We start from the raw sequence: 72,089 nt of genomic DNA on the forward strand, positions 1-72,089 counted from the left end.
TCTTAAGCACTAAGCCATCTTTCCAGCCTCAATGAAAATAAATCTTTAACTTAAAAGGCAGAAGCTGGTCTCTAAATTCAAGGCTAACATGTTAACATAGTGAGTCCAGGCTAGCCAGAACTAGTGAGACCCTGTTTCAAAAAAAAAAAAAGATTTTGTTTTTTGTTTTAGGACCAATAAACAACGCAAGAAGCAAGAACCTGCATTCAATCTCATATATATATATATATATATATATATATATATATATATATATATAATCGAGACAGGGTTTCTTTGTATAGCCCTGGCTGTCCTGGAACTCACTTTGTAGACCAGGCTGGCCTTGAACTCAGAAATCTGCCTGCCTCTGCCTCCCAAATGCAATTACTGGAGCCTTTTCCACTACACTGTGCAACATTACATAGCAACTCTTCATTTCTACTTCTCAGCTCAACTCTGCGATTCTGTGTGTGTGAGAGTATGTGTGCGTGTGTGTATGCATGTGTGTGTGTGTGTGTTTCCACATCTGAAATGCAGTATTTGTAAGTACACGGCTTGTGTCAGATTTCTACAGTACAGGATGACTTTTCATTACTTCAGAAGCTGCATTAAAGCGGTAGTTAGTTCTTCTCAATATCTCTATTTACAAGGGGCATGTTGTACATGCTGTCTTTCACAGTGGATACATTCCATTCAAATGGAAACTTTTATTTTTTAAACTGATATTGGACTGATACTACAGCAGTTTTCTATCTTCTTGCTCATTGTGTACTCCCCTCCTCCTTGCTCTTATCTCAACTAAGTTCTGTGTCTCCTTGATGTTCCCTGTCTTCTCTAGAGGACTCTCCAAGGGTCCATTGTGTCCCATTTGTACGTAGCCCTCTGTTAATCTCCTAAACACCTCTGGAATTTGGAGGCCTCCGAAGCACATTGTAATTCTCATTGATTCATAAAGAAACACACACAAAAATAAGAATTTATTTTAGAAGTTCATTCCTTTTGATTTGACTTTAAAATTTTTTATTTTTATTTTATTTATTCTGTGTGTGTGTGTGTGTGTGTGTGTGTGTACAACTTGCTGGAGTTTCTTTCTACCAAGTGGGCCCCAGGGAATGAATTCCGGTCATCAGGCTTAGTGGTAAGCACTTTTATCTGCTGAGCCATCTCTGTCGGAGATTTGGTGTTTGAGACTGGGTCACATGTAGCTCAGGCTACCTTGAACTGGCTGTTTAGCTGAGGGTGACCTTGAATTCCGGATCCTTTTGCTTCTAACTCCCTAGGGCTCATAACTTCTAAATATTTCCATTAGTAGAAGGTATTGTCTATGTTAATGTTTCAAAGTAAGAATATTTAGTTAACATAGCAATAGTCATTGCATTTTGTTTGTTTGTTTGTTTGTTTCTTCTAAGCAGAGTTTCTCTGTGTAGCCTTGGCTGTCCCAGAACTCTTGGCTGGCCTCAAACTCATAGAGATCCAAGTGCCTCTGCTTCCGGAATGCTGGGATTAAAGGCGTGCACCGCCGACACCACCACCACCTGGCACATCTTTTGATGGTTGATGTTAAAAGATACTTATACTGTCTTTTTCAAAAGTTTGTCTTTTATGATCTTATTAGCATGTATATGTTTTGATGACTGTAAGCTTCTTGTGTGTATGCCTGTGGAGCTCAGAAGAGGTCATCAGATACCCTGGAGCTGGAGTTACCAGCAGTTCTCAGTCATGTGAGCGCTGGGAATTGAACTAGTCCACGAGAAGATCAGTAAATGCTCTTAATCAATGAGCCATCTCTCAGCCCTAGTATCCCTGCCTCGCCCCTTTGAGACTAGATTTCCTGTAGTACAGACAAGCATTAAACTAACACTATCTACATGATGTGGTCTTTCTGCTTTCATCTCCCAAGTGCTGGCATTACAAGTGTGACTCCACCCTACGCTGTGCTCACCCTACCCAACCCCCCCCCCCCATGTTCTAATACTGCATCCCAGTCTGGTCTTGAACTCAAGATGATCCTCCTGCCTCAGCATCCACTCAGGCTCTGAACTAACACACTTTTTTCCCCTTTTTTACCCAGCTTGTAGCACACCGTGCTGTCTCATCTTTTCCATTTTATTTATTTATTATTGTGTGTTTATAATATGTGTGCTTGTGTATGTGCACATGTGGAAGTCAGAGGGTAAGTTTATGGAGTTCCCTTCTACCTTTATATGGGTTCTGGAGATTGAATTCAAGTTGTCAGCTTTGCCTGGCAAGCACCTTTACTTGTTGAGCCACCTCCTTGGCCCCAGCCTCATGTTTTAGACCCGTTCTTTGCATCTTCTTGGGCAGCTCTGTACCCTTGGCAGGTACTTTGGCCCAGGCCTTGAATTTAGTCTTCACTCCCATCTAACCTGTTCCTCCAGAACTCTTGCAGATCTTGGAAAACACATTCTTTCATTTGCATGGGCCCTCCTCAGGGTCATCCTTGGCTTTTCTTTCCTGTATCCTCCCTTCCTGGAAATGCCCTTGGTTCTCCTAATCACTCCTCCCATTTCTATGATTGTCCATTTATTCTGTTCTGTACGCGGCGGCCTGAGTGCCACATCATTCCACCCCTCTTCTCAAAATCTTCCAATGGTTTTCAGATCTTACAATGGCTTGCAGAGTTTTTAATATAATATGATCTCTCATCTCCACCATGTCAAGGCTATCTTCCTATCTTGGATCATCCCAGTTAAAATTGCAGTACTCTGATCCCTCCCCTAAGTCTTAGCATATTGTAACTGGCCACAGAAGATACATGCTAATAGCATGTGTCATGTAAACTTTTTTTTTTGTTTTAGAGCTTTATTATAAAGGCAGGGAGAATGAGAAAAGGTGGAAAGAGAGAGAGACTGGCCATGGCCAAAAGGAGAGAAGGGGAAAAAGAAGAGAGAGAAGAAAGTCTAGAGTAAGAGGGAGTGAGTAAGGTTAGACAGAGAGAGAGAGAGGAGAGGAGAGGAGAGGAGAGGAGAGGAGAGGAGAGGAGAGGAGAGGAGAGGAGAGGAGAGAACAAGCAGAGAGAGAGGAGAGGAGGCGTGTCATGTAAACTTTAAGAAAAGTGCTTTATATACTGAAAGGTCCGCAGTGTATAGGAGCAGTAGGCTTGTAGTAGGCCATCATAATTACTTATGGAATAAGTAAATCACTGTAAATTACGAGTTAAAGTTTGATGGCTCAGTAGGTGAAGATGCCTGCCATCTGGCCTTGATAATTTGTGTTTCATTTTTCAGATCTGCATGGTAAAAGGGTAAAATCAATTCTTGCAAATTGTCTTTTATTTACTTATTTATTATTTATTTATTTATGTTGTTCTTATTTTTTAAGACAGGGTCTCACTCTGTAGCTCTGGCTGTCCTGGGACTCACTATGTAGACCAAAGTGGCCTTGACCTCACAGAGATCCACCTGTCTCTGCCTCCTGAGTACTGAGATTAAAGGCACAAATTCTCTTCTAATCCCCATGCAGTCACCCTAGCTCATGCACCTCCCACCCACCACATAAGGAAGTTAAAATGTAATCTAAAAAATCTCCCAGCCATAATCAGAGAAGCCTCCCTTTCCAGTTGTGCCAGCTATGCCTCCATAAAATGGGGCTGTGGGCAAGCCTGGAGACCATTTTCTTAATTAGTGATTGATGTAGCAAGGCCCAGCCCATTTCTAATGGTGCCACCCTTGAGCTGCTGGTCCTGGATGTTATAAGAAAGCAGACTGAGCCGGGCGTGGTGGCGCACGCCTTTAATCCCAGCACTTGGGAGGCAGAGGCAGGCAGATTTCTCAGATCAAGGTCAGCCTGGTCTACAAAGTGAGTTCCAGGACAGCCAGGGCTACACAGAGAAACCCTGTCTCGAAAAAACCAAAAACAAAAAAACAAAAAAAAAAACAAAAAAACCCAAAAAACCCTGTCTCGAAAAACCAAAAACCAAAAACCAAAAAAAAAAAAAAAAAAAAAAAGAAAAGAAAAGAAAGCAGACTGAGTAAGCAATAAGGAACAAGCCAGTAAGAAGCTTTCCTCTGTAGCTTCTGCTTCAGCTCCTGCATCCAGGTACCTGCCCTGTTTGAGTTCCTTCCCTGGCTTCTTTCGATGATGAACTGTGATGTGGAAGTGTCAGCAAAAACCTCTTTCTTCCCATGGTGTTTTAGCAATAGAACCCTTAACTAAGACAACAATGAATGGTGGTTGGTGAATGCAGAGATACGTGCATTTGCTCGAGGTGCTGAGAATAAGTGATAGCTGAGTGTGTGGCTCTCATCTAGACATTTAGATTAAGGCTCAGGGGCTAGGGAGAATGTAATACTAGGAAGCTAAGGGAAGGGCCATGTAAGTAATACGGTCTTTTAGGTTCGACACAACCAGGGCAGTCTGGACCTCACTGCAGCTGTGCACAATGGGCCTAGATAAGATTAGACCAACCAACAGTCAATTATGGATTGGGTAGGGGCTCACAGATCCTTACCTCTTCCTGTTAAACTATTGGCCGTGGATGAACTCTGGGAGAGGGGCAGTCATTGTCTTCAGTTGTGTACCCATAGATAAGCCTATCAGGCTCCAGTGAAGAGTTTCAAGCCCACAGAACTATCCATAGCTGGTCCTGACAAAAATATTCCTCATAAAAAAACCCGACAAAACAAAACATTAACAACAAAACAATGAATTAACATGAAGACTTGTGGGGAGAGGGATGATAGAGGTTGGGGACATCGCCTATTCTCTCCAACTTGGGTCAGTTTTTCTTTACTGAGCACTGAGAGTCCCCCATGTAGGCCCTACCCCTGGAGACCTCCAGCTGCCAGGATTTCCGCCCAGACTACTCTGGTGGCCAGGCCTGACCCCCACAGGGAGCACGAGTGGCCGAGTGGCCGGCCCCTGAGGAGCTTCAATGCCCAGGCCCTGCCCCCTAGACTTTGCTAAGGGTTGTAACCTTCCCAAAATTCCCAGACCCTCTAGGCAGGAGAGTGGCCAGGCCCTGCCCTACAGGAGAAAAAAAGCCCAATAGCAGAGACCCTATAATGACTGTCTTCTGCTCAGATCTCTGCTGCTTCCCTGAGCAGAGCCAAGCACCCTTCCTTCTGTGTTTTTTTGGTGTGAGCTTTGCTCTGTAGTATATAGTTCTTTCTGCCTTACAGCTGTAACACAGGGGAGATTAAAATAATTGGAATGTCTCTTATACATATATTAAATTGTCAAAAAATCAAGCTGAATAAATGGAGAGAGAGAGAGAGAGCGCGCACGAGAGAGCGCACAGGTTATGTTTATGGCCTTCTGTTCATTTCCCCTCTCCCATTCTTTTGGCCTACATTTCACTCTATTCAGTTATTAGCAGTTGCTGAAGAGCTCCTGCTTCTCCTGCTCTGGATGAAGCCTTGTGGGTGCCTTATTTACTCTCTCTCTCTCTCTCTCTCTCTCTCCTTTTGGACTGGTCTTACAGATCACCTGCTTTGAGAAGCCTTGCTCAATCCTGCGAATCCTGGGTTCCATGAGGACACTCCAATGTCACTTAAAACTGTTCTTCTGAGGCAACTCTGAATGTTTTTGAATCCTGATGGCTGTCTACAGGGGCTGTGTAGTTATTCTGAAACGTGCTAGATTATTAGCTTCCTAGAGTTTAAAGGATGGAAACGAGAGGGGTGGTTTATGTGACTCAGTGTTAGAGCCTTTACCTAGCAAGGGCCTGGGTTCATTCTCCAGCCACTTCTCATGCCCACTCCCTACATCCCCTAAGCTAGGTTGTATTTTTTTAAGATTTATTTATTATTATATCTAAGTACACTGTAGCTGTCTTAGATGCACCAGAAGAGGGTGTCAGATCTTATTACGGATGGTTTTGAGCCACCATGTGGTTGCTGAGATTTGAACTTAGGACCTTTGGAAGAGCAGTCCGTGCTCTTAACCACTGAGCCATCTCTCCAGGCCCGCTAGGTTGTATTTTAAGAGTAGAATTTAAAAGTGAATCATTTGTTTGATTTTAGAATATGTCATGCTGAATTCTCTTTGTGATGTAAATTTATTAATTCATTTTCCTTGGATAGCTCCTTATACTTTTGAAATAATGTAATGTACATAGTTTAGGCACCCTGTTTCTTGGGGTGCACAGAAATCCTGCTAAGTCATTCTGGCCATGTAAAGTTAAGTCAAGTTACTGATTTATTTTCCTTGAGTAGCTCCTAGTGTTTTTGAACTAATACAATATACACACTCTTTGAGGGGTGGATTACATTGATCATGATGAGTCATTCTGGCTTTGCAACTATGAGTTACTAATCTATCTTGTTGGTGGAAAATCTATATTCCTGAAAAACAGCAAGGTTCATACTCTAAGTGATAGGTTTCTCCAATTACAAAATGAACCAACTGAAGCTGAACCAGAAGTCTTAAAGTCAGTTTATTGAGAGGCATCTCTCCAGATGAGTTCACTGATCTCACAAGTGGAGGTCAGGGATGTCACCAGCCCAGGCTAAAGCAAGGGGACTTTATAGGTTTTAGAGGTGAATACTTTGAGCTAGGGGCTGGGATTATGCCTATATAAAGTAAAGAAGCTGAGCCCCTGGGTGGGCACTCGTGGGCAGGTAGCTGGAAATGCAGAGAATGGAGAGAAAATGTGTTAGTGAGTTTTCCTGCATGCTGGGTTGGAGAGTGGGGAAGAAGAGCAAATGAAGGTTTTTAGTTTGTGCAGGAATGAGCAGGGGTTTCAAGCAAACACTAGGTATGACTTTTATCTTTGTACTCGGGGTTCTTTCTTGTGTTTAAGGACTTGGTATAACCCCATCTAGATCCTGGGGAGGGATTTGGGCTTCATGACAGGGAAACAACGTAAAGATCCTCACAAAGACTATAGATTTGACATAAGGGATGAGCAGTGAGGGAAATCCTTGTGTAGACATCTCCAGAAGCTTTGGGCTATTTAAAGAGATGGAGGTTTCAATGTGATGATTCCCTTACAATTTTTACTTTTCCTAGAAAAGTGGGTCAGGTTCATGAATTAAGAAGTGGGCAGGAGGAAATTAGGAGAAGTGATGACAGACTAGAAGGCCAGAGGAAATAGAAAACAGTCAAGAGGCCACAGTCAAGATACTTAAACACTAATCAGGAATCCTCCAGTGTTTATATGCATACCAATTTCCTATGAGTCAGGCATCATAAGTGCTCAAGGTATTCTTTTGATTTCACTGGCTCAAATTCTGCATCCTCTTGCCCCAGCCTTGTTATTTCTTATAATGCAAGTACACACTACCACCATGGGCTTTCAACTTCTTAAAACATAAAACAAAACAAAACAAAGGACGAAGGTAGAGACTGCCTTCTAATTCCAGACCAAGTTTCTAGCATGGCTTAGTACTGTCAGACAGCCAGACATCAACAGACTGATGAATGTGTATTGTATTCTTAAACACTTGGCTAGAGAGCTAAGGAAAGACAAAACAGGCTGGGCACTCACACCTGTGATCCTAGTACTTGGGAAGCCGAAACAGCTTTGAATTGCTTTTTGGGCTCTCTTCCAGGATGAAGGAACTCCAATTACTTTCCAGTATGATGAGAAAAGTGCAGTCATGGGTTGTCTAAGGGTGCTGCTTCAGGGCTAAAGATGTAACTCAGTTGGTCGAACACTTGTCTTATGTGCATGAGGTTCTGGGTCCAATCCCTGACATCTGAGGAATGCTAGGCAAGCACTACACCAGTGGTTCTCAACCTGAGGGTCGTGAGGGTAGCAAATCAGATATTTACATTATGAGTCATTACAGTAGCAAAATTACAGTTAAGAAGTAGCAAAGAAAATAATTGTATGGTTTGGAGCCACCACAACATGAGGAACTGCACTAAAGGGCTGCAGCATTAGGAAGGGTGAGAAGCACTGCACTACACACCACTGTAATTCCAGTACTGAGGAGGTGGGCGAAAGAGGATCAAAGACATTCTTGGCTGAATAATGTGTTCAAGACCATCCTGGGATAATTGAAAGGCTGTCTAAAAAAAAAAAGTTAGATTCAGTGACAAGTCTCAGCATTAAAGGCATTTACTACCAAGTGTGACAACCTGAATTTGACAACCTAAGTTCAATTCCCTGCACTCACATAGTGGAAAGAAGAACCTAACTGTTGCAAGTTGTCTGGTCTCTATGCCTCCCTCCCCAACTAAAGAAATGTAAAATAGATTGATCAATCGATTGATAGATAGGATGTAGTTTCAATCAACTACAGACTGTACTCAAAAGATTATAATGGAGCTGAAAAATCCCCACTACCTACTGATGTTACAGCTATCTTTACACTGGAGTGCAACACATTACACCTTTTGTGGTTGATTCTGGTATAAAGAAACCTACTGCACTGCCAGTCATAGCAAACCATGGTACTGAGAAAAACTATATAGTTTTTTTCTCTTTAGATGAGGTCTCACTAGGTAGCCCCTCAATGGCCTGGAACTCACTATGTAGATGAAGCTGTCCTTATACTCATATAGACCTACCTGTCTCTGCTTCTGCCTCACTGGGATTAAACATGTGCGCCATATTAGGTGTCTGTCTAGGTTTGCCTAACAGTAAAATCACTTGCTTATTCATTTCTCAGAATATATCACTGTTGTTAAGCGATGCCTGCTGCAAGTGAAAACAGGAATTACTGCAGCAGGTGTCAGTTTATTTAGATAAAGGGGTTTTATTTTCCTGGGTATTAAAATGTTAGACCATCCTATATATAATACAGTACTTGAAAAAACAGCGAGGGCTTAGCTTTCATCCCTAGGGAGAGAAGTGAAAGTGGCATCATCTACATTTATTTTTAGAATTAAATCAGTGTGTATGTATATGATGTGTATGTATATGATGTGTATGTATATGATGTGTATGTATATGATGGGTATGCCTCAGCATACACGTAGAAGTCGGAGGACAACCTTGTAGAGTCGATTCTCATCTTCCACTTTTATGTGGGTTCTGGGGGATTGTGTGGCAAGCACCTATCCTGGCTCAGCATCATTTGTTAAGGATAGCTTTGGGGGGGTTCTATATAGTAAACATATATAGATGGGTGGAAAGACACAGTATAGGAAGGTGGAGCGATGCTCAGTGGTTAAGAGTATATGCTGTTCATGCAGAGGCTTAGTCTTAGTGTCCACATGGTGGCTCCATGTAACTTCAGTTCCAGGGGATATGATACCTTCTAACTTCGATGGACACCAGGCACACAGCAGGTGCACATACACACAAGCAGCCAAACACTCATACATATTGGCAAAAAAAAAAAAACCCCAAAAAACAAAAAACAACAACAACAAAAAACCAAACCAAAAAACCCACAAACAAACAAACAAACAAACAAACCCTTCACTTTCAGAAACAGGAAAGTCGTTTTGAAAAGATTTTGGGCAGAGCAACAGAAGAAAATGCCAGATGAGATCACATGACGCCAGAGAATGTGTATACTGATCAGAATACGTTGTGACACCACTCACTGTTATACATACCTATTACACCAGACAAACACGTCTGTTTTCCAAGTCAGAAACAGAAAGAAACCTCTAGACAGATCACTCACTTATGGTAATGTATAGCTTAAAATGCATGTCTGTTAGTTAATGTAAAAAAATTCAACTCTTTTAGCTATTTATGACATATAAAACATAAAATTCAGACATTGAATGTGTGCAATTGAAAGTTAATTTTATAGTTTAAGTTTTAAATGTGTTGTTTTAAGGTAATACATTCTGGGGTAATCAAGCAGTAATATACAAAGATAGCAAACTAGAATTTAAGATCTTGTTACTATCTTTTGTTTACTATCTTTTGTTTAAGTGTGTATGTGTGCAGGCATGACACATGTCAAGGTCAGAGAACAACTTGTGAGTGAAGAGAGTTCTCTCTTCCACTCTGTGGATCCTGAGGCTAGAACTCTTGTGGCAAGCACCCTTACCTGCTGAGCCAGCTCACCCACCCAACCAGCTAGGATTTAAAAATAACCAACACAAATAAAGGCATTAAAGGGGCTACTGGAAAAAACAGAATAGGTGAGACAAGTTTTGAACTTTCAGTGTTTAAGTCAGAAAAGAGATTATTTCCTATTTTCAAAATAATAATTATTTTTACAATGAAGTAGTGTACTTCAGCAAAACAGTACACGATGTGCTACTTTGGCCTCTTGGGAAATGTGGCATGTTAATCAAGTTTGTTAGAAAGAGATACTGATCACTTTTAGTCACAGTCTCTTGAAAAGTTCATCAGGATATTCATTTAGAGAGAAGTGGCGATGTGGGGGTGGGGGATGGGCTTCGGTGGTGGAGCTAGAGACAGGGGAAGCAAAGAGATCTGTTAAGATCAGAAATGGTTAACGGTTGTCTTAATTTTTAACTGGTCGTAGAACCAGTGGCTTCAACTGTGTATTTGTCATCTACAGCTCTCTTACAGAGATATATAATAAATTTACAAAAGTCTTACAGTGTATTTCCATTTTCTTAAATCAAGTAAGGGTAGTATTTAAAAGCCATGACCTAGAATTCTAGAGCAGATTTGTAAAACAAACAGACCCCTCCTCAAGGAACAACTGAAATTGGTGCCTTCTGTATATTCCTTCTTGCCTATTTTGATGCAAAACAAACCCGCTTTTTTAGCTCGTACTTTTCTACCTTTGGTGAAGATAATGCCATTTTCGATGACTCTTTCCATCTCTGGGAAATTTGCATGTGAAACATGTAATTTGCATGCGATAAGCTAAGTGGAACCGTGACGCAATGATTCATTGCAAATTGCCTTATAAAAAATGATTGCCATTTGGCGTCCACCTAGTCACTTTTATAACAGGTACCATTGGCAAAACTCCCCTCATCCGACGGTGTGCAAGATGCAAAAATGGAATTTTCCAGGTTTCCTAGCCCTCAACTTGCGCACTGTGTGTTCGCTGCAGCGCCACGGGGCCCACCTCCGGGCCAGGCGGAGTGACCCTGCTGCAGGGGTGGAAGTGCACGGCCGAGTCTCTCCAGCCTCGACGGCAGGGCTCTGAGGGTCAACCTCAGCGGATCCCTCCTGCAGAGCCCCTCTACCTCCTTTCTCTCTGGCCCCGGCCCCGCCGCGTCACCCCCCAACCCCACTACAGTAGCAGGCCCGCCTCTGGGGCAAGGCGCGCAGCTGGCGTGGGACAACCCTCCCTCTACCCGGTTCCCACACCGGCTCCCGTTCCGTGGCGCCGGAAGTGACGCGCCTGGGCTGAAAGATGGCGGCATTGGCGTTCAACCAGGGGGAAGGTAAACACCCGCCAGGCGGCGCGCCGGCCCCCACGGGGCGCCTTCAGGGGCTAAGGGGGCCTCCCAGGCCTGCTCCCTAACCCACGGCTTCCAGTCCCCGCCCTCTCTCGGGGACAGGCTCGGCTCTGCGTCCTCGAGACCCTGGCCCGGGCCCCTAGCCCGTGGGCCCCGCCCCCCTGGGCGGGCCCCGGGCGGCTCCCTCGGCCCGCAGGGGGCGCGAGGCCCGGAGCGGCCCCTGGCTCGTGGCCCTCTCACGCCCCGCCCCTTTCCCGCCCCTTTCCCGCTTTCCTCCACCCCCGGCGTGGGTGATCCCGAGGCTCCGCGCGCTTTGGGGGCAGAAACCCGGAGACGCCGTCGTGTATGTGGTTCCCGCTGGCGTTTCTGTTGCCCTCGGCCCCCTCAGCTGTCCCCCAGTTGGTGGTCCTGAGTCGCCTCTCCAGCCGAGCCCCGTGCAGTGCCGCGACATCCCCCGGTATTGGCGAGGCTGGGCCCCGGCCCCGACGCCGCGCGCGTCACGCCTAGCCCAACTGTTTGGACTCGCCACTCAACCGCTGTCTTCTTTCCCAGGACTGTTTCTCGGGGGGCCTCGGGCTTGCGAGCTCGCCCGGCGCCGGAGCGCTCCGGCCCGGCCAGGGAGCGGCCCCTTGTAGAGGTTCGAGGAGCTATCGCGGTCCATCCCGGCGCCCGACCCTCCCACCGTTCGGCCACTGGCCCACTTCTTCCTGATGCAGACTGCCGTCCACTAGAGGCTGGACAGGACCCCCGAGGTGCGTAGCCGCCCCTGGCCGCCGGCCTGCGGAGCCCAGGCTTTGCTCGCGGCCCCGAGGAAGGCACGGGTTCCGTGGCCCTCACCGCACTGGCCGCACTCAAACATTTTGTAGATGCTGGGAGCTAATTTGTCTTTTGAGTTTACTTAAATTGTTTGAAATGTAAATTTTTTTCTGGTGGGAGGGGGGAGAGAGAGAGAGAGAGAGAGAGAGAGAGAGAGAGAGAGGAGAAAAAAAGGAAGAAGCATAATTCAGCCATTTTTTGCAGCATAGAGCTGCAGGTACCATGATTATTTCCCCCTTAACCGGTTCCTTCCCTTTAAAAATCCTGTTTGTGCCTTAAATAGAACTATGCGAAATGTGCGGCATAATGCGTGCGGCATAATCAGAATGTCTGGGTCCGACTGGGCGACTGAGAAAATCTCGCACTGAGGAGATCTCGGACGGAGCCTCAGTTTCTTATCTATGCGGTGTAGTCGATAATAGCCACATCAGAGAGGTAGTGAGGACTATATGAGGTCATATATGTGAAAATAATCTATAGCTGTATAGTGGTGTAGGAAAATGTAAGGTCATTTTCTTTAGGTAACCTTTGCTTGAGTGGTTAATGTGGCTAACTGTTGCTGCCTCTTCATTTCTATATTATAAGTAAATAAGGACTAGCAGAACAGCGCAGTGATGGATAGCTGTTTAATAGTCAGTGTTCGTTGGCCTTCCCTCTACAAAATGCCAACTGCTTATTTAAATAACGGTATCCTTTAATTCAAATTTAATGTTACTGTAGGGCTTTTCATCTTTCTAGGCCTCTCAGCCCCCTTTCTTATTCAGAATATTTAACACCTTATATTTATTTAGTCTTTTTTATTTTTAAGAGGTTCACTTCCTTTGTCAATCTGATTTACTGTTGTCATTTTAAAAGCGTGTGTGTTTTTTAATTTCAGTGTTTGCTTTTCGTATCTACAGAACAGGATGACTGAATACTTCTAATCATTTGAAAATGGTTTTTCAAGAGCTTACACATGCATCCATGTTTCTCTAATGCTCAGTAGATCCAGCAATGTACAGGGAATTTCAACTTGTTAGCACTTCATGCAATATTTGAGGAATTCAGTTCTTGTTTTTAATCACAGCACTTAGTAGGTGCTTTGAGTCCCATTTCATCAGTGGTAAAGGATGTTAATACTCTTTACTACCTGTTAATTGGCAAGAAATAAGATAGTAAATATTTGTGGCTCGAAAATAGAATTTACTTTCTAGAGTTTCAAAACTGTAGAATGTTTTGGCTTATAATAGTCAATTAAAAGCGAAAGGAGCATTTTGGAGTATATTATTTTTAGTCTTCTTTTTTTTTCTGAGTAGATGTTAAAATTTTAATTCCCTGGTCTGATGCCAGTGGTCTTTCACAGTATGCTTGTGTATTTTTTAAAAAGACAGATTAGGTTGGAAAAGGAACAGCCAGCTTTAAAGTGACTGCTTTTATATTTTGGCTTTATCCCTTGTTCTGAAGATAATTTTCACAGATCACTACTTTACTGAGCATTTCTGAGTTTGACCTCTCTGCCTTGCTGTGGGTTATCATGGAGCCAAGGCTGACTTGACTGGCTTCATGGATGTTCAGAAGCCAGGCTTTAGACTTGGTTTAATGATGTGTGTAAACCAGCATCGCACAATATAAATAATGGTAGAATTTGTGCTAAGAATTGAAAATTTTTATTTTTCTTTATTTAGGACAACATATACCAACAAGTAGAAACATATCATGACAAGTCAAGAGAGATGGGAGAAAGGAAAAGATGTTATATTTTAGTTCCTTTAACAGTTTCCCCCTGATTTTAGCTCTGTCCCTGTGATGTTGGTGGCCTATGGTCAGGTTTGGGGACTGAATGTTACATGAGGACAATGACTCTTGACCTGGGTGGGGGATGTGCTGTAGATTAATTCGCTGTCAGACATTTCCTCAGAAGTAGAGTGCTATAGGCCATTTGGGCTTTTTTAAAATTAAAGAACAAAAGCTGGCCATTAGTGAGGGCTTGTTGAAATAGTGGTTTATTAGGAAGGGGTAGATCTCAGAAGACCCTAGCTCCATAATTTGATATCATAACCTTAGGCCAGTAACTTAATCTCATAGTTTGGATTTTTTCATCTTTAAATTGAAGTGGTTATAGAACATGGAAGTTTGTGAAGTAAATTTGTCTGTACATGAGGCATTTACTAAGCATTTCCTATGTGCCACATACTGTTCTAGGTGCTGGAGATTCAGGTTAGTGTTAGTAGTTTTAACAAGGTTTTGTTTTCTCCCCCAGTCGTTCGCTATAACCCAGGTTTGCCTTAAACTTGGGGTTATCCTTGTGCCTCAGCCTCCCATAGGCACATGTAACTATACCTGGTACAGAAAGTTAGTTTGGTGGCCCATTTCTATGGTTCTAGCACTAGGTGGTGGAGACAGTAGGGTCAGTTCAGAATCTTCCTCAGCCTGGAATATGAGACCCTGTCTCAAAACAAATTACTTCAGCATAAAATATAGGGAAAAAATAAGGCCGAGAGTGGAGATAAAGATTCTTTTTAGATTCTTTAGAGGGTTTTGTAACTTCTATTTAAGCTTTGTTTGTTTGCTTTTTTTTGAGACAGGGTTTCTCTGTGTAGTGTTGGCTGTCTTGGAACTCCTGTGTGTAGACCAGGCTAGCCTTGAACTCACAGAAATCGACCTGCTCCTACCTCCTGAGTGCTGAGAATAAAGGTGTGTGCCACCAAGTCCATTGGGTTCTGTTATTTTAAGACGGGTTTGGGACAAGGGCTCACTTCCTAGTGATCTAAAGAGAGTCATAGATATCTGGATAGAGTGATTCTAGCCAGAGAGGAACAACAAGTGGAGAGAGTCTGGTTTTCTAGGAACAGCAGCAACAAAAGGGGGGAATGAAGGGAAGGAGGGAAGGAGGGAGGGAGAGAGAGAAAAGAAAGAAAGAAAGAAAGAAAGAAAGAAAGAAAGAAAGTGTGTGTTAGTTGCAGGAGCATATCACTGCCATTTTAGGAACCATTGGCAAGGCTTTTAAGTCAGTTCTGTCCTAGGTATACCTTGTATTACTGTTGGCATAAAAATAAATGATCATGGGGCTGGAGAGATGGCTCAGTGGTTAAAAACACTGGTTGCTCTTCTAGAGGACCTGGGTTCAATTCCCAGAATCCATGTGGCACCTTTAGACCCTAAACTATATTGGCTCTCATGGCCACTAGGCACTTAACAGTACACAGACATCCGCAGCTAAAATCCATACACATAATAAAATATTAAGAAAATTTAAAGCATAGGTGATGTTTTAAATCTGAAGGTCTCCTAGATCTTTAATTCAAAGGTGTGAGAGGCAAAAGACAGGTTCTCTGAGTTAAGGCTGTCCAGTGCTACAAAGTGAGAAACCCTGTCTCAAAATAAACAACGTGCTGCCCCACCCCTCCAATAGAATGTAAGTAGATGTCCTTTGGTTTTTTGATTTCCTTTGTATTTTTGAGACAAGGTTTCTGCAGAGCTCTGGTTGTCGTTGAACTCACCTTGTAGACCAGGCTAGCCCCATACTTAGAGAGATCTGCTTGCCTCTGCCTCTCAAGTACTGGCATTAAACCAAGGAGCAAGAGGCTCCTTTACGCATTGAGCCATCTCACTGGCTGTAGGATCCTTTAAAAAATACAATTATCTGTCTGTCTGTCTGCTGTGTTTGCATACATGTGTACAGGCCATACAACATGAGTGTGGAGGTCAAAGAAGTACTTGTAGGAGTAGGTTCTCTACTGCCATGTGGGTCCCAGGGATGGCACTCAAGTCATCCTGCTTGGCTGCAACCACCTTTACCCACTGAGTAAGCTTAGTCTTCTCTCTTTAATGTGAGATCCTTAAAGCTTATTGGGCTGGGGTATATTTCATTGATAGAGCACTTGCATCTCATGTGTAAAGCCCTGGGCTCTGTCTGCAAGCATTGAGGGAAAAATCTAGCTGAATAATTGAAACAAATAAGAACAGATAGAAAAAGTCTTTTTTGTCCTTGATAATATTTTTGAATTTAGTTAATACTGCATCGTGAACTTGCAGGAAATCTGTATCATAACAGCAGGAGCTTCCAAAAGATTCATGTTAGTTATATAATTCTTGGGGGAGAATAGAATGCTAACAGTACATGATTTGTGATTTCGTGTTAAAATGCAGCTTAGAAGATTTGGGATTTTATTTCCCAAATGAGACTGTTCCTAGAATTCTCACTGGATGCAATCTCTAAAGGCCAGGGAAGCTGTTTTCCATGACATCACTCTTGGGCTCCTTCTTCTTGTAGTAAAGGAGTATTCAAGATGAAAAATAGCATTGAAATAGGTGGGTTTTCCTTAGTTTTCTTATATTACAGGATGACTAAATACTAAACGTGCCTGTGAAGTAAACTAATTGGATAATAGGTGCAGTCTTAAGGCTGGAGGACTAGGTCTTTCTTAGTTGTTTAAGTCATCATTTGCAGTTTAGTACTTGAGCTATAAAAATATTTTGATGACAAGAGTTTCACTATCAAACGAATACACAGTCCTTTCTCCCAAATTCAGCTGTGTTCTTTACGATTTAGGTAGTAGTATATATTTGAGGGTAAAAGGAGTGCTTCTTAGAGCTTAAAAAAAAACCTCAAAACATATTTTGAGAAGTTGGCTGCTTTGAGATTGTTGAGTTTAAAATTAACGGATAGGTTATAGAAATTGTGTGAGATTTTATGATTTGGAAATTATTTTTTTAAATAGTAAGTGTCACACTTTGATTTCAATATGCAAGTATGGCGTTTACTTCATAGGTGTCATTTTTGGTAGAACAGTTACAGTGTCCATTAAGGATAAACAGTAACTGTTCGAGAGGCTAGCTTTTATACTGAACAGCTTACAGTTTTGTATGAGTTTTCAGGCAGCTTTGGGAGGAATATGAAAGCAGTTACCCCCACCAGGCTTCTTCCTTTACTGGTCACTAGAGAGTTTGAACTGTTAGAAATTTCAGTGATATAAATAGCTGTAATAGTCTTTCAAAGCAGAATGTGTGTGTGTGTATGCGTGTGCGTGCACACGTGTGCATGTGAGCTCTCTCTCTCTCTGTCTGTCTGTATGTTTGCATGTGTTCATGATTTGTGTAGTCAATTATCTTCCCTTCACTGATACTTTTTATATCTCATAGAATTTATCTGGATTCTAAAGAACTTTGGTTTATGTGGGTTGTATTGATTTATGCAGAAACCAATACTAGGGAATTTTTAAATGCTTGTAATTCTTTGGAAAAGTAGCCCCCTTAAAGTTACATAAATAATGGTTTTTAATGAAAAATTTCTATCTTCCATCCTCCAAAAAATTACAAAACTGTAATTAAACACTTGAAGTTAGGTATAGTGGCTCATCCAAGCACTTGGGAGTTTGAAAAAGAATTTGTGAGTTCAAAGTCAGCCTGAGCTATAGAGTGAGACCCTGTCTCAAAAAACACAAAACAAAAATCCTTGATAATTATTTTACTGACCATATTTTTACAAATCTTTCTGTAACATTTGGGCTTATAAAAATATGACAGGTATTCACATTCTGGATACTCATTAAATCAAAAAGTAAAGATGAGAGGTAAGTTGGGGGGGGCTGTTCTAGGTATAGAATTTAGGAAACTCATGCCTGCTAGGTAAGTGTGTTATCTCTGAGCGACAGTCCTAGTCCGTATAACTACTTTTTGTTAGCCCTGAAGCTTTCTAATATTTTGAGAATAAGTTTGACCTTGACAAGTCCTTTCAGGTGACTAGGACTCTAGTTCTAGTTCTCTTTAGACTATATCATATGCTCGAAGACATGAATCAGTGTTTCTCCTACCCTGTGTGTGTGTGTGTGTGTGTGTATGTATGCATGCATTACATATGCATATATGCACGTACTGGGAATTGAGCTCTGAATCCAGGGCCCTCTACCACTGAGGTATGGACTAACTCTCTAGCCAGCTCCCCTCCCCCCATGCTTTGTCAGTGCCAAGTTGATAAAACAAGACACATTGTTCAGCATTTCTTGTTCAGCATGCCTTGTAATTTAGGTTCATTCCTCTTTTGGAAAAAAATATTTTAAATTCTGAAGGCCAAGTATAGAATATGTACACATTAGGTTTATAAGCCATAATTTGCCCTGATCTGAAGATACATTATGAGAAATGAGGATATAGAATTTCTGAACATTTACCATTTTGTGAGTTAGTAATAATTTTCTCAAAAGCCCCTTATTAATTGGATTTTTTCCCAATCCTCATTGATCATAGAGTTAACTATTTGAGTTTTGTGTTATACTTCTTATAATTATTATTTTCTTTCTAAAATTGGTATAGTTCTGTAGAGAATTTTATATAAGATTTTATATCTTTTTTACAGTCTTAAATTTGCTTTTCCTAATTATTTTTTAAATTTATGTAAATATGTGTTTTTGTAGTATAATTTTCTTTTTTCTGTTTGAGTTTCAACCTTGCCATTCTAAGTCTTTTTTTTTTTCCTTTGTAGTGTCCAGGTTATGGATTGAGAACAAGTTGCTTTTGTTTCACGTGTTCATTTGTAAGTTGGTTATTTGATGCCTTAAATGTTGATATTATAAATCTATGCTGTTTAGTAGAATATGTCAGATACAAAATGCATTTTTAAAATTTTGTAAGCTGTAGGGTTTTTGTTTTTGTTTTTGTTTTTACAATGAGAGAAACAGGTAAAATTATTTTTAGATTCTTTTAAATTCTTTATTTTAAAAGATCATAATTTCATCTTTTTAAAAGTTTTTATTATTATTTAATGTATATGAGTACACTGTAGCTGTCTTCAGACACACCATAAGAGGACATTGAATCCCATTATAGATAGTTGTGAGCCACAATGTGGTTGCTGGGAATTGAACTCAGAATCTTTAGAAGAGCAGTCACTGCTCTTAACTGCTGAGCTATCACTCCAGCTCCCTTAAAAGTTCCTTTTTTATGCCCCTTTTCCTTGTATTATTAAGGTATGTATCCTCTCTTTTTAACACTTAATTATATGTGTGATCTTGAATAATGTCTGTTCATCTATATCTATAAAACTTAGTGTCTTCATCTATCAAGTAAGTTACAGTTGCTCTGGGTTCTGAGAAGGTGGGCCATGATTCAAAGTGTTGTTGCTATGAGGTTAGCAGGATTAGATTTATTATTCAACTTCTTCTTTTTTTTTTTTTTCATTTTTCGAGACAGGGTTTCTCTGTGTAGCCCTTGCTGTCCTGGAACTCACTCTGTAGACCAGGCTGGCCTAGCCTCGAACTCAGAAATCTGCCTGCCTCTGCCTACGTCTCCGCCTCCCAAGTGCTGGGATTAAAGGCGTGGGCCACCACGCCCAGCATTATTCAACTTCTAAGTAAAAGTGTCATGTTTACTATTGGGCTTGAGTGGCACCAAGAGAAAGGATGCAGTACCAATAGTGTACTTCACAGCTATGTATCATGCTAAGTGCTTGATATGCATTAAGTCATTTAATTCTCAGAGCATCAGATAATGTAGATTCTATTACTATTAGTACCCTCATTTTACAGATGAAGACATTAGGCCACAGAGAAGCTAAATAGCTTGCTCTAAGGTCACAGAGCTAGTTGAGGTAGAATTACAATTTGATCTCTTGAGCACGACTCTAGATTTGACTGACTCATGCTTTCATTGAGAGACTGGATGGTGGTGTCAGTTCATCATGGAGTATTTCATAGCTTTCTGCTTCTATACATGCTTTCCATACAAGTTACAGATCCTGGTCTAAAGCTGTTGATCTTACTGTTAAGTGCATTGAGTGGAAAATACTGCATATGCCCTAGCTATCAAACATTACTTTGAAGTTGATTTAGATCTTGTATTTAGATTATATATCTTGGTGTAACTTTAAAGTATCTACACTCTGCTTGCTTGTTTGTTTGGTTTTTTGAGATTGGGTTTCTCTGGGTAGCCCTGGCTATCTAGGAACTAGCTCTGTAGAACAGATTGTCATTGAATTTAGAGATTACCTGCCTCTGCTTCTCAAGTGCTGGTATTAAAGGTGTGAGGAACCGCTCCCCAACTTTAGTTTTAATATGCATGTAAGAACATTGAATAGCTACACAATCATAAAAAGTAGATTATCAAATGAGAATATTATGCCTCTAAAGTTCAGAGATTATATTTAATTCTCTCTCTCTCTCTCTCTCTCTCTCTCCCTCCCTCCCTCCCTCCCTCCCTCCCTCTCACTTTTACAGAGACAGAAGGCTAAGAAATCTTAAGTAACTAACAGATATTTCCGTTCTAAGACTGTTATTTAGGACCCTTTGCTATAAGTAGAAGTCAGCTCAGGTAGTAACAAGGGAGACTATTCCAAGAACATAAAGATTTCTTTCAGATCTGGATCTGGGGACTGGAAAATGAAGGTGTTAAGAAGCACCCTCTGTATTCTTCCTTCTCAGTTGACTGCATTTTTGTGATAATTAGGCCACAAGTGGATGTCTATAGTTGCTCTTTGAAATGCTCAATTCTAGTACTACATAGTCAGTATACATCCCTTCTTCCTTTTCTCCTCTTTCCTGTCTTTCTAGATTTGTTGACAGAATGTTATTCATCTTGATTAATATTTCCCAGGTCGATCTGACCATATGTAATTAGAGCTAAACCCAAAGAGGAGCCTACCTGCTAGGAATTCTAGACAGGCTGGGCAAACAGAGGATGGCACCTGGTACTCAAAACAGGTGTGCTGATGTCTTTAGATTTTTTTTGACAGGGAGTTTACTATTGCTTGATTGCCATATGATATTTCTAACATAGTTAGGTATTTTGATCACTTTTTTTTGGAGACAAAATATTACACTGTAGGCCAGGGTGGTTTGCAACTTGTAGAAATCTTCCTGCCTCAACTTTCCAAGTAGCTGGGATTATAGGAATGAGCCACCAGACTTGGGTTTGGATTACTTTTTGATATATTCTGCAAGAGCATCATAAGCTAAGGCAGGCCTCAAGTGCATAGCCTGTCCCCCAAACAAAAATACTCCTTCCACAAAGAAGTATACCTCTTTATTTTTGCTTCATAGGGGTTGAACCAGGAAAGGAATTGAACCTGGAGACTTGCACATGCTTAGTTGTATTGCAGGTCATGTATCTCCTCTAAATGTTGTCATTTAGGGGCTGGAGAGGTGGCTCAGTGCTTAAGAGAACTTGTTGCTCTTACAGAAAGGGAGTTTGGTTCATAAACCCACATGGTGGCACCCTAGCATCTGTAACTCCAGTTCCACTGATCGAATGCCATCTTCTGAACCAGGCATACATGTGGTGCACATGCATACATACATGCAGGCAAAATATCCATACACACAAAATAAACGTAAAAAAGAGCTTTATTGAGATACAGTTTTTCATAAATGTTCATGAACATAGCTGTTTGAAAGCTTTTTAGGTAGTAGTAACTATTGGATCGTGTTTCTTACAGTGTTGGAGATTGCTATCAGGGTTTTGTGTATGGTAGGCAAGCACTACTAAACTCCAGGCCTTAGAGAAGATCTCTGTGATGTGAGTTGTGTGTGTGTGTGCATATATATATAGGCAATGTCAAGATAGCAGGTTAACAAAATAGGAACACTCTATTCATAGTCTATGAATGGTAATGCCTAGGTTTCTGTTGTTAAATTATCATTGAATATGACTAGTATATCTGAATTATCAGTGATAATTAGTAACCATGACTCATAGAAATTAATGAAATACCAGAATTTTTATCCAGTTTAATTTGTTATGATGTTTTACTTGATAATTATTTTGAAAATTGGTAATTAGCATTATGGTAGCCTTACACTAATCAGAAGGTTTGATTAATCAGATACCATGCTGTTTGAGGTCACTTTTGTTCCTAGTATTTTATTTTTGTACATATGCCTTATATCACTTGGAAACTTATGAGCTAATTAACTTTACTTTAAAAAATGTTTTAGACAAGCTGTGGACATTGTGGTTCAACATCTTTTAATCACATTACTTGGGAGGCAGAGACAGGCAGATTTCTGTGAGTTTGAGGATAACCTGGTCTACAAAGAGAGTTCCAGGACAGCCAGGGCTTTTGAACCCTGTCTTAAAAAACAAAAAGCAAGCAGACAAAAAATTAAGACAAGAAAAAAAATGGATGAGTAGTAAGTAGTCTAGCTTGGCTTTCAACCCTCTATGCAACCAGGCTGGCCTCAAATTCAATCTTTTTGCCTCAGCCTCCTGAATGTTAGGACTTAAATGTACACTTTGCCTGCTGACTTTAATATTGAATTTGTGAGTTAAAATAATTCTGATAAATATGATTATGTTATTTAGAACAACCCCTCCATATCCCTGCCTCTGTGTTCTATGTTTCTCAAATTTTCATATTAAAAAACATTTTTAGTGGTCTTGCAAACCTTTTTTTTTTTTTAAAGATTTATTTATTTATTACATGTAAGTACACTGTAGCTGTCTTCAGACACACCAGAAGAGGGCGTCAGATCTCGTTATGGGTGGTTGTGAGCCACCATGTGGTTGCTGGGATTTGAACTCTGGACCTTCGGAAGAGCAGTCGGGTGCTCTTACCCACTGAGCCATCTCACCAGCCCAAACTTTTTTTTTTTTTTTTTTTTTTTTGGTTTTTCAAGACAGGGTTTCTCTATAGCCTTGGCTGTCCTGGAACTCACTTTGTAGACCAGGCTGGCCTTGAACTCAGAAATCGGCCTGCCTCTGCCTCCCAAGTGCTGGGATTAAAGGCGTGCGCCACCATGCCCGGCTTCTTGCAAACCTTTAATCCCAGCACTTGGAAGGCAGAGGCAGGCAGATCTCTGAGTCTGAGGGCTAGCCTGTTCTACAGAGCAAGTTCCAGAACAGCTGAGGCTACATAGAGACCCTGTCTCAAAAAATTTCTTTTAAAAATATTTTTAAAAATTATGTTTGCCTTTTAAAAAGCAAGGTCTTGGGGCTGGTGAGATGGCTCAGTGGGTAAGAGCACCCGACTGCTCTTCCGAAAGTCCGGAGTTCAAATCCCACCAACCACATGGTGGCTCACAACCATCCGTAATGAGATCTGGCGCCCTCTTCTGGAGTGTCTGAAGACAGCTACAGTGTACTTACATATAATAAATAAATAAATCTTTAAAACAAAACAAAACAAAAAACAAGGTCTTACTGTGTAGCCATGTTCAGCCAGGAGGCAGAGGAGTTAGAGTTCAAGACCAGCCTAATTTACATAGAGAGTTCCAGGCCAACCAGGGCTGTATAGTAAGCCCCTGCCCCTAAACAAAAACCTGGTTAAATTGTATAATTTTAAATTAATGACATACTAAATAAATATTTCAATCTGAATTTCATTTAGTGCATAACTGTGCTATCTTTGATTAGTGAACATTTAATGTAGTAGAATCAATAGGCCTGAAAGATGGGTTAAGAGATTAATGGCATTGGGTATAGTAGTCCATGTCTATAGCCATAGCTCTTTGGAGACTGAAGCAAGAGAATTGCTGTGAGTGTGAGGCCATCTTGTACTACATACACAATGAGTTACAGGAGTTACAGGCCAGTATGGCTATAGAGTATGACCTTGGCAAAAAAAAAAAAAAAAAAAAGACATGGGAAGAAGCGGGCACTTAGAATATCTCTCTTGATAAAATGGAAAATATAAAAGAAAAAACTGAGTAGGGACAGATAGGATTAGGATTCTGTTTAGATATATTGATTTTGAAGTACCAAATGCAGTGTACAAAAGTGTTTGTTGCACAATTGATTTACTATATGGCAGAATGGAGGAAGGATTAAAATATGGAAAGGCTGTCAAGATAGTTGTGAAAGTAGATCTTAGAAATCATGGATTTAGACACAATTGTTAAGAGGGACACAGTGTTTCGATGAGAGAAAGGGGCAAGAACTGATTTACAGGTGACACCAATGCTCAAGGGAGTAGTTTGAGAAAAGTGAACCCATGACTGAGAATGAAGAATGAGTAGCATAGGAAGAAATTCAGAATAGTGTGTGCTGTTGACAGCCATGAGCTACATCATGCTGCAGAAGGGGCCAAGAAGAAGAGAGACCAGGAAATCAGGCTTTTAAAGATTTTTCTTAATAGGTTTTTGTAAAAACAGTGATATCTTTTGATTGTAGATATATTACAAAACAAATAAGCAGTCAGTGAAACTGCCTGACATGCCTCCATACCAGGAAAACCATTTTTAATATTTTTGGTATATTACCCTTTCAGGCTATTTTTTTAAGATCTATTTTTATTTTTATTTTTTCTACTTTTTTCTTTTTATTGGATATTTTCTTTATTTATATTTCAAATGTTATCCTGTTTCCTGGTTTCCCCTCTGAAAATCCCCTCCCTCCTCCTGCTCACCAACCTACCCACTCCTGCTTCCCTGTCCTGGTATTCCCCTACACTGGGACATTGAGCCTTCATAGGACCAAGGGCCTCTCCTCCCATTGATGACTGATTAGGGCATCCTCTGCTACATATGTAGCTGGAGCCATGAGTCCCACCATGTGTACTCTTTGGTTGGTCGTTAAGTTCCTGGGAGCTCCGGGGGGTACTGGTTGGTTCATATTGTTGTTCCTCCTATGGGGCTGCAAACCCCTTCAGCTCCTTGGGTACATTCTTTAGCTCCTCCACTGGGGACCCTATGCTAAAAAAAAAAAAAAAAAAAAAAAGCAAACTGTGAAAGCCAGGGGGAAGCACCCCTTCATACTTCTGCATCAGCTCTTGCCTCCAGGTCCCTGTCCTGTTTCAGTCCCTGTCCTGACTTCTTTTAATGATGAACAATGCTGTGGAAGTGTAAGCTGAATAAACCTTTTCACCCACCACCCACAAAAAAGATGTATTTTTATGGGAGCTGGAGAGATGGCTCAGCCAGAGTTCCTGAATTCAATTCCCAGCAACTACATGGTGGCTCACAACCATCTTTAATGGGATCCGATGCCCTCTACTGGTGTGTCTTAGGAGAGCAAAAGTGTACTCATAAATAAATAAAAATTAAAAATGATAAAAGATGTATTTTTATGTGCAAAGATGTTTTGCCTGCGTGTATGTCTGTGCTAGGGTGTCAGATTCCCTGGAACTAGAGTTATGTGGGTGCTGGGAATTAAACTGGGGTCCTCTGGAAGAGCAACCAGTGCCCTTAACCTTTGAGCCATCTCTCCAGCTCTCAGACTATTTTTAAGAGTCAGGTGTAGCCCAGGCTAGTTTTGACCTAAGCTTTGTAGCCAAGGATGACTTTGAACTCCTATACCCCTCCTTCTACACTGAGATTTCAGGTATATGCCACTCCACCTAGTTCAGATTTTTTCCTTACTAACATTCTTTTGTTATGTGAGCTCAAGCCAGATTGAACACTAACTAAATAGGTTAGAAAGTCAAGAAGTTAAAAGATAGAGTCATAGATAACATATTGAAGCAGTAGGAAATCTAGTGATCACCTCCCATGAGAGTGGAGGAGTGGTGGCTTGGTGTCTTGAATGCTGCCTTTTCTTCCTTAACCACATCTATTCTACAGAGAAGATTCCTGACTGGCACATATATCCATATGTAATGTAGTACCTGGCACACAGGTGCTTTTCCTTCAGGAAATATCAGGGGAGCTATGGTAATAGAATAGTGAGATTGGCAGGTGTTGCCTCTAGGAGGAGATAGAGTAGTGACAGGAGTCAGATGTGTTGCCCGTTGCTTAGTTGGAAAGGCTCTTGGTTCAAACACCCAAGCAGAGGGAAAAGGAATTGAGATTAGGTCCCAGCATTGTTACTTGGTAGGATTTCAGAGCCACAGATGTTGACTTCTACATCTTTTGATTGTGTTCTTCAAAGCCTGGCGTGACCTGTAGGTAATGTTTCAGCAGAGTGCTCAAGCATACAATTCCAAAAACATGAGGAATTTTAGACTGTTTTCAAAGTGGCTGCATTGTGGGGCATGTGGTGTACTTCTGTATTTCTAGGATTTGGGAGTCTGAAACAGGAAGATGCTGTGAGTTCAGGGCCTGGACTGTAGCACAGTGAGACTCTGAAACCTTTTCTGAAAACCACCTCTCCTTCAGTAGCTTGGCTATAACATTCCAGAGATTTGTCCATATCAGTTAAGCTTAGTTTGGTGACATCTTTTTGATTGTGTATTACTACTCACCAGTAGGGAATGGCCTTACAGTTGTTTAAAATACCTCTCCACTGACACTGAAAGTCTGCCTTAAGAGTGAAAGACAGATCAGCCTGGTTTTTGTTTAGTTAGAAGGTATGTAGGACAGGCAAAGAGGCAAGGAAAATGGAGGCCCTGGCAGGAGTTGTTATGTGATAGGAGAAAAGTGTTAAGATGTAAAAAGTGATAAAGTTAAGATATGATAAGGCAAGTGAAAGAAGAGGAAGGGTCACTAGCTGTGGTGGTTTAGGCTTATCATCCTAGCACTTGGGAGGCAGGAGGCCTAAAGAGTCTTCCACCAGCTTGCACTATATTGTGCCTTTCTTTCTTTAAAAGAAGCAGTGTTTATTAGGAAGTTGATAGTTTAGATTTCAGATGTAGAGTTAGTTCTGGATGAAGGCAGGTCTTAAAAATTTGCAGTGGAATAAAGACAGTATATAGGAGTTGAGAGATAGTGGGGGCTGTGTCTCAGTTTTTGTGTGCATTGCCTTTTGTGAATGCTGAATAAGTACATATAATTCAGCCAGGTGCCAGGCACATGGGAGAGCCATTGATCAAGCAATGTGTAACAAGAGACAACAGAAGATGGATTATATACATATTTTTAAACAATTTTTTATTAGATATTTTCTTCATTTACATTTCAAATGCTATCCTGAATGTCCCCTATACCCTCCCCCCCCCCCCCGCCCTGCTCCCCTACCTACCCACTCCCACTTCCTGGCCTCGGTGTTCCCCTGTACTGGGGCATATAAGAAGATGGATTTTTTTTTTTATCTTATTAAAAGGCTTAGGTTTTATGTATGAAAGGAATGGTCAGAAGTTAAGGAAAGGATAAGAAATATCTGTTTGTCTTGAAAGAGGTTTTTTTCTAAGAATACTGAAGGTAGGGATAGAAACAGCATGTCTGGAAGGTGGGAATTTAAGGAAAAATGTTTAAATGAGGATGGAGAAGGGACTTTGGACCAACATATACGTGTAATGAAATTTGTATATGATAAAGGAAGATTCTACAGAACACATTGGAAGGAGTTGTGAGGGCATTCAAGAGTGGAGAAACCATTAGAGAGGAAGCTAGAAGCAAAGAAAGAGCAAGATAGAAGATGGCTTGAGGTGGGTGTTAGTGGGAAAAATTACTTCAATTCATAAATAGACTAGACTAAGTTAGTTTATTTTTGCCTTATTTGGCCCTAATTTATTTTTCTTATTTATATTTTTTGTGATGCTTGGAATTGAACCCAGGGCTTAATACTAAATCCACACTCTACTTCTGAGCCATAGATCTGTCTTGTATCACTGTGGAGCTCTGGCTAGGCTAGAACTTGCTATGTAGGTAAGGCTGGCCTTGAACTCAGAGAGATACACTTGCCTCTGCCTCACTTAGTGTTGGAATTAAAGATATGCCTCCATGCTCAAACTCCTAGATCTCATTTTAATTGTACTTAGTTTCATTTCTTAACTATGTAGATTTTTTCTACTTTTCTTTAAAATTACATACTGTAAAAATAAGAAAGTATTCATCTGTTTCTTAAAAAATGAGGTTAATCAGATAAGTATAAAAGAAAAGAAGTCGGGCTGGCAAGATGGCTCAGCATGTAAGGGCACTGACTGTTCTTCCAAAGGTCCTGAGTTCAAATCCCAGCAACCACATGGTGGCTCACAACCACCCATAATGAGATCTGACACCCTCTTCTGGTGTGTCTGAAGTCAGCTACAGTGAATTTATGTATAATAATAAATAAATCTTTTAAAAAAAGAAAAGAAGTGTTCATCATTTTGGTATCTGTTCTTCCAGACTTTTTCTCATCTGAACAAATACATATGTATTTTATTTTTGGAGGTATACTCAGTAGATTGTGGTAACATCTAATAAACAACCTTTGTTAGACTAGGCAGATTGCTATCACCACTCTTATCTGTTATACCATATTTATTTAATAATCCGTTGTCAAATTTGTTTTTTAGAGTGTCTTGTTATGTAGCCCTGGCTTGCACGGAACATACTGCAATCCTCCTGCCTCTGCTTCTTGAGTGCTTGGATTATAGGTATGTTCCACATGCCCCATAAGTGTTAAGCTTTTGAATATTTTTTTGTGGACAGGGAAGATATGTCTATGTAGCCCAAGACAGGAGCTTGTCTGGAACTTGCTCTGTAACTCAGACTGACTTTGAATTCTCAGCAAGTTTTGTTTATTACCTTCTCTCCATTCCTCCAACCATCTCCATTCTTCCTTTTCTCTCACCTTCATCATTCCTAGGCTAGCCTAGAACTCTGGATTCAAGTGATTTTTCCTCTTTCAGCCTCCCTACAGTTGGAACTGCAGATGCATGCTGCTGTGTCAGATACTTTATAATGGTTTATTATATATAATGCTAGGAAGAAGAATTTTATCTGTACAACTTAGCATATTTATTCAATTATTTTCTTTGGGATGAATTTCTAGGCATTTTTGAAACTTTTGTTTTTCTTTTTTTTTCTATTTATTGGCTTTTCCTTAACTGTTTGCTTATGAAATCTTTTGTATTCCTAATTTTGAAACATGAATATATTTGATGAATTTAATATAAAGTCAGATAGGTTGGTATTATTTATAAGTTAACAGTTTACCACCACTGTTTAATAGATCTGTCTTTAGTAGAGTCTCTATCCTAGGTAGGAAGCCAAAAACATTAGCTTGGAAACTTTCATAGAAGGTTGCCTTCTCTTTAAGGGTTTATATACTTAGGACTTTGCACTAGTAGACCTAACATTATAAAAACTGTTACAGTTCTTAATAATACCTTCTCAATGTATGGTCATGATTAATACCATTTTCTTTAATTACTTTTTTCCAGGTGATTCATGGCAGGGGACGTGGAAGGATTCTGTTCCTCCATCCATGACACCAGTGTCTCTGCTGGGTTCAGAGCACTGTATGAGGAGGGATTGCTTCTCGATGTCACTCTGGTTATTGAAGACCATCAGTTCCAGGCCCATAAAGCTCTCTTGGCCACCCAGAGTGATTACTTCAGAATTATGTTCACAGCAGACATGAGGGAACGAGATCAGGACAAAATTCATTTGAAAGGTCTAACAGCTACTGGTTTCAGCCACGTTCTTCAGTTTATGTATTATGGAACTATAGAACTAAGTATGAACACTGTACATGAAATCCTTCAGGCAGCAATGTATGTTCAGCTTATAGAAGTGGTGAAATTCTGCTGCTCCTTTCTCTTAGCCAAAATCTGCTTAGAAAATTGTGCGGAAATTATGAGACTGTTAGATGATTTCGGTGTTAACATCGAGGGAGTCAGGGAGAAGCTGGATGCCTTCCTGCTAGACAACTTCGTGCCACTAATGTCCAGGCCTGACTTTTTGTCTTATCTGAGCTTCGAGAAGCTCATGTCTTATTTGGATAATGACCATCTGAGCAGGTTTCCAGAAATTGAGCTGTACGAGGCTGTGCAGTCTTGGCTGCGACATGATAGACGACGGTGGAGACACACAGATACCATCATTCAGAACATCAGGTTTTGTCTGATGACTCCATCCAGCGTCTTTGAGAAGGTTGGTACATTTGAAAGCGATAGACAGGACTCCTCAATTTAAAGTAGATGTCTATAGCTAAGATTCCCAGAGTTGGTCAGGAGTCAAGAAAGGAGTAGTTTATGAGAATATTTTCTGTATAAGATGCCGATTTTGTTATATCTTATGCATTTAGGGATTTTAAAAATACATTTTGTGGGTGAAGAATAAACCAGGTAGGTAGTAGAATAGTTCAACTTTTCAAGTACCCTTAAGGTTGGATTATGATGTGATACAACTATTACAGATTGCCTTTAGCTTTTCTTAATGTGAAATGGGCTAGATTATTTTTAAAAGTTAATTTAAGTAATCCATGCTAGAATTGGCATTGAGGATTTTTATAGTTCTGCATGGTGCATATACATTAAATGCATTTTCTTACTTAATTAAAATGCAGTAAGGTCACATACAATAGCTCTTGATGATAGTCTTCCATACTCTTGCCTATATCTGTCCCTCATTTAATGTGAATACTAAGGTTAACCATGAAAACAAGTTATATATCTAAAAACATTTTGACATTTCCAAACTAGTAGACCATAAATCTTCTATGTACACTCATAAAGCATTTCTGTGTACATTCTACCATATAAATCTTTTTAAAAAGATTCTTTAAAACAACCTTGGCCTTTTTGCATACAAGCATCTTCATTTCTATATCAGAGTCTCACTTGTGATCCATTCTTGCCCAAAGGAGAGAGCGCAGCTTCAGTAATTGCTTAACTTAATTGGTTTCTAATCACATTGGTTACCTCTGGGACTCTGTTTACCTCTTGCATTTTTCTTTCTTTCTAGACATCGTAAAAACTTGGTTGATGGATATCCTCCATGCTAAAGCACTCAGCTTTAGTTACCAGATCTTATGGGAAAAAAGTTTCATTATACCATTTTAAAAATAAACAAATTTGTGCCTTTAAATAATACTCAGCAGCCTGGCATGTTTTTTTTTCCTTCTGAAATACTATGAAGTGTCATTATCTTTAATAGAAAGCTCAATTTTATGTAATTTTATCTTTATTCTCAGAATTTATTAATATGACAAATAATTTAAAAATTTACTTATTTTTATTCAGTAGGACCCATCTCCACATCATCTATGTAAACCGTGTTTGCTGCTTAGGTTTTGATTTTTTTCTACCTTTACTATTTATTGTTTTGATTGCTCTCTTTCTCTGGGGATTCATGGTTTGTCTTTATACATTAAATCCAGATGCTTCCTCGCCACTAAAACATAGCACCTTGTCCCCCAGTTTCAATTTAGATAGAAGTAGAAAGTATTTGTAAAGTAGAAAATAAAACTTCTTTTCTTGTGGTACAATAAAATGGTTAGCGGATAGCAGTTAGTTTGTAATTTTGGAGCTGCTAATCTACATTTCAATTATCAGTTTTCAAGATAGGCAGTGGTATAGTGGCTAAAAGTCTGTTGGGTAGTTGTTTAACATTTGCACTTGCTGATTTCCTTTTGCACCCACAACATAGCGGTGGTTATCCCCACTCACTAGGCATTTGGTTTTATCATTATGAAAATGTTATTAAGGCTTTGTTCTGGAATTACTTTCTTAGGAAAAGTTAAGACCCCATTGAGGAGAAAATTTTTCATTTTTTGTAATTATAAAATCTTTTCCTTCTACTTGAATAAGCCTGCCTTAATAATGTGTGAGATTTAAATTTAACAAACCAATTTGTGGCTTTTTAAATGTTGAGACGCACTTCAGTTATGCAGATCAGAGGTCTTATTTTTAGAAATACAACTTTAGAAACTAAATTCATATGGAGAATTTGGTTGGCAAATAAATACTTCAGATAAAATGGTATATGCCTTTGATCCCAGCACTTAGGCAGAGGCCAGCCTGATCTACACAGCAAGTTCCTGAAACTGTGTATCTAAGGCTATGCAGAGAGACTCTGTCTCAAAAATTTTAGACATCATATATTTTATATTTCAAGCTTCTTAAATAGTGTGCATATATTTTTCTTGTATTCAAAATATTGCAGGTCTCAAACAAGGCCATTTTCTTTTCTTCAAATAAGGCTTTTGCTCTATCCCAGGCTTGGCTCTAACATGTTCTAGAGCCCAGTCTGGCCTCATACTCAGGGCATCTTCCTGCCTCAGTCTTATCAAGTATATATATATATATGCATGCCACATCTGGCAGGGAATGTTAAAATGGTCTTATTTTAGCTTTTACGTGTTTTTAAACTTTCTATTACAGACTTAGGTAAACACACAGAAAAGCTGAAAGAATAGAATGATGATTCCAAAACAAACACACCATGTAAGTTAATAGTTGTTAACATGTTTTCTAGATAGGTAGAGGTTGTATAGTTTTTATTAGGTGTTCTTTCTTCTCTCAGAACTGGTTCAAAGAATGTTGTAGTCATTGTGACTATCATCCCTAAAAGCTTAGTCTATCATTTCCCAAGATTAAGGATATCATCCTACATAACCAAAATAGTATTGTCATACCCAAGAGAATTAACAATTTCTTTAATATCATGTAACATCCAGGCCATTTTCTGTCATTTCAAAGGTGTCTTTTTTTTTTTTAGTTGCTTTTCATGAACTAAAATTTAATCAAGGTTTGTACAGTACATTTGATTGTCTTTGTTTTAATTTTGAATTGTTTCTCCTTTTTCTTGTTTGTTATAAGGATGTTCAAAAATGAAAAGTTGAATGAATAGTGTAATGAGTACCTGTATAGTGTACAGCTGTTGCCTAGATTAAAAGACTGTTACTGTTACATTTGCCATATGTAACAAAAGTTTCTAGCTTTTGAAAATAACTTGTAAACACAAATACCTCTTAAATACTTACTGTATTTCTAGTATGAGTAAGGACTTTTCTTATTTAAATACAATCCTCTTTTTACCTAGTGGCAATAACAGTAAGACCCATCATCAAATTGCAAATGCATATTCAAGTTTTTGGAGCTGGCCTCCAAAATGCATTAGAGCCCAGTGTTTATGCACTGCTTTTGGCCATCTTGTATATTTAAGCTGTCTTAATCCACAGCAGCCCCCACCTTTTTTTTCTTTGTTTCTTGTTTTGTTTTGTTTTGTTTTTTGAGAAAGACCAGGCTGCTCATTAGTTCGTTGTTTCAGTGCTTCACATGCTGGGTGTATTCTAGATGTATTTGATTATTTCCTTGTGTGTTGTTTACTTAGTTTCTTTATACCCATTATTTACTATTAACACATCTACATTTTAAAATCATGGTTTTTCAGGAACAATTAACAGGAAAGTATGGTAATCTCAGAGGAAAACTTGGAAAACCACTTAGTTGCTCAGCTCAGCTTAGAAATTGCCAGTGGGGCTGGCGAGATGGCTCAGCGGGTAAGAGCACTGACTGCTGTTCCAAAGGTCCTGAGTTCAAATCCCAGCAACCACATGGTGGCTCACAACCATCTGTAATGAGATCTGACACCCTCTTCTGGTGTGTCTGAAGACAGCTACAGTGTACTTACATATGATAAATAAATAAATCTAAAAAAAAAAGAAAGAAATTGGCAGTCACCACTCTTTTTGTATTGTGACTCCAAGCAGTTCATTTCTCTGACTAAAATCAAAAAAAAAATTTATTCTGTGTTACATTTCTTTTATAGTAATAAAATTCCCCTCCCTTAAAAAAAAAGTAGAATAATAGCGGGCAGTGGTGGCACACACCTTTAGTCCCAACACTTGGGAGGCAGAGGCAGGAGGATCTTTGAGTTGGAGACTAGCCTGGCCTACAGAGGGATAAATAGCCAAGGTCCAGAATAGCCAGGGCTACACAGAGAAGCAAACAAACAAAACAAACAAAAACAAACAAACAAAAAGAATACTTCAGTTTTTCGGAGTTTAAACTACGTTAAATTTTAAAATTGAAAGAGTCATTTTTAATAAATCAGCCTGAGATACTACTCTGTAGCGGAATGGTATAAGCTTAGCATATGCTATGTTCAGTCTTCAGCACCATCCAGATCAGTGTGAAACTGTGACACTCCAGTGTTCAAAGATTAAGACAACCAAAAGGGGGCTGGAGAAATGGCTCAGTGGTTAAGAGTAATGTTCAATTCCCAGCACTCAAATGGCAGCTCACAACTGACTAATGCCAGTTCCAAGGGATTTGTGGAACCACACACACATGTGGTGCATGTATATGTGCATGCAGGCAAAATGCCCATGCACATGAAATAAATGAATCATTTTTTAAAAGGCAACAAAAAGGATGATAATTATCTCAGGTTTATTTTGGATCTAAAGATTAAACCCAGGACCTTATGGATGCTCTCCTACTAAACTGTATCCCCAGACTCAAATAATTTTGAGATTGATTACATGTTGAAATTGTCCTTTGGGTATATTGAATTCAATAATTGAAAATTCACCTTTGTGCTTTAAAAAATGTGAATACTGGGACATATAAAATTGCATCTTTTGGCTTGCATTTGTCATTTGGATTATATTTTTATAGCAGAAAAGTGCTCTGATGCTCAGGAAGGAAGTTTTCATTGGCAACTCTGAATAGGCCTTTTTCATGTATTTAACCCCATCTTCCTAACTCTCACCCTTTGGTTATGGGTGAGTTACAGTAAGTGTTAAAGAAGCCCTAGACCTAAAGATTTTATGGTGTGGTTAATGAATATAGCATGGGTTTTTTCAGGATCCTTTTTCTGTCTTCTCGAAAATAAACACCTATACAAAACTTTGGGGCGGAGCTTCTTCCTGAAACAGTAGCCTTCAGATCTGAGCGGTGGCATCTTAGAAGAGAAAGAAAGAGGCATTCATTCAGTCCTCAGTTTCCAGTCTCAGCGTCAGGAACGAAGGATGCCCTCTAGCTGGGTTGAAATCACTAGGTTTATTCCACTGCAGAATCCCCCATAATCCCTTCTGAATTTTTCTCAGCTCAGCACACTGCTTCAATTTGTGCTGTGGCCAGTCACCACAGGCCAAGGCTTCCAGATTCCCTGAGTTCTTCAAAGGCATCTGTACTGTTTATTGTAACACTGTATAACATAGAGACACACAGACATACATGGTGTTTTGTGTGTGCATACACATGTGTGTTTGTGCCAGGTTGTGCACTAAGTAAATGTTTCCCACAGAGTCCAAATATTATTTCCATTTTTAGGGGGCGGGGAAGGTTCAGAAAGATTAGGAATATTATTCCTTTTTTTTTTTTTGAGACAAGGGTTTCTCTGTGTAGCCCTGGCTGTCCTGGAACTCACTCTGTAGACCACGCTGGCCTCGAACTCAGAAATCCACCTGCCTCTGCCTCCTGGGTGCTGGGATTAAAGGCGTGTGCCACCACGCCCGGCTTTAGAATCTTTCTTAAAGCTGCTAGACTAGTGAGAGTTCTTGGAGGTTCATTATGCATGCTGATCCACCTTGGGTCATTTAGAAGTTATTAATAGGAATTCTAAAGTGCTAGCATGAACAACAGCAACAACAACAACGAAAACTAAGAAATTCATAATCCTGAAAGACAATATCCTGAAAGACTATAAGGTATGAAAGCACATTTTTTTTTTACTATATAATTAAATCTAACAATTTCAGAATCTTCTTTTTAATTTAAATTTTGTGATGCTGGGTGGGGGTTGGACCTAGGTCTTCACATAAGAAGCACTCGACTATTGAGGTATATTCCAAGTTAGATCTTGTCTTTTTAAAACATAGTTGTTTAAATCATGATTTGTTTTTGTCTGTTTCAGATATTTTTTTTATAGAAAACCCTAAAAATTTATTATATCTTCTTTTTTAAAAAATATTTTTATTAGGTATTTTCCTCATTTACATTTCCAATTGAAACTAAACTGTAATTTCAGTTTTTACTTAAGCATATATCTTTGGCATGTATTTTTTACTAGCTTTGATGACCTTTGCATCCATTAACAAAAAGATAAGGCCTGTTATCACAATGAATTTCAGTAAAGATTTATATGTTAACAAAGATAAGGCCTGTTATCACAGTGCATTTCAGTAAAGATTTGCTTTAATTTTGTTTTGTGACAGGGTCTCATTTAGTAGCCCAGGTTTGGCTGGAACTCACTATATAGCCTAGGCTAGACTTGGACTTGAGTCAGTCCTCCCACCTTAGCTTTCTAAGTGTTACCATTACAATTGTGACCCACTCTACTTTGCTGGCTTTTTGTTGTTGTTTTCTTTTTCTCTTTTCTTTTCTTTCCTTTCCTTTTTTCTCTTCTCTTCTCTTCTCTTCTCTTCTCTTCTCTTCTCTTCTCTTCTCTTCTCTTCTCTTCTCTTCTCTTCTCTTCTCTTCTCTTCTCCTTCGAGATAGGGTTTCTCTGTGTATCCCTGGCTGTCCTAGAACTTGCTCTGTGTAACAGGCTAGCATAGAACTTAGTTATCTTCCTGCCTCTGCTTCTGGGGGGATAGAACTAAAGGCATGTGCCACCATGCCCTGCTTAAAGAAAAGAAACAATACTGGGTTTGTCAGATGGCTGAAAACCTGAGTTCTATCCCTGGAACCTAAGTGGTGGAAGGATAGAACTGACTTCCAAAAGTTGTCTTCTGACCTTTGCACATGCCATGGCATGCACATGCGTGTGCCCACACATATATAAATAGAATAAGTAAATGCATTTTGGCAAAATTACATTTTATACAAAAAAATCTTATTGGCAACAAAATTGTTAACTTATTGGTTAGAAACATATCTGTTGCTGTTTTTTTTTTTTTTTAACAGTGACATAGGTGGTTCACTCCTGTGATTCTAGTACTGGGAAGGCGGAGGCAGGAGTATTGCCTTGAGTTTGAGGCCAGCCTGAGCTATAGTATAGGATCTTGTTTCATAAAACCAGAAAATAATGACAAAATAGTCTAGTGCCATGTTAACATTTTTTATTTTGGTGGTGCTGAGGAGTGAGCCGGGGCCTTCCACAATCTAGGCAAATGCAAGTCCATATTTCAACATTTGTGAGCCTGGAACATCCTCATAAATTATAAATGTTCATAGGTAAGACTCAGCATGCGGTTGGCCCTCTTGATACTACATTGATATAAATTAACTTCAAAATTACTAAGTCCTATGAAGATAGAAAACCAGATTAGTTCACCTTTCTATTTAGTTTTAGTGGCTGTGTTTAAGGAAGCAGACTGTATAGATGTTTTCTGCTTTAAATAAACCCATCATGCTTATTTTAAGTACTTTGTTTTATGAACTACCTCATGATATTCAGACTACATAGTGTGCTTTTTTTCCTTGTTGATTATGCATAATTCACTGTTTTACCCCCAAATTGGATCTATATGAAATTTAAAAAATTTTTGTGTGCTAGCACACCCAAGGGCATATACTCTGCCACTGGGCTATATGATGAGTCCCTAGAGTTTTTTAAATGCACAGCTAATGTTTTTAAGGAGAAAAGGTCGTAATGTATATTTGTTGTATGTATAGAACTTAAAATAGTACTTTTCTATCACTGGTAATAGACTTAATAAATGTTTATTTTTATAAAAATGTAAGACTACTTTAGGCTGGCAAGATGGTTCACTGGGTAAAGGTGCTTGCTGCCGAGCCTGATAACTTGAGTTCAACCCCTGGGATCTCCATGGTGGAAGGAGAGTGTTGTCCTCTGGCCTTCACCCACATACAGTGGCATGTACATCCCCACATACATGTAATAGAATATTTACCCCTTTGGCAATTTTGCTAGTTTAAAATATGCCTTTATTAGTGAAAATTAATTCAAGAGTCAGTGAAAACAATGCTTCGGAAAAGCTTTCTAACCCTTTGATGTTTTAAGACAGGATCTTATTCTAGCTATCCCAGGAGGGCTTAATTTGTGGCAGTTCTCCTGTCTTGGCTTTTTTGAATTATGAAATTACAGGCCTGTGTCATAATGTTCACCTAGAGTTAAAAGCTTCAATTTCAGCCAGACATGGTGGGTATACCTTTAAGCCCAGCACTTAGGAGGCAGAGCCAGGCAGATCTATGTGATTTCAAGACCAGCTTGGTCTACATAGTTTACAAAGTGAGACTCTATTTCAAAAAACAAAACAAACGTAAACCAAATAATAACAGCAAACTTACATTTTGGTGTCTAGGGAAATAGCTCAATTGGTATAGTGCCATGCAAGCATAAGGACCCAAGTTTGATTCCCATGTGGGGGTGGAGGTAGAATAAAAAGCCCACTTTGATATTGCACATTTATAATCTGAATATACAGGACGCTAGAATAAAAAGCCCACTTTGATATTGCACATTTATAATCTGAATATACAGGACGCAGAACCCTGGGCACTTGCTGGCCAGCCAGCCTAGGCTAAATTGCCAGTTTTAGGCCAGTGAGAAATCCTGTTTCAAAAACAGGTGGATAATTCCAGAAGACTTGCATCCAAGGTCGATCTCTGGCCTCCACATACATATAAGCAGACACACTCAAAAATCAAAGCAACATTTTAAAACAAGGTTATAAAGCATCCTGAAGTCACCTAGAAACTGGTAGAATTCAAGGATGAAAGTTTGAGTATCTGAAGTATACCTTAGAATATAGTAGCTGTCAGTGCTTTCCACTAAACACTAACCCTCCACAGTTTCTCCATCAATGTAGTTGATGTACACAGCATTCAGTGGACTGTTAACACTGTTCTTGATCTCATGCTTGGGGTATGATATTCTTATTCATTGAAGTACAGCCTATGCAATAAAGCAAAGATGTTATTCTTTTTTTTTTTTTTTTTTTTTTTTTAAGATTTATTTATTTATTATATGTAAGTACACTGTAGCTGTCTTCAGACACTCCAGAAGAGGGCGTCAGATCTTGTTACAGATGGTTGTGAGCCACCATGTGGTTGCTGGGATTTGAACTCCGGACCTTCGGAAGAGCAGTCGGGTGTTCTTACCCACTGAGCCATCTCACCAGCCCATAAGTACACTGTAGCTGTCTTCAGACACTCCGGAAGAGGGAGTCAGATCTCATTACGGGTGGTTTTGAGCCACCATGTGGTTGCTGGGATTTGAACTTCAGACCTTCGGAAGAGCAGTCGGGTGCTCTTACCCACTGAGCCATCTCACCAGCCCAAAGATGTTATTCTTGCTCTCTGTAATCCCTTCATGTATATTTTGGAACATGTTGACTAATCTGGTTCTTGTCCTAAGTAAAACTTAACGTCCAGCCACCAAACTGTTATTTGTAATTTTAACATTGTTTAGTCAAAACCTCTGAAAAGACTTTGTTCATATCTAATGACTTCAATTAGAGCTAGAATATGTGGAAATTTCCCTGTAGCCCTCAGAATTTTAGAAATACATAAGAAACAGTGTTGTAGTTGACAATCCATGTGTATATGTATTGTATGTGCACATGTGTATTAAGTATTTGTGTATTATGTAGGAGTCTGTGTACGTGTACATAGAGGCTAGAGGAGGCTATCAGAAGTCTTCTATCACTTTCCACCTTAGATTTTGAGACAGAGTCTCTCGCTAAACTTAAAGCTTGCTGTTTTGGCCAGGCTGGCTGGCCAGCCAGTGAGCTCCTGGAACCTGCTGTTCTCTGACCCCCAATGCTGGCATATTGAGGTTTTTCATGGGTACTGGGGGATTTGAACTCAGACTTTTTCTTATATAGCCAGTACTCTTACCTATGAAGCCATCTCTAGCCCTGTAAAAAATATTTTTAAAGAAAAAAAAGAGCATTTGACCAGAATTTCTAATAAGCTTGAGTTGTGCTTGAAAAAGTTTAAAATTATCTTTAGATATTAATAGTATTTATGGTATTTATGGAGCTAGAATTTGAAATTGCTTATATGAACAGTTAGCTCATCTAGCCCTTCGAATAAAAACAGAAATGGGCGTATTTTCTTTTGGGAACTAGGCCAATGTTAAGTGAGTTTTCTCCTTTTTGCTAATCCTTACTCCCAGGCTCCATAGACTTAGATGCCTGGAATTAACCCATACGCAGTTTGAAAAAAAATGACCCACAGTGTTTTTTAGGCTTTCAAGTCTGCTGTGTATACAGAGTGCCTTTTTTTTTCTCCCTCTGACTTGGATTCAGTTGGGCTTACAGATTTTTCAACAATGTCAGAAGCCTAGATGTTGACAGCTGTTAGAGCCTTGGGAAAAGCAGTGTGTTAGGGGGGTGTAGTAAGTAGACAGGAATCTCTTGAAAACAGGAGTTTGAAAGTTGATGCTTGGGCCAGGCATGGTGTGCGTACCTTTAATCCTAGCACTGCAAAGGCAGAGGCAGGTAGATCTCAGTGAGGACGAGGTCAGTGAGGGCTACGTGAGACACTTTTCAAAGAAAAAGCATTTCAATAAGAAAGATGAAACAAAATCAGGAGTGTAAGGCCCTCTTTGCTGATGTAGAAGAGAAGTAGCCCTTTTTAATAAATTGGAAGAAATGGTAGAAAAACAGAAAATGAAAGAGTTAAAGGGGACGGAATGTGTAGAGAGCTTGTCCTAGTGTGGAGGCACCTCTGGGTTCATTACCATTGCTGGGAAAAGTTTAAAAAAGGTCAAATGTCAAAATGACTGGAGAAAGGTTAGAAACAAGGGAAATGTTTATATTTTAGGCCTTGAAGTCTTTTATTTATTTTTTGTTTTTGTTTTGAGACAGGTTGTGTAACCCTGGCTGTCTTGGAACTCCCTCTGTAGACCAAACTGGTCTCCAACTCAAGAGATCCACCTGCTTCTGCCTCTTGAATTCTGGGATTAAAGGTGTGTGCCACCACTATCTGGTTTGAAGTAATCATTTTTAAATTTATTACCAAAAAACTAGACACATTTCCCTAAGCAGCACTACTTCATGACTCACTGAAATTAAGTTTTCCTTATTTTATTTCTTGCTTTCTTGCTTTCTTTCTTTTGGCATAGGTCTCCATTTTATTTTATTTTTTAAAATTAATTTATTTTTTACACTTCATATTTTATCCCCCCCCAATCCATCCTCTGACTGTTCCACATCCCATACCTCCTCCTCACATTCTCCATTGGAGAAGTTTTATGACTAAATCTTTTATTTGGCTTTCTTGCCTCTCTCTCTCCTTATCTATCTATCTATCTATCTATCTATCTATCGAGAGGCATATATGCATATATATATATATACACACATATATATATGTATATATATTAGAGAATGATTCTGCAAATAGAAAAATATCCCTCAAGTTATAAGTTCTAGAACTTATTTGTGCTATTTAAATATTAGTACAATTAGAGTAAAAATTATTAACTTGGGCTGGAGAGATGGTTCAGAGGTTGAGAACACTGACTGCTCTTCCAGAGGTCCTGAGTTCAATTCCTAGCAACCATTTGTAATGAGGTCTGGTGCCCTCTTCTAGCTTGCAGGCATGTATGCAGGCAGAACACTGTATACATTATAAATAATAAATCTTTTTTAAAAAGGAGAAAGAAAACAGCTTTAAAAACCTATTAACTCTATTTCTATTTTTTAACTTTCAGATTATTTAATCTTTAATTTGGTAGCTACTCAAATATTAAGAACTGTTTTTAAATGATTTCCTACGTTTATGCACTGTTTCTGACAGTGCTCTGTCATACTGAAGTTGTAAAGAAATTAAAGCAATCCAGAGATGGTTTAGAGCATGCTGGAGCATGAGTGCCCACTAAATGTTAACTCTGCCATTTTAAGATATAGGAGCATCAGCATAAAGTCCTGGAACCAATCCTTCTCTGATAAAAAGAGCTGAGCATCAGATACTACAGCTTGAAAGGATCTGCACCTAATCGGAATTTACTTTTCATCACTGTATTTTGTTTTTAGGACAAAGGTTTTATTTAATAAAAGGCATTTTACTTTTAGCTTTTTTGTTGTGTTTTTGTTTTTTGAGACAGGGTTTCTTTGTGTAGCCCTGGCTGTCCTGGAACTTGCTCTATAGACCAGGCTGGCCCGGAACTCACAGAGGTCCACCTGCCTCTTCCTTAAAGATATGCACCACCACTGTTGGGTGTATCTAGCTTTTTATTTCACATAAATATAAGCTTTAGTTCTGATCCTGAATATTTTCTGCTTCTGAGAGCAAAGTTCGGGGCCTTATGAATACTGGGCTAGAACTTTTATCACTGAACCATACCCTTATCCCCCTGAGCATTTCATAAAGACTTTGACATGGTAGTTTCCTACTACAACACATAAAAGACTACCCCAAATTTTACTAAGAATCAAAACTTTTATCAAGCCGGCCGATGGTGGTGCACGCCTTTAATCCCAGCACTTGGGAGGCAGAGGCAGGCGGATTTTTGGGTTCGAGGCCAGTCTGGTCTACAGAGTGAGGTCCAGGATAGCCAGGGCTATACAGAGAAACCCTGTCTCGAAAAAAAAAAAAAAACCAAAAAAAAAATCTTTTATCAAATGAACCAGGTATGATGTCACTTCCTAGTACCTGGGAAGCTGAGGTAGGAGGATGTACAAGAGCAGACTAAGCTACATAGTTCCAGGCCAGCCAAGGTTATATAGTATGACCCTATCTCATAAAACTAGCCAATCACTACCACCGCCAAAACCCCAAGATGAAACGAAATAGCAGTCGTGGCTTCTAAAAGATAAGATCTGTTTTTGCATAAGCCCCATGGTAGTACTGTATTTTTATTTTCAGATTTTCACTTTAGAAGATTGGATCCTGATAGAGAAGTGAGGATGAAGTTTACAACCAAGATAAAAGCTTGCACATAATACTTTTTGCACCCATCATTCTGAGGTTTAGGTTAGCATTTTTGGATGTAGGAAGGGTCAGAAGTATCTGTTCATGCAGCTGCTTCCTATAAGGAAGAGAACATCCAAAGGAGTGTGCTTCAGAGTCTCTCACGGAAAGAAATATTAATACAGAACATTTTCTTTGGTTTGGTGAAAATATATTAGACATTAAAAATTATTTAATCGCTGGGGCTGTATAGCTTAGTGGAAGAGAACTTGTCTATCATATCTGTAGCCTTGAGTTTGATCACCAGGACGATTGAAAACATGAAATAGTTGATAGTATCTTAAATTTGTTGTTTAAAAACCTAAGATTTAGACTGTAGTCAGTTTTGGTAGATATTTGAAATCACAGATTTTGAGCTAAATCTAGTAATATAATTATATTCCCTTTAATACAGGGAAGTACTTAGTACATTACAAGTTCATTCTACTTCTCACAATTACAGGTAATAAAAACAAGTTACCTTTTAAATTTGCTCATTTAAAAATGGATTCTATATTTTAAGAAGAAACAATTTTTACTCTGTTCTAATGACTAGCTGTTTCAACATTTTTAAGGAACTACAGTCAGAATTAATCCTTTGTCATATTTCTTCCTTTCCTAACTGCATATATGTATGCACATAATTATATTAAATTGGAAAGAGGAAATGGCCAACTAAAGATTCAGACCACTGTTATTAAGAGATTATTCATATGTCTCTGGATTTTATTTTAAAACAAAATGCTACTTATACATAAAATTCGTAACTTAAGAAAATGGGAAAGTGATAATCTTTCCAAGTATTAAAACAAGACAGCCTTTTATGAATAGAGAAGGAAAGTATTTCAAAACATGAAAGATATGTCATCCTTTCTATAATTGTCTTTTGAGAGCGCCTGATATACAGGTGGTTAAGCTGTTACATGAGGAATGAATGATGGGAGAAATACCTTTTTTTTTAATGAAAAGATGAATCACATTTGTTTTGGGGTATGTCTCATCATGAATACACTTTCAAGGATTTCTTTCATATGGTTTCATCCCTATGTTTTTTGTTTTAAAGTAGAGTGCATGTTTGTGCGTATAAAATTACTTAGGCCAAGATTTAGAGGCATTAGTTTTAGCTCCACAATGAAAGAAAGAATTGGTTGTGTTTGTTGATATTGAGTAGTTTTGAAAAGCACAGCTTTAAGTAGTCTTGGGGAAAGTACAAAGCAGATCTAGAACTTAGCTTTGGCTGAAAGAAATAGGAACTAAATTTCTTTGGTTGGAAGATCTTTGAATTAGTTATTTCAAAAGGCATGAATTCTGTTACTGGGGACTTAGAGGTAGAACACTTTGCTTGAACTTAAACATAGAATTGAAGTGCATCTTGTAAGTTCTTTGGAACCCAGGTTTCAAAGGAGGACAATAGAATGAATGGGGAAGAGGACAAAGAAAGTAGAAGATTGGGTATAGAATGCAAGACTGGAAAATGATTCCCAAAGCAGGTAAGGTAGACCAGTTTGATGAGATCTCTAAGAGCCAGGGTTAGAGTATGTCAGGTCATCTAGCCTAGTCTTCTGAGACATTGGAATCCCTGTCTATTGTTCCTGCTGGTAACCACAACTGAACTGCCTCCAGTAGCAGAGGGCTTATCAACTCCAGAGGTCCAGTTGTCCTGGTTTGGGAGAAATAGATACCTTCTTACTGATTTGTACAAAAGAAGGCTCTGATCCTTGTAAAAATTGCATATTCTGACCCCAATTCTAACTAACCTATATAGAAAGAATCAAAACGGGGTAGACCCCAAGAGCTTGCTGGTAGTTGAGTACTGAACACGTATACAGACCTCCATATATGCTTTCAACTGTAGGACAACTGATTTTTATTGTTTGAGGATATGTGTAGTGGTCATTGTTTTTCCTCATTTAACATTTTGAATATCTGTCAGTACGTTATATATTCACATGCCATATATAAGCAGTAAAAATAATGGTAAACACTATAGTTCATTCTTTTTTTTTCCTTTGAGATAGGGTCTCTGTCTAGCCTGAAACTTGTTATGTATAACTAGAACTCACAGAGGTCCATCTATCTCTTCCAAGGGCTGGGATTAAAGGTGTGTGCCACCTGAGGCTTTTCCTCTTTGTGGTTATTAATACATTAAGTAGTTCATGGGGGACAGATTTCACTTTGTCTTCTAGCTTTTACTTTCTCTAAGCTGTTTGTTTAGTATCTGGTATTTTGTAAAGTACCAACATATATGACTTCATTCTTACTATGACTTCATTCTTACAGTTTCATTCCACTCTTTATAATATTTGCTCCATGAGCTTGTTTAACATCTGAATTCTGGATAACTCTCTGGGCACTGCAGCAGTTTTTAAACTTTTCCCCCTCTTATCAGTGTGTTTTGCAATTAAAGAGTACCACTATTCTTCAGCCTCCAAGCCTTCCCAAGTTTCCTTGCAAAGTTTTCTTTTGAAAACCCTTGAAAGCTGCCTGTCTAGTATGCAAACCTTTTTCCTTTCTCAATCTCCAAACAACAAGGCTGCTTTCTGTAGAGTAGTAGTCTGTTAGCACATCACTAACCAAGTTTCTACTTCAGGGTTTGGTCCAAAGTAGGTTCCTCTCATTTCTACCTCACTCTAGAGACTAACTGCTAACGTAGCAGCTGATGATTTTGATACATAGGCACATGACAGAAAGCAATGTAGATCCTTTACACATTGGCTCTTTCAGTCATCTGCCACAGAGGTAAGAAGCTTAGGTGCTAGTGCTACCCCAGTAATACTAGGTGAGGAAACAGGACTAAAACTCCAGGGTGGTACCGCTAATGTGTTCCCAATTCAGAACTTTTCTAAATTGAATGATTAATCTCCATACTGGATTGCTTGACAAGATGTTTAATCTCTATACTGGACAAACTTCTGTAGTTTGGAAATTGTGTGGTACCCAGACCACTGGTTGTACACCTTAGATAACTTAAGTATGTAATTTGAGATTTGTAGTTCTTGTTAATTTAGTTTTATGTTTTTTTCTTTTCTCCTTCATCTGTCTGTCCATCCCTCTTTTCACAGGATAGGGTTTCCTGTAGCTCACGCTGACATCCATTTTCCTATATAGCTGAAGATGTTCTTAAACTCTATCTTTCTGACTGGAGGATTATACCTTCATCATGTTAGTTCTTGTTGACTTACTTGAGTATGGACTTTTCGTTCCAACAAATCAGGAAGGAAATGATAAATGGATAAAGCACTCTTTTAGGGAATTTATAGAAAAAGTGAATAGGAAAGGAAAATAGGAAAATACTCATTTTTGCTAATGAAGTTTTAAACTACTATGTCTGTCCCTTTGCTCCATATCTCCAGCTAGGATTTCACTAGGTAATCCAGGCTGGCTTCTACTCAGCCTTCTGGGATTAGATTCCAGGTATGTGCCACCATGCCTGGCTTGAAGTAGAGTTTTAATGGTTTTAATTTTTTTTCAGGGTACTAGGAACCAAACCCAGGGCTTACATATGCTAGGCAAGTGCCCTTCCATTGAGCTATATACCCCCAACTCTTTGAGACCTGTTTTAAAAGTGGAATTTAAAAAAAAGTCTGATACACAATAAAAAAAGAACCAAAAATGTTTGTGAAATTCCAGAGAGTCAGTATTAACATAGATAAACAGACATAAGTGTATTTAATCGCTGTAGTGCCAGGGTGCCGTTCTTTAGACAGTGAGCAGAGCCTTAGTTGGGAGGTTGGTGGATGCTCGCCTGGCATTCAGGACCTGAGCTCAGTCCTCAGTACTAATAAAATAACTGACTGAATATTGTGAGCATTTTCCATGTTAATAAATAATAGTTATCCTTAGTAAATGTTATTTAAGGATTTTCTAAAACAGAACCACTATCCTGTTTGTTTTTCATAAGAGATTGACGCTCAGGTCTTTTCTCTCTGGTTCTTCACTGGTGTTTTTAAATGTGAGGTAAAACTAGCAAAAGTGTGGGCGTCTTTTTCATATTTTTCCTTTTTGTAATCATTCATTTACGTTTTCTAAATGTTTTTTAAAGATTTATTTATTTATTTATTTTATGTATGTGAGTACACTGTTGCTCTCTTCAGACACACCAGAAGAGGGCATCAGACCCCATTACAGAAGGTTATGAGCCACCATGTGTTTGCTGGGAATTGAACTCAGGACCTCTGGAAGTCAGTGCTCTTAACCACTGAACCATCTCTCCTGCCTCCCTCATTTACAGTTTTTATTTGCTGAAATTTTCCACAATTGTTTTGCTAGAAAGAATTGAGCTGAATGTGTAGGTTTTTTTGATTGTTTTTTTGTTTTTTTTTGTTTTTGTTTTTGTTTTTTTTTGAGACAGAAGTGTATGTAGCCCAGGCTGGCTTCAGATTTTCTATGTCAAAGATTGCCTTGCAGTTCTGAGCCCCTTGCTTCTCCTCCCCAAGTGCCAAGATCACAAAGTGTGCACCAACACACTAGGCATGACTCGAAGTTTTTGTTTGTTTGGTTTTATTTGTATGTATGTTTGTTTTTTTTTTAAGACAGGGTTTCGCTGTTTAACAGCCCTGACTGTCCTGAAGCTTGGTTGTAGACCAGGCTGTCCTCAGACTCACAGAGATCCACCTGTCTCTGCCTCCTAATTGATAGTTTTTGTTAAAGACAGTTATAGTTTCTTTGAGAAGAATCATTAGGTCCAGTCTCTTGCTTTTTTTTTTAATTAATGCATATGTTAAGGTTTTTGTTTTGTTTTGTTTTCTAAAACAGAACAGAAGCTGTATTCCTGACGTGCTGGAAGTTATATGAACTTCAGAGTAAAGTTGTCATCAGATTCCAGATGTACTATTTTTAGATATATAAATAGTTTGAGCCAGCCACTTAACATCCTAAGCCTCAATTTTCTCAGCAGGGAATCAGGGAGTGTTACTGCTCTTTCACCTGTGAAATAATTAATAATTTAGCAAGATGTACACATGCAAAGTCCCCAACCCAGCTCCGGTTTCCAGTCTTCTGGAATTAGACAAGCTGTTCTGTCTTTGCTAGTTTAGTGAAGCCCATGGAGAGAGAACCTCCATATGAAAGAAATGCAATGCCTGGAATTACAGAGGAAATCACTTATATTGAATACAGTTAAGAAAAATTTAACTTTGATTGCTTATTGTATTGTCTATCATTTGGGACTTAGCTGAGAGAATTAATGATAGGATAGATTAATGAAAAAACCTAAGAAGGGAGGAGAAACATATCTCATTTGCCTGCTTTTGACTTTTTCTTGAGCTATCATTTTGTGTTTCCCACAGACTCTCAGAAGTTTTCTCATTCAGCACCCTGCCAGGGAATTGAATCCTAAGCTAGCTGCTTTTCTCATATTGATGATCCATCACTCTTGTGTAATTCCTCAAGTTGAAATCCACAAATCACTTTATTAAAGTTTTCACTTTTCAACTTTGTTTAGTATCAAATTAGTCATGGACTTCTGTAGACTTGTTTCCATTGCTGAAGAAGGCACCCAAGACCTTGCCGCATAGTAGGCAAGTACTCACTACTAAGATCCATCTCTTGCTCTCATCTTAGAGATTTTCTCTCTCTCCACACTGTTTCATTTCTCCTGTCCAAATATAAGATCCTCTTCCTGCCTCCTTGTCACTAACAAGCAGGATCCCCCCCCCCACTGGTTTCTAGCATCCTCTTTTACAAAGGATTTCTTGGGTGTTTTAGTTGATTTGATAAGTTCTTTCACCTATATCTAAAGTTCCACTATAGAGAGATGTGTTCATACTTGTAAACTGATGCTGTTGACCAATTTATGTTTTCATTTTTATAAATACATCCTACTTTTTTTGAGGAAATAAACCACTTCTTTCACTTACCTTTATATCTTAGGGTAGTTCTAGTTCCAAAAATAGAAAGGAAAAGTTGACCTATTGTTTGCTGAATTATTACTGTAGGAATCATTGCTGTCATACTAAGTACCCCTTTTTGTGCTTTTTTGAGACAGGGTTTCACTGTAGCTGTCCTGGAACTTACTCTGTAGACAAGGCTGGCCTTGAACAGACAAAGTCTTTATGTAAAAAAATCTGCTAGGAATTATATATGTATATAAAGTTTTCACTAACTCACCACCACAACTCTCCAAATGATGCACGTGAGGTTGTTTTATGGTATATATTATCATTAGTTAAGAAAACTGCAGATGTGTTTTTTTCTACTGTGAAGCCCTGTGTTTGAACTTATCCCCACTTGTAGCCTAGGGCCTAACCTTACAATAGGTGTCTGGCATACTTTTTCCATAAATCTTGTTCTATTTAAAAATTAACTTGTGCCTTAAACAAAGATTGTTTACTTTTAAAGACTTGGGAACATATATATGTGATTCTAAATGCAACTTATAAAAATTCTAAATGCAAGTTATAAAAATAATTACAATGAGAAAGCTTTGTAGAAAACAAAGTAGATAATTTTGCTAGGAAACACAGTTTTAGCAAAGGAGTCTTACAATAATATCTGGATCATTTAGTAGGCATTAATAGTTTGATTTCTGTTTATCTTTTGGTTGAATATTTTTACTTGTATTCCTAGGTTAAAACATCAGAATTTTATAGATACTCCCGACAGCTCCGATATGAAGTTGACCAAGCATTGAATTACTTCCAAAATGTTCACCAGCAGCCCTTGTTGGACATGAAATCAAGCCGTATTCGTTCTGCCAAACCCCAAACTACAGTATTCCGAGGAATGATTGGACATAGCATGGTTAATAGCAAAATACTTCTGTTAAAAAAACCAAGAGTCTGGTGGGAACTGGAGGGCCCCCAAGTACCTCTAAGGCCAGACTGCCTTGCTATTGTCAATAATTTTGTATTCCTGCTAGGTGGAGAAGAACTGGGCCCTGATGGTGAATTCCATGCCTCTTCGAAAGTGTTCAGGTATGATCCAAGACAAAATTCTTGGCTGCGTATGGCAGACATGTCTGTACCCCGTTCAGAATTTGCTGTTGGTGTTATTGGAAAGTTTATTTATGCTGTAGCAGGCAGAACAAGAGATGAAACTTTCTACTCAACAGAAAGATATGATATCACTAATGATAAATGGGAATTTGTAGATCCTTATCCAGTTAACAAATATGGACATGAGGGGACAGTGCTCAATAACAAGTTGTTTATCACTGGAGGAATTACTTCATCTTCCACATCTAAACAGGTGTGTGTGTTTGACCCCAGTAAAGAAGGGACTATAGAGCAGCGGACCAGGAGAACGCAAGTAGTCACCAACTGCTGGGAGAATAAGAGCAAGATGAATTATGCCAGATGTTTTCACAAGATGATCTCTTACAACGGCAAGCTTTATGTCTTTGGTGGTGTCTGTGTGATCTTGAGGGCCTCTTTTGAATCTCAGGGCTGCCCTTCCACAGAGGTGTACAACCCAGATACCGATCAGTGGACCATCTTGGCCTCCATGCCAATTGGTAGAAGTGGTCATGGTGTGACTGTGCTGGACAAACAGATAATGGTCCTTGGAGGCCTTTGTTATAATGGTCATTACAGTGATTCCATTCTCACCTTTGACCCAGATGAAAATAAGTGGAAAGAAGATGAGTACCCTCGGATGCCCTGCAAGCTGGATGGTTTACAGGTGTGCAACCTACATTTTCCGGACTATGTACTGGATGAGGTTAGGCGTTGCAACTGATGACATTTCTTCCTAAAAAGGAAAAGGCAAATAAAGCATTTGTGATACAGTAGTTTAAAAGCATAAAGAAAACCTCACCAGTTTTCCTATCAAAGCCATTGGTCTAATATTGTAAGTTTTCATTCTGTGCTAGCATCTTTCTTTTCCTTACAGTGGCCTCAGATTCATGCAATAAGTTCATTTGAAGCACTAGCTCTTGAAACTACTTCCAAAAGCAGTTTATACACTGCTCCACTTACCTGGGAAGTTGATTTTCTGCTTTAAACACTTCTTTCAGATGTTAGTGTAGGATTTGTGCATCGTCTAAGAGAAGACCCAGTAAGTGTCACTGGATATGATTTCAGTCCCTCTATTTGAACTCTTTGGAAATTATTTTAGTCTGCTATATGTTTTGGTTTATTATTTAAAAGTTTAAAACTCTTGACCTTTTTGCATGGCTTTTTGCTGAAAATGCAAAAATTTAAATTTTCTACAAAGTTTTTTATATCAGAACACTATTTCTAAGCTGCCTTCTCTTATGTGCATTGCGTTAGTGAAAGCATACCCACACTCATATACATCCTATAAATATATAAGGCACACTCCTTTTATGCGTGGTTAGGATTCTATATTTTTAAGCTAGTGCACTTGCACAGACAGTTCGCCATACTTGTTGAAATTTAGATGTAATGTCTTTAATGTATTAATGTTTTTAGAAAGTTAAAATAACTGGAGTCCTCATTTGGTATCAGAGTAGTCTATCGTCAGTCCATACTGGTTCAGTAAAATTTGAACTCATAGTTCTGAAACATGTATGGCTTTACAAAAACTGTTTGGCATTTTGTTTTCAAAACTAAACATTAATATTTCATGTCAATGTAGGCTTTTTCTTGTTTAAAAATGTTTTTCTTTGCAGACCATTTAATGTTGGTTGCCCTGTTTTAATAAGAATCGGAGTGGTCTGTGTCAAGCTCTGACCCTGCATCATGCACGCACTTTTAAAGACAAGTTAGGTAATACCACACTCCTAAGTAAAAGCCCTGAAAAGGAAGTGCGGCTCCCATTGTTTCTCTCCAGGCTGCTGCAGGTGTTGAGTGTGGGCCAGCAACTCTTCCAGTGTGAGCTCAGCTTTGACTGAGAGGTAAGGAATGAGTTATACTGTGTTACTCATTCCTTACCTCACCGTCAAAGGAACTGACTTTGGGTGTAACGGCTTGTTCAGTTTGTACAAAAATAGTCTTTGGCACTAGAGAGATGTCAACCCTCAATGTGGGTTTTTGATTTTTGTTTTTTTTTTTTTTTTGTTTTGTTTTGTTTTTTTTTTTTTTTTTTTAGTTTTTGGAAGCTACTAGCATGAAGGATAGTCACCAGAAAGTTTGGAATGAGTCTTACATAGTTGTTTTAAAGGCATTTATAATAATAAATGGTTTAGGATTAGCTGTACACTTCAACTCTTTAAATGCAAAGGAAGGAAATATAGCTGAAAAAAGTAAACAAGAATGATCTGTAAGTGGATCGCTCAAATTGATGCGCTTGATGGCCCTTTCTCGTGAGTAGTCTGTATGTGAGGAAAGCTAACACTGGCATAGCTTGCCAGATCTCTGATTTTGGTGCAATATTGCAATGCCTTCTATATGGCTGCTATTGTATAAATTTTTCTAGTTACTTTGTTTTGTTTTATTTTTGCTGCTGGCACCATTGACTATAGAATGGAAGTGTGAAATGATAGAAATGTGAAGATTTTGGTTTCTTCTTCTCCCCCTCTTTCCACACTGCAGTTCATAGTGTGAGCAAAGCCTGATTTTCAAAACTGTAAAACCAGAGGTGTTAGAGTTTTAGAAAGTGTCAGGTATACAAGTAGCTTTTAAAAAGGAAAACCTTTTCTTCCCTTCAGGAGTCAAAATAATGGCTTCTTTTACTTATGATTCTTCCATTTTTCATTAGGTGGCCTTTCATTTATTTCTGATTTCTGAAAATAAAATTTGTTATTTGAGTTTCCCTTAGAATGTGGGTAAAAAGTTTTTTATTTTAAAAATAAGTTTATTTTGCTTTTGGAAACTATAAATTAGGTTAGCCATTTTGTTTTTTAATATACTTAGTAGTTTATATGTGTTGCTTTAAATAAAATAATATCTTCATTATTTGCCTTGATATCTTTTGCTGGAAACGACCAAGAAGAGGCCATGAGACAGGGTACCCATATCAAAGGCTTTATATTCCAGGGGCAGTTCTCTGTAATTGCTTTGTTACAACTTCATAGTCCTGTGTAGGTTAACATCTGCACAAACAATTGAATATTCTTGCTCTTCCATTTTGAAGATACAAGGCCAAGGTCAACGATTGTTTCAGAAAATTCATGAAATCTTAACTTGAACTAATTCTGGGTTCAGCTTCAAGTAAGTCATGTCTGACTATAATCTTAGCAGTAATCAGTTTTGAGCTTTAAGACTAGTTGCTATTGCTTGGGTTCAGAATGTATGAGGAAACTGTAGTTCTAATTTAGATTATAAATCCACAAATAACTTTACATTCCCTTTTAAAATTATGGTTTAATAGCTGCAAGAGATTTATTTTTGTTATACTAAACTATGGAGAATTTCTCATAGAGTTTTTTCAAGCTTTTCTGTGTTTCATTTGGAACTGCTTTGTCTGTATGCATTGTATATGACCAAGGTTGTCATTCTGGAAAAACTCAGTAAGTGGTTAGAAACGATATGGTTTAACTGTTGGGATCTTTAAACTGTCACCCTTTATTTCACATTTTAAAAACTAGACTTCACAAAAAGTAGCTGATTTTTTAAAATGGTATTTTACCTGGCACCACTTATTATTTTTTACATGTCTTTGACCTTCCAAGTTTTGATGTTAAAGAAAATCCTTGCACTACAGGCTTTTCATAAAATACAAGATTCTCACATTGAAGGTTTTGTATTGGAAGAAATGCTACTGGTTTCTAAAAGGCAAAAAATTATAGAATGATTAGCATTTCTTGATAGCTTTTCCTGTGTCGTCCTCATTGCTTTGCTTTGTGTGTTACTCTAATTATGAATACTTACTGAGCCCTTCACATATCTTTTTTTAAAGCAGCACCTTTGGACACCTCATTCTGGGAAGCTCGCTTGAATTACAGTAAAGAACACACACACTTGTGTGGGAAGAAGTAAAATGGAGAGTTTTGTCTTAATTACATGAAACTAAGCTTTAAAATATTTTATAACAAATTATTTGAGCTGCATAATCTAAACATGTCAAACGTTTTGTGGGACTATTTTTATATATGTATATGTGGGTGTAGGTTATAACATTTCAGTTTATAATATAAATTGTTATTTCAGTTTATAAGCTATCTCTCAAAAGAGACTAGCTCTCTTGAGAATACATAATTTAAAGTTTTAGACTGAAGTAAAACAACATAGACAATAGTGTAAATTAGAAATATTGGAGGGCTATAGAGCAGTGAAACTGCTAGTGCCAGTTTTCTTGTTTGTCTACCATGTTTTCAGTTCTTGTTTTGTTTTGTTTTTGTATTCTAAACATTTTGACTGCTCACACATTTGTTTAATTACATTTAGAGTTGGTTTGGGAATAAATATCTTCTAAAAAGAGATTTATCTTAAAAAATAAATCCCCCTCTAGTTAGTTTCTAAGAGTTTATGACTTCAAACACCCTATAGGCATAGACAGGAGTAGGTCATTCATGGGAGTCCCATCCTTTCCTTGGATTGGCATAACTCCCACTATTATATTATAGCCTTGAGAACGCCAGCGCCTCTGTTGTGTCCTAAAATATATTTGGGTTTTCTTTTGACTTCTTTGGGAACAGCTGCATTAAAAGTTACTAATCAGTATATCCTTAAGGACTGGGTGTTTACCTTTTGAAGGAATGTTCTGAAGAGGTGACCAGAAAGGTTCTCTTTTCTTTCTGTTTCTTTTCTTTTCCTTCCTTTTCTTCTTTTCCTTTCTTTTCTTTAACCTAACTTGTATATGCCCTATGCTCTTGGGCATACTTTGTCGATAGAAAAATATTTTGACCTTTAGGTACCTTTGGGGCCAGTAGTCAAATAATCCTAGGGCCGATATTAAAGTCTCAGAATGATTTAAGGTTTGCCTTTTATACATGTTTTGAAAACCTTTACATTTTTTGTCAGGTAATTTTTTTTCCCAAGCCGTGGATATAATCTATTCAACATGTTTATGCTATCCATTCTGTTTTTAAATTGAAAAAAAGTTAAAAGTGTTTATGAAGAAAAGTTTAAATAAAATATTTTTAATCTTTAAAACTATGTCTTTAACTGATTATTTAGTCTTTTATTTAGTCCTTCACATTTAAGTCACTAATAACTTAATAAAGAGTATGTTTTGTTATGCTTCAACATGTCAAGACAAGTGATCTGTTTATACCAATGCTTTCAGCAGAACATTCAAAAGAGAGCATTAGAGTGAAATAATTTATGGGAATGATATAACAAAGCCAAGTAGTTAAAGGTGTGCACTAACAAGACTTTTGTGGTTTTACAGAATAGAAACAATAGAACTAAGAAAAAGCATATACAAGCCTCAACTTTAGTAGGTGAACTTCAGGTTTTCTCTGACTTGTTTCTTTTATTGTTCTTAAAGGTATTTGATACCTTAGGTAAAGGAGTTGGATATGTGCACATACACACACACACACACACACACACACACACACATACACACACGCAAACACACGCAAACACACGCAAACACCCACACACCCCTATCTTTCACATGGACCCCTAAGAAACCTTAGCAGGATTCCTGCAGACCTGAATCACTCAGATCATTTTCCAACTTTTATTTCTATCACTTCCAGCAGTCTGTTCTTATATAGTTCCTATATCTTTCAGTGTTCATCTTCTCCAGCCTCAAATTGTCTTTCCCTTTCCCTGACTGTCAATCCACTTATTCTTATGAAGGCCAACTCAAATGCTTTTGTGATTGTTGAAGGAGATGTCTCCTGATGATCTTGGGTATTTGAATACTTGGTTGCTCTCAAGGGGAGGCTTAGGTATGTGGTCTTGTTGGAGGAAGTATGCCAAGGACGACAGTCTTTGAAATTTCAAAAGGCTTGCCATTTTGAGTGAGTTCTCTTTCCTGCTTGTGATAGAGATGGAAGCCCTCAGCTCTCAGCTTCTCCATCCATATGCCTGCTGCTTGTGCCCTGCTATCATGGACTCTAATCCCTGGGACAGTAAGCTCAAAATTTGTCTATAATTTTCTTTAGTCATGGTATTTTAGCACAGCAATAAAAAAGTAACACACCTCCCCCCTTGAAACCCATATTTCCATCCATTGAATTAGTTGTGTCTTCTACACACTACATATTTGGATCTCTGATTTCATTTATTCTGTACAATAGCCTAGTACAGAATTCTTCCTCCATGTCTAGATCATACTCTCTTTAAGTATACCTTCTCTTACTACCTTGAATGAAAAGCCTGTTAGAATGTTCACAGTGAACCCTGAGCTCAGTGCTTATTGTGGCATGGCAGGTTCCATATAGGTTACAGGCAAATGCAGTAGGGAGTCAGATTGAAATGAGAGATTAGAGTTCCCAGGGTTTTAGCTCTGTTTCCTTTATCTGTACACTTCCTATACAATCTTAGCCATGTCTATAGCTTCCCCTCCAACTTTAATTCTGTATTTAAATCTGCATTTCTTAGGAGGCAGAGGTGGGTGGATTGCTCCATGAGTTGAAGGCCAGCAGCCTGCACTACAAAAAGAGTTCCAGGGCAGCCAGGACTACACAGAAACCCTGCCTTGAAAACCAACAGAACAAACCAACAAAATCCATGTATTTCTCATCTCAGAGGTCCAGCCATCTCCTGAACATTCCACATGTGTTTCATTGGCTTATCAAACTGAACATGTTTGATTATCTCCTGTATTGGTTACCTTGTTATTGCTGTGATAAAATACTGTGGCCAAAGGCAATTTAAGGAAGAGAGGTTATTTTGGCCTATGGTTCCATAAGGATGAGTGTCCATCATAGCAGAGTGCTGTGGCAGCAAGCAGTCATGGTGGCAGGAGCAGGAAGCTAAGAGCTCACATCCTCAAATGCAAGCATGAAGTAAAAGAGAGCAGGCAAGAAATAGGCTTTTTTACTCATTTTTATTTAAATTGGATATTTATTTACATTTCAGTTGTTTTCCCCTTTCCAGGTCTCCCCTTTAGAAACCCTCTATCCCATCTCCCCCTCCACCTGCCTCTATGATGGTACTCTCTCACCCATGCACCCATTCCCTGAGTTTGATTATTTGCTGCCGTCTACTCCTCTTGGGTGAATTTGCTTCCTTTTGTTTTAGAGCTTTTAAGGTGTGCTGTCAAGCTGCTAGTGTATGCTCTCTCCAGTTTCTTTTTGGAGGCACTCAGAGCTATGAGTTTTCCTCTTAGGACTGCTTTCATTTTGTCCCATAAGTTTGGGTATGTTGTGGCTTCATTGTCATTAAACTCTAAAAAGTCTTTAATTTCTTTCTTTATTTCTTCCTTGACCAAGTTATTATTGAGTAGAGTGTTGTTCAGCTTCCACGTCAATGTTGGCTTTCTATTATTTTTGTTGTTATTGAAGACCAGCCTTAGTCCGTGGTGATTTGATAGGGTGCATGGGATTATTTCAATCTTCTTGTATTTGATGAGGTCTGATTTGTGACTGATTATATGGTCAACTTTGGAGAAGGCACCATGAGGTGTTGAGGAGGTATATTCTTTTGATTTAGGATGAAATGTTCTATAGATACCTGGTAAATCCATTTGGTTCATAACTTCTGTTAGTTTCACTGTGTGTCTCTGTTTAGTTTCTGTTTCCATGATCTGTCCATTGATGAGAGTGGGGTGTTGAAGTCCCCCACAATTATTGTGTGAGTGCAATGTGTACTTTTAGCTTTAGTAAAGTTTCTTTAATGAATGTGGCTGCCCTTACATTTGGAGCATAAATGTTCAGAATTGAGAGTTCTTCTTGGTAAATTTTTCCTTTTATGAGTATAAAGTGTCCTTCCTTATCCTTTTTGATAACTTTTGTTTGAAAGTTGATTTTATTCTATATTAGAATGGCTACTCCAGCTTGTTTCTTGGAACCATTTGCTTGGAAAATTGTTTTCCAGCCCTTTACTCTGAGATAGTGTCTGTCATTGACACTAAGGTGCGTTTCCTGTATGCAGCAAAATTCTGGGTCCTGTTTACATAACCAGTCTGTTTTTCTTTGTCTTTTTATTGTGGGATTGAGTTCATTGATGTTAAGAGATATTAATGAATAGTGATTGTTGCTTCCTATTACTTTTGATGTTATTTCTTAGGTTTGTGTGGTTATCTTCTTTTGGGTTTGTTGAAAGAAGATTACTTTCTTGCTTTTTCTAGGGTTTAGTTTCCCTCCTTGTGTTGGCATTTTCCAACTATTATCCTCTGTAGTACTGTATTTGTGAAAAGATGATTGTGTCAATTTGGTTTTGTCGTGGAATACTTTGGTTTCTCCATCTATGGTAATTGAGAGTTTTGCTGGGTATAGTAGCCTGGGCTGGCATTTGTGTTCTCTTAGGGTCTATATAACATCTGTCCAGGATCTTCTGGCTTTCATAGTCTCTGGTGAGAAGTCTGGTGTAATTCTAATAGGTCTACCTTTATATGTTACTTGACGTTTTTCCCTTACTGCTTTTAATATTCTATCTTTATTAAGTGCGTTTGTTTTTTTGATTATTATTTGTCGGGAGGAATTTCTTTTTTGGTCCAGTCTATTTGGAGTTCTGTAGGCTTCTTGTATGTTCATGGGCATCTCTTTCTTTAGGTTAGGGAAGTTTTCTTCTATAATTTTGTTGAAGATATTTATTGGCCCTTTAAGTTGGGAATCTTCACTCTCTTCTATACCTATTATCCTTAGGTTTGGTCTTCTCATTGTGTGGCTCTGCCATAGCCTGTGTTAGTTCAAGGCAGAAATCTGAGTGGCCTGTTTTTACACAACAGACAAGTTTTCTGTCACCCATATCCAGGTTTGTTTTTTTGTTTTGAGACAGGGTCTCACTGTGTATCTTGGGCTAGCCTTGAACTCTAGATAATCCTACTTGAGCCTTCCTCTTGCTGGGAATACAGGTCTTCCATCATACTTGTCTCTTGCCACTGTCAACTCTCAGCCATCTTCTTAAGCCATACTTGGCTGGTTCCGTCCTGAAATTTCTGATCAGCCTCCATAATTCTCTTTTATACAGTTCTGCCAGAGAGTGCGCTCTAAAGTCAAACCTGATCCTGAGATTGAATGTTCTTCAATGATCTCCCTTTATCTTGAGAATAAGACCCAGCTCACTAGTGTGTCATGGAAAACCTCTTTTTGTCCCTCTTGCCCCCCCCTGTGGGGATGGAACCTTGCACTTGCGAGACAAGAGCTCTGCTACTGAGCTGCATCCCTAACTCCCTGGTCAGCGCTGTATATCCTATACTAACTATATAGCTATGTGAGCCACATGGGTTTCTGAATAGGCCATGCTTTCACAAGCCTCCTTGCCTTTCCACCCCCACCCCACCCCCACCTTTTCCTCTCTTGGTTCACACTTTTTTTTGTCTTCATAAACCAATCTCGGCAACAAACATTTTTTCTTCTTTTTAAACTATGCCAGGGCCTAGCAAACACATAAGTGGATGCTCACAGTCAGCTATTGGATGGATCACAGGGCCCCCAATGGAGGAGCTAGAGAAATTACCCAAGGAGCTAAAGGGATCGGCAACCCTATAGGTGGAACAACATTATGAACTAACCAGTACCCCAGAGCTCTTGTCTTTAGCTGCATATGTATCAAAAGATGGCCTAGTCAGCCATCACTGGAAAGAGAGGCCCATTGGACTTGCAAACTTTATATGCCTCAGTACAGGGGAACACCAGGACCAAAAAGTGGGAGTGGGTGGGCAGGGGGTTGGGGGGGAGGGTATGGGGGACTTTTGGGATAGCATTGGAAATGTAAATGAGGAAAATACCTAATAAAAAATATATATAAAAGGGAAAAATGTCTCCCTTTAAGTCTTACCGTGGCACCTTGTGGATTCCTACCCCTCACCTTTTCTGATCCCTGATGATAACTGCCTTCTCCATTATACCCTTTACACTAAGGACAAATCCTGTACTTTTTGTCTAATAAGAATCTGACTGGCACCTGGTAAGTTTTCAATAGAATTAGACCCCACACCATTGGAGGAATACCAACAAGATGCTCCTGGTGAGGACAGGAGGTTGTATCTGCAAAGGTTGACTTCCCTGAAGACTCTCCATTCATTTCTCCTGCCACTGCTATCATGACTGGAAGGCTGATGTATACAGCTGTCACAGTGGTCAACAGGTACTTTTTGTTTTGTTTTGTTTTTGAGACAGGGTTTCTCTGTGTAGCCCTGGCTGTCCTGGAACTCACTCTGTAGACCAGGCTGACCTCGAACTCAGAAATCCGCCTGCCTCTGCCTCCCAAGTGCTGGGATTACAGGCATGCGCCACCACCGCTCGGCTGACATCCCAGTATTTTTGATTCAGGCCGAAAATACCAAGTAAAACAGATGAAAAGTGGTTGGCAAGACATCAGTCTCACAAACTGGGGGGAGAAAATGCTCCCCGATCTCAGTAAGATTGGAAATCGGTGCATGCTATTCCTCTTTTTCTGGAGAGGTATCTTATCAGATTTAGCATTTTCATTACTAAAGGCTCTGAGTTCACTTCACTCATTCAGGTTTTTGTTTATCTCCATATAAACTAAATGTTTGATCACAGAATGCTTTTTGAAAACTCTAAGGGGGTAAGAAACACAAATCAGTGGTTAAGAGCACTTGTTCTTGGAGAGGACTTGGTTTTGATTCCCAGCACCTACATGGTGGCTCACAAGCATTCATAACTCCAGTTCCAGGTTGCACATGATATACAGACGTTCATGCAAGAAAAGTCCTCATACACATAAACCCGAAAAAGGGATTTTAAAGCATAGTTACAGAATTACAAAGAAAATGAGTATAGCCTCTAATTTAGGCACTCCGGTTCACAAAGTGGACTACCTACCAAGTCAGATTCTAGGCTGCAACACCAATATACGGCCAAGATGACACCATGCTGAGGGACACTATAAAAGGATGTTCCATCTTCCCTCTATAGGAAAATAATATGTACAACTAACTTGTATAACTTATAAAGAGTAGGATTTCCGGAATGGCCAAACAAGGAGTTCAGTAAATCCTCTCCGTAAAAAGCTGCCCTAAGGGCTGTGTCAAAAACTTAAGTGTCTGTCTCTGTCCTCCCTCCCCTCCCTCCCTCCCTCCCCTCCCTCCCCTCCCCTCCCTCTCTCCTCTCCCTACCTCTCTCATGTAAAATTTTATTAGAAGCAATTTCCCAAGCTTTTAAATTTCCTTCAAGACATTTTTAATGATTGCTTGATGTTCTGTAATCTAGCTATACTGTAATTTATTGGACCTTGTCTCCAGTAGTACACACTACACTTTGTTCTTTGTTTCAAGGCTAGTGAGATGGCTTAGGTTGAAAGTGCTTGCTGCCCTGAGTCCGACAACCTAAGTTTGAGCCCTGGCTCCCACATGGTCAAAAGAGAACTAACCTTATAGTTTGTCCTTTGACATTTACAGGGCATGGTTTGTGTCCCATGGCATGTGCATAATTCCATGTAAGTGTCATAAATTTAAAGTTCTTTTTATTTTTGTATATACTTAATGCATCCAAACTTCTGAGTATTTCTCTAATTTTCTGAAAATGAAATTTAGAGCATCCTATTTATTTATGTTTTGTGATGCAGGGCATCAAACTCAGGGCCTTATGTATACTCAGTAAGAATTTTATCACTTAGCCATATCTTTATGCCCCCAAACGAAGTGCTCAAAGTCTGTTACAAATATTGCTGGATTTGGCTCCAACAATTTGTGGAGTGTTATACACATTAGTATTGGGCATGACTTGACTGCTCACTGGTACAGATTGTTATACTTCAAAAAAAATTAGATACCAAATAGATGAAAATGTATCTTGATTCTAATTCTAGTTTCATTTCTCTCCTTCCTCCCTCTCTTTCCTTCCCTAACCCCACCTTTATTTTGAGACAGGGCCCCACTATGTAGAACTGGCCTGAAATTCATAGAGATTTGCCTGCCTCTGACTCCTGATATTAAAGATGTGAGCCTGTCACCAACCCAGGCCTCTTTCTCTTTTTCCTTTTTTTTCTCCTTTTTTTTTTTTCTAAGACAGGGCCACACTAGTCCAGGTTGGCCTTGCACCACGCCACCCAAAATGGCCTTGAACTTGAGACCCTCCTGCTCCAGCCTTCCACGTTCTAGGATTGCAGGTATATGGTGTCACCCTGGCTGGCTGTGTTAGGGAGTTTTGTTGCTTTTATTTAAATCTTATGTTTGTGGGTGTTATGTCTGCATGTCTATTCGTGCACCATGTGCATGCTTGATGCCTGTGGAGGTCAGGCAGTTGTGAGCTCCCATGCGGGTGCTGAGAATCAAACCCGAATCCTCTGGAAGAGCTTAACTGATGAGTTCTTTCTCCAGCCTGCCACTATGGGACTTGGAATGATTCTTTATGCTTTATCACATTTGAGTACACTATTTCAGACAATGTCCAAAATATCTTCAGTTACTGAGGCAATTAAAAAAAAAGATTTATCTGCACTAACGGTTGCCTGCCTGCATGCATGCATGTGTACTATGTGTGTACCTGATGTTCACCAAAGCCAGAAGAGGATGTTGGATGTCCTGATAACTGTGAGCTAACGTGGGTACCGAAAACCAAACCTGGATCCTCTACAAAAGCAGCAAGTGTTCTTAAGCACTGGGCCATCTCTCCATCCCCCTATTGAGGCAATTTTTAATAATTACACAGTTGCATTTCACTAACTGTGGAAAGCAAACTGCCTAGAGAAAACCCAAAGGGATGGGGCATATCCTGGTGAAGCAAAATGATTAAGCGTCAAGTAGTTGTGAGAGAAGGAAGCAGATGAAGACACTGTTAAAGGTATGGTATACTTTAAAGGTTCCAGAGGAAACTTACTCAAAAGCTAACTTAACATTCTACTCATCTGCAAATCAAGATAATTCTTTGTAGGGCTCTCTGCTCTAATGAAAGCATACACTCAGCTTTTAAATGGCTGTGCAGATATATTTGGGGGTGCGTGTGCAAACGCATTAGGAGGCCTAAGGGTGATGGTAGCAGTCTTTCTCAAGTTCCACCTTACTCATTGAGGCAGACTCTCTCAGTTACATCCAGAGCTGGCCCATACAGCTAGTCTATCTATCTAGCTTGCTCTGGAATACCTTGTCTCTGCCTTCAAAGGCCTGGAATATAGGTGGCTGGCTGCATCCACTAGACATTTATATGGATTCTGGGAACCCAAACTCTAATCCTCTCAATTTTCACATTTGCACCACTTGATCCACAGAGCCACATCCTCAGCTTACCTTTTTTTTTATTTTTTATTTTTTATAAAGGACAGCATTTATTTGGGATTAGCTTACAGATTCAGAGGTTCAGTCCATTATCATCAAAGCAAGAACATGACATTGTCCAGGCAGACATGGGGCTGGAGAAATTTAGAGTTCTACATCTTGTTCCAAATGGAACTAGGAGAAGACTGGGTGGTCTTAAAGCCCACGCCCACAGTGACTCATGTACTCAACCAAGGCCATACCAGCTAATAGTGCCATTTCCTGGGCCAAGCATATACAAACCATCACATGATCTCTGACAAGCATATATTAGAATTCTAGATTCCAGATAACCAGGAGTTTAACATGAAGCATAATTTCTGGGATAAAACTCATTCTTTCTAGCTTCCTGAAAACAAAATTTCTTTTTTTTTTTTAAAGATTTATTTATTTATTATATGTAAGTACACTGTAGCTGTCTTCAGACACTCCAGAAGAGGGAGTCAGATCTTGTTACGGATGGTTGTGAGCCACCATGTGGTTGCTGGGATTTGAACTCTGGACCATCGGAAGAGCAGTCGGGTGCTCTAACCCACTGAGCCATCTCACCAGCCCAGAAAACAAAATTTCTAAATGTCAGGTTAAGGCCACCATTCCAAGCAGGAATTTGTGTATATAAGCATCTTGAAATCTCATGCCATCTATAGTAATTTTTGTCTATACTCCAAGCAAGAATGGCAAGACAAGTCTATAGCCCTTGATATTTCTCTAATTTTCTTTTCTTTTCTTTTAAAAAAATTTTTTTATTAGGTATTTTCCTCGTTTACATTTTCAATGCTATCCCAAAGGTCCCCCATACCCACCCACCCCCAATCCCCTACCCACCCACTCCCCCTTTTTGGCCCTGGCGTTCCCCTGTACTGGGGCATATAAAGTTTGCAAGTCCAATGGGCCTCTCTTTGCAGTGATGGCCGACTAGGCCATCTTTTGATACATATGCAGCTAAAGACAAGAGCTCCCGGGTACTGGTTAGTTCATATTGTTGTTCCACCTATAGGGTTGCAGATCCCTTTAGCTCCTTGGGTAATTTCTCTAGCTCCTCCATTAGGGACCGTGTGACCCATCCATCAGCTTACCTTTTAAACCCTCACTGAATAGCTGCTGTGTGGATGTCAGCAGGAGCAAAGTCAGCTTGGGGGAGAGGGCAACTGTGATGGTGCAGGTCTGTGAGCTCAGTTACTAGCGGAGACAGAAGAACTGTATGTTCAAAGCCTTGTTTGGGCAACCTAGTGAGATTCTGCCTCAAAAATCAAAAAGAACTGGAGACATGGTTCAGTGGTAAAGCACTTGTCCAGCAGGAGCAGGTCCCAGTAAAACACATGCCACCACAAACCAAGTAAGATCCACTTTGCTAATGAGGGAATGTAAACAGCTAAAAAAAATCGCTGAAAATAAAAAATGCCAGAGGGAAAAGTAGCCTGTGATGGGAGTTCAGGAGTTGTGTTCACCGTCGAGGAAGACAAGGACCAATTTGATGGAAGAGCTGACTTTGCACTTGTCAGGCAAGACTGACTTTTTACTAGGTCATGTAGATTAAATAGGAAGGATACAGGAGGGGGGAAGGTGCCGAGGGAGGAAAGACAAAAATGCATGGGGAGGCCACACGAGGCAGGATGCTCTGACCAAGGCCTTCACCCCGACCCAGCCTATGACTTTAACCTGCTTACTGAACATTTCCATCTTTGACTCTGTTGTATTCTACAGCCAGCAGAAATAACATGAGATAGTGCCTGGCAAAATTGGTTCTGAATGAAAACAATGCCTGGACTCATGAATTAAAAAAGAAAAAAAAGCAGTTGACAATGGAAAATATTGCAGAGTTGGTAAAAACAATAAAAGTGACATTGTAAGATACAGCCAAAATACATTGTAAGCATGTATACCATTTTCAAATAATAAAAGTTAAACTGACAGTGGCAAAAACTATAGAACTGCATTTGTAATCTTAGTTTGGAATTCCCCTGAAAAGAGAATTTAAGTATGATTAGTTTGAGGGACCATTCTAGGAAGGAAAGGTTGGAGGGTGGGTCAGAAGATGGAATCAGAGGTGTTGGAGAGATGAGTCCTCAAGAGAGTGTGTTTCACAATCCTGAGGACTGGAATTTGGATCTGAGAACCCACATTATAACCCAAGCGTTCTGTGCATCCCTGTAATGTCATCTGTGACAGAGCCAGAGACAGCAGGCTCTCTGGGGGCCTAGCCAAGAAATGCAAGCCCTACACTTAGGGAGAAACACCATTTCAAAGGAATAGGCAGAAGGTAATCTGGGAGGCCACCTGACATCCTCTTGTGATCTCTGCATGAATGCTCACAACTGCATACACCAGCATGTACATGTACACACATACAAATAACATTTAAAATGTTATGTATTCATCTCAGTACAGGGGTATGTTTCCCATAGTGTGAACTCTGTGAGTTTGAGGCCAGCCTGAGAACAGATCCCAGGACAGCTAGGGATATACAGAGAAACCCTGGCTCAAAAATCCCCAAATCAATCAATCAATCAATCAATCAATCAAAAACCATTATCTGTTTGGGACAACTGAAATCAGTCCTCTCTCCTTGGGAACAAGAAGTCAGGTATAGAATGCATCTCAGCGTCGTCCCATCTGAGACTAGGAAGCCGGAGGGGTTTTTCCTCCAATTTCCATGAGTGGTGGTTCCCAGGGACTATAGCTACCCAGAACTTGAGGTCTGCGCTGTGGGCTGGGACAGCCGTAAGTGGAAAGTTGCAGGTAAGGCTAGATGTACAGAGGTATGAGAGCACTGTTGCTTTCTGTTGCATTTTGTCAAAAATCACTCACGTTCTGACAAAATTTAGGCTGATGAGATTTTTCAAATACAGAAAATTATAATAGAGACAGTAAACTAGCTCACTCATAATACGTTTAACAAATGGTTAAAAAAAATAGCCAAGTGTGGTGACATATGCTTTTACTCCCAGCATCTGGGAAGCAGAGGCAGGTTGACCACTGTTGTTCAACAACCTCACTTAAACAGCAAGTTGAGGAAAGTCAGTGCTACATGGAGAGAAACCCTGTTCTAAATTTAAAAATTGTAAAAATAAATTATGTGGGCAGGTTTTGTTTTGTTTTGTTTTGTTTTGCTTCTGTTTTGTTTTGTTTTTTTAAAAAAGATTTTTTTCTTATTTATTGTATGGGTATGAGTACACTGTAGCTATACTCAGACAAACCAGAAGAGGGCACCAGATCCCTTTAGATGGTTGTGAGGTTGCTGGGAATTAAACTCAGGACCTCTGAAAGAGCAGTCAATGAGCCATCTCCCCAGCCAGTCGTTTTTTGTTTCGTTTTGTTTGTTTGTTTGTTTTTGTTTTTGTTTTGTTTTGGAGACAAGGTTCCTCTGTGTGGCTCTGACTATCCTGGAACTCTTCTTGGCTCTGTGGATAGTCAGTGTGTAAACCAGCATGCCAGGTTCAATTTGGTAACATTTATAGGAACAGGAATTTTACAGATTAAAATAATGTCAGTAAAAGTTTAAAAGATACAAAAATACTAGAAATAGTTTACTTGCACTATATTAGAAGGAAACTGATATTAAACCAATTAAGTGGATTTGAATTTGTACAGAGAAATATATTCTTTTTATTACTGGTTATTTTATTTATTTGCATTTCAAATGTTATTCCCCTTCCTGGTTTCCCCTCTGCAAACCCCCATCCTATCCCCACTGCTTCTATGAGGGTGCTCCCCCACCCACCCATCCACTCCGGCCTGAGAAATACATTCTTTTGTTTTTGGTTTTTTTTTTTTTTTTTTTTTTTTTTTTTTTTTTTTTTGAGACAGGGTCTCACTAGGTAGCTCTAGCTGGACTGGGAACTTGCTATGTAGATCAGACTAACCTTCACTCACAGAGATCTGCCTGTCCCTGCCTTCCAAGGGCTGTGATTAAAGGTGTGTGCCCCCATTTCTTTCAAAAGAAATATATTCTTTATAAAATTTATCCAGACTGAAGCTTAGTATGGTGGTACACATCCTGTAATCCCAGCACTTAAGATCTGAGGCAGGAGGATTACTACTTTGAGGCTAGCCTGGCCTACACTGCAAGATCCTATGCCAAAAATAAATTCATCGTATTGTTAAAATTGAAGTTAAACTGGTTGTACTCATAAAAATGTAGTCAGGCTGGGTGTGGTGGCATATGCCCTTTAATTCCAGCACCCTGACAGAAGAGGCAGTCAGATCTCTGAGTTCAGGGATCAACATAGTCTACATAGAGAGTTTTAGGCTAGCCAGGGCAACAAAAATGTACAGTACAACTCACAGACCATATGAAGCTTAAGAAGAAGGAAGACCAAAGTTGGATGCTCCAATCCTATGTAAAAGTGGGAACAAAATAATCACAGAAGGCAGAGGGAGGGAGGGACCTGGGAGGGAGAGAGGCGGGGGAGGGAATAAGGGGGGCAAGATCAGGTTTGGGAAGAGACAGGAGAGAAGTACAGAGGGTCAGGAAATTGAACAGAGGTGTGTAGCAGTGGGAGATGGGGAACTGGGGGTAGCCACTATAAAGTCCCAGAAGCGAGACATTACCAGGACCCAACAGGGATGACTTTAGCTGAAATAACCAACAAAGGAGAGATAGAACCTGTAGAGACCACCTCCAGTAGATAGACATTGCCCCCATTTGAGGGATGGGGCCACCCACCCATCTCAAAATTCTTAACCCAGAAATGTTCCTGTCAGAAGGAAAGACAGGGACAAAATATGGAGCGGAGACTGAAGGAAGGGCCATCTGGGGACTGCCCTCACCTGGGGATCCATTCTGTCCACAGACATCAAACCCAGACACTATTGCTGATGCCAAGAAGTGCTTGCTGACAGGAGCCTGGTATGGCTGTCTCCTGAGAGGCTCTGCCAGTGTCTGACAAATACAGATGGAGATGCTCACAGCCAGTCATTAGACTGGGCCTGAGGACCCCAATGGAAGAGCTAGGGCAAGGACTGGAGGAGCTGAAGGGGTTTGCAGCCCCATAGGAGGAACAACAATATCAACCAACCAGTACCCCCAGAGCTCCCAGGGACTAAACCAACAACTAAAGAGTACACATGAAGGGACCCATGGCTCCAGCTGCATATGTAGCAGAGAATGGCCTAGTCGGCCATCAATGGGAGGGGAGGCCCTTGGTCCTGTGGAGGCTCGATGCCCCAGCATAGGAGGAGGCACGAGCGGTGAGGTGGGAATGGGTAGGTAGGTGGAGGAGCACCCTCATAGAAGCAGGGGGATGGGGGATGGGATGGGGGGAGGTTTGTGGAAGGAAAACCAGGAAGGGGGACAACATTCCACATGTAAATCAATAAAACAACTAATAAAAAGAATGGAGTCAGTGTCCCCCAAGCTCAAAACAAGGTAGCGGGTTGAACATATCCCGTTCTTGAATTGCTAATGGCCAAAAATGAAGAGGGTTTGTGCCAGAGGAAACTGCACGGGTAGATGTGAGTGGAGAAGCGTATGGATTGCTTTGGGAATGATGAATTCCTCACTAAAAGGACTACGGGAGCAGGTGTCAACAACAACAAAGCGGTATGTATTTATGAGTATCCTGAAGCTACAGATGACTTTGTTAAAAAAAAAATACAAGGAAAATTGGACTTTTCAACCCCCAGTAAAACACTTCATAATTTTAACTAAAGTATTCTATGAGCTTAGAGGAAAAGATGCAAAACCCATGAAAATAGTGAGATTGACAGAAAACCATGTGAAACCACGAGCAGCCTTGAAATGAATCTGATGGCCAGTGGAGTTAGACAGAAACAGAGACCCACACTTCACGTTCTCGAGTGCTTTATGCAAGAGAAGAGTGGAGGGAATGTTTTGTAAGCTTCGTCATTCTGACTCCAACAACTTCGTTCTGTTCAGACTTGGGTCTTCCCTGGGCAGAGGCCTAACATTTTGAGTGTGGTTCCAGGAGCCACACTGAGAGCCACACTCTTTCTTAGTTTCTTTTTTTGTGTGTGTGGGGGTGCAGTTAGAGTTTATTCATTTTATATGTGTTTCCTATTCATTTTATATGTGAGTGTTTCCTTTGCATATATGTGTGCTTGGTGCCCACACAGGTCAGACAGGAACAACAGATCCCCTGGAACTGGAGTTACAGATGGTTGTGAGCCACCATGTGGATGCTGGGATTTGAACCTAGGGTTCACTGTAAGAGCCGCAAATGCTCTTATCTGCTGAGCCAACTTTCCAGCCCTGCCTACCACCTTTTAGAACTAAACACAATGATGAGCCAGACAGAGAGTGAGAGGTCTACACTGTAGCATGTAGTGGCTTCTTTCACAACTCACTGAGAGGTACAGAGACTGTTCCTCACACTACCACTGGCTTCTGGGCTACAGCAGTTGAGAAGTAGGAATTACCACCAGACGACAGAGTCACGATTAAGGAAAAGTGCATTAGCAGTGAAAATGGGGGCTGGAAGCAGTGTCTGTCAGCATGGAACTAGAAACAACCTGGAAGACTCGGAAACTATTTCTGCAAAGTATTTCCTTTTAGAGCCAGAAGAGAAAGCCAAAACTACTTCATAGCTTTAAAAGACTGCTGGGGATGGGCTTGGCGCTGAACGCTTTTAATCCTAGCACTAGAGAGAAAAGGGCAGATTTCTGTGAGTCAAGGCCAACCAGAGCTACAGAATAAAATCCTGATTGCCAGGCCCACGGATGTAGCTCAACTGGTGGAGTATTTACATGCATGAAGCTCGGGCTTTGATCCCCAGCTCCATGTAAATCATACGTATAATCCTAGCACTCAGAAGGTTGAGGCAGGAGGTCAGTTCAAGGTTTATACTCAGCTACAAAAGTGGTTTAGTTTGGGTCTGGAATATTGTCCAAAAGTAAGGTTTGCTCAGCAGCATGGGGCCCTTGGGGGGCAGTGGACCCTTTCAGAGGTGGGGCCTGCTAAGAGAGGGTTAGGGTTGTTTTGTTTTGTTTTTGTTGTTGGTTTTTTGGTTTTTTGGTTTTTCGAGACAGGGTTTCTCTGTGTAGCCCTGGCTGTCCTGGAACTCACTTTATAGACCAGACTGGCCTCGAACTCAGAAATCCACCTGCCTCTGAGGGTTAGGTTATTGAGGGGCTTGCCTCAGCAGGACTTGTGGGATCCTTCTTGCTCTCTTTTCCCCTTGTTTACTTTGTGGCTGCAAGCTGTTTCCTGGCAGACCCTCAAAGCATCAGAACTACTTGGTCATAGATGGGAACCTCTGAGGCCATAAAGTGAAGTAAATTTTTTCTAAGTGGATTATCTTAAGTGTTTGAGGCAGGAGTGGGAAGGGGAGTAACACAAAACAGTGGAACACATCTCCTTGTTCCCCATCACACTACAAGTGATTTGATTTTTTTTTTAAATACTACTCTCCTAAAAAGAAAGATCTCATTTATTTGTCCATCCTGAGTCTTCTCATCTGCTAGGTGGGATTCTTGGAACCTACCTCAGGGAATTATGGTGGGTTTAAGATGAGATCAATCAGGCCAGTGCTGCACAGTGACCACTGCTGGGCATGGACACACTCTTCTTGTTGGCTAATATTGACCCCATACCCATGAAGGAAAGTAGACCGGGTTGGTCAGTAGGAACGATGGCTTGTATGTTAAATCTTGGAAGGTATTCAAATCTGGGATTCTCATGTATAGAACAAACAGAGCTGTAGAAGTTTGGGAATTCCTATGAAAGTGAGGGAAGCCCTGGACAGTACTCAAAGAGAGGTGAGGTTCCAGTGAAGTCTCAATCATGTACAAGAGTCCTAGGTGCTTGGCAACTGAGCGTTGTGATAATACCACTATGTTGGGGTTTGTCGGGGGTAGTTCACATGAAAATTGAGAGAGAGAGAGAGAGAGAGAGAGAAAGAGAGAGAGAGAGAGAGAGAGAGAGAGAGAGAGAGATCCATGATTTGGTGTGTGGAGGCATTTGGAGATTTTACCATGAGATAACTGGGTAGAAAAACAAGGATTAGGAATAGAACGTCAAGTGGAGCCTGGGCTCCCGAGCAGAGCTTCGCACACTTAGATGCTCACACAGTGGTGGGCTGCTGTAACCATGCTTCCTTCAACGCAGAGAGGGTCCAGGTCTAGGACCTAAGGGTGGGTCTGCCCTTGTAGCCAGCTCCCACAGAGAGGCCCCAGCTTGCGGCAGCTGCTTCAAGCAGCAGCACCTGGTTCTGGGATCCTTCCTACCCCACCCAAGCATGGAGTCCTGTCACTAGTGAGTCACACATTGCACTTACCTGTCACACATTGCACTTACCTGCTGACAGCTGCTGCTACAGAGATAATGGGAGTCAGAAAATTGACCAGAACCCCTTCCCTCAGGTGGCCTTCGGGCAGCTTATCTTCCTCACCTAAGCCACAGAGACTCAGGAATGTTGGACCCAAGCAAACAGAGTCCACCAGTCCAGGGATAATTACTTTCGCCCAAGGCCAGGCCCCGAGGACCCGCAGCTTTCTGGGGTAGAAGAGAGAGAATTATGAAAGAGATGAGCCACACCGAGACTACAGCGCTGGCGCCTGTATAGATAGGGGCACTTGCTGTTCTAGGTCAGAGCAGCAAAGATGGCAGATACAAAGAAGGTAGTTACATTTTCTGAGCTTCAGAAAATGCTATCTGCAGAATGAAAAGCTTGACACCCCAGGAAGACCTAACTAACCTACACATATCTACATTTGGCAACCATTTAAAAATTATTTTTAATGGGCCAGTGAGATTGACTCAGTGCTTGCCTGACATGAGTTCAATGCACAGGACACACAGGGCAGAAGAAATGGCTCCTGCAAGTTGTCCTCTGGCCTACACACGTGTCCACCTTTTACATTTGATTTATATATGTGTACAAATGTGGAGGTCACAGGACAACTTGGCGAAGTTGGTTCTCCTCTTCCACTGTGTTGTATCCAGGGATGGCAGACAAGATGAGAGGGCTCAAACAGCTGCTCTAACATTACATGGCCAGTGAGTTAGGGAGCTAGTGTGCAGACTAAGGCAGGTGGAGCCCAAACTACCAAGTACTCGGCTCCAAGGAAGCAGAGATACTTGCCTTGACATACTTCTCTGTAGCATAAACAACCAGGAGAAAATGGAGTCACAGCTAGACTTGGGGGAAAGATATTGTCTAGTGCTGATTTGTAAGACCTGTCAAATTATTGTTCCCAATTTTGTAATAGCCAGTTGTAGACACATCTGTATGGCAGGCACTAGTCACCCACTTTTGACTTATAACCCTCTAAGACAGGAATTCTTACTATCCATGTCCAACTGATAAGTAACCAAAGGCTAGCCGGGAGTGGTGGCGCACGCCTTTAATCCCAGCACTTGGGAGGCAGAGGCAGGCAGATTTCTGAGTTCGAGGCCAGCCTGCTCTACAGAGTGAGTTCCAGGACAGCCAGGGCTACACAGAGAAACCCTGCCTCAAAAAAACAAAACAAAACAAAAATAAACAAAGAAACCAAAGGCTGAGCCCTTTGCTTGCCTCTGTTGGTTCACATGTCTTGAAAAGACTCCAGCAAAAATATACTATGACAATAAAGGAGTAAACTATTCAAATGGCTAAAACTTGGGAAAGATGTAAAATCTACAAAAGGCAGTTTTAAGAGGCCAAATAAT

The 72,089-nt window shown here is 39.8% G+C and overlaps 1 protein-coding gene and 1 non-coding gene across 15 annotated transcripts; both read left to right on the top strand.

Moving 5' to 3' along the window:
• Positions 1-8,850: 8,850 nt before the first annotated feature.
• Positions 8,851-54,297, top strand: Klhl15 (kelch-like 15). 14 transcript variants are annotated; one of them, XM_006527988.4, is made up of 6 exons: positions 8,851-11,226; positions 11,794-11,993; positions 14,622-14,730; positions 18,518-18,568; positions 28,988-29,699; positions 48,929-54,297. In XM_006527988.4, exons 5-6 carry the CDS (start codon positions 28,995-28,997, stop codon positions 50,036-50,038), a joined length of 1,815 nt encoding a protein of 604 aa, XP_006528051.1. In that variant the 5' UTR covers positions 8,851-11,226; positions 11,794-11,993; positions 14,622-14,730; positions 18,518-18,568; positions 28,988-28,994; the 3' UTR covers positions 50,039-54,297. The 14 variants fall into 14 exon arrangements, with proteins under 14 accessions (XP_006528051.1, XP_006528049.1, XP_006528054.1 ...); XM_006527986.4 differs by lacking the exon at positions 14,622-14,730; XM_006527991.4 differs by lacking the exons at positions 14,622-14,730; positions 48,929-54,297 and adding an exon at positions 30,513-34,144.
• Positions 51,147-51,210, top strand: Mir7673 (microRNA 7673). The gene has a single exon (NR_106133.1). It is a non-coding gene; the product is annotated as a microRNA 7673 (primary transcript).
• Positions 54,298-72,089: the final 17,792 nt, after the last annotated feature.

Source organism: Mus musculus, chromosome X (genome assembly GCF_000001635.26).
Source record: "Mus musculus strain C57BL/6J chromosome X, GRCm38.p6 C57BL/6J".
NCBI classification, from domain to species: Eukaryota; Metazoa; Chordata; class Mammalia; order Rodentia; family Muridae; genus Mus; species Mus musculus.

What these genes read in the sequence shown, in the direction of transcription:
- Klhl15 (XM_006527988.4), top strand. Translation starts at nt 28,995, where the DNA reads ATGGCAGGGGACGTGGAAGGATTCTGTTCCTCCATCCATGACACCAGT. An exon ending in CATCCAGCGTCTTTGAGAAG is followed by an intron (nt 29,700 to 48,928) that starts GTTGGTACATTT and finishes TTGTATTCCTAG; the next exon opens with GTTAAAACATCAGAATTTTA.